The following is a 52,311-nucleotide window of genomic DNA, read 5'->3' on the forward strand; positions in this document are numbered from 1 at the left end:
TGTTTTTTCCAGAGTTCTTTTAATTCACTGAATGACAGAGCCAAGAAAAGGACTCCGACTCCCTCCCTGGACTCTACTGCCGATGTTCTCACCCTTGGATGATGGAACAAAAGAGACAATGCTTTGAAGCTTCTGGATCTTCCTCTACCCCTCTTCCAAGACTTGGTAATTGGAGCTCTTGGACACATCCTCATCTGGGAGGCAAACCTGGAGCTGTGGACCCAGTAAGATGCGCTGCTTTCTGTCCGGTTCTTCCTGACAATATTGTTTGTCTCTGGGAGGAGCTCCTGCTGCTGGGGAGGAGTCTCCCTGGAGCTGTAGGAACCACACTCTGCTTCCCCCTCAGTCCACCTCCTCCCAGGGATGTAGTTCCTAAAACAGCAGTAGATAAGTTACCGAAGAACCCATACCTCTAAATCTTCTTACCCCTGGTTCCTCCATTATGTTTAATCTGTTATCGTGTTCCCTGTGGGAGTGGTGACTGCTGGTCCTTCCCAGGTCCCAGCTGGGCTGTAGTCACCAGACTCACTTTTCAGCCACTGCTTGCTTCTGCTTATGCCCTGGCCCTAGGCGTATGGGGAGACATCCACGGCTCAGGCTCATTCTTGTCTATCAATCCCCTTGGCTAGAAACTCAGGAAATAATTTTAAAATTGATCAAAGACCACTGAGTTTTTAATGTTCATCTTTATTAATCTTATCCTGACTATGTACACAAAATATTCTGGCTCAGAGGCAGATTTCTTGTTAATTACTTTACAGTAAATAATAGGCATGCTGGCACCCCAGGGTGTCACAGTGAGAGCCAGGTCAAATGTCTCACCCAGTAACTGGACACTCTGTAGTGAGTGGTGAAGAAAAATGATTTTTTCTTAGAAAAATAATGAGTCTGATTGCTTGCTCCTTATGTAAACAAAATCTCTCTAGGGGCCAGATAGCCTCCTGTGTCTCAGCTTTTATGACCTGGAAATGACAGCAAGGTCTGGGCTTCATTCCAAGGGAGATAGGACTACCATCTTCCTGGCACCTCAGGGCTTAACCTAGGGACCTTGTCTATGTTTTAAGCATTTGGCTCTCTCCAGGATATAAGAGAAAATGTATCCTCATTTCAGAGCAGAACGATTAGACACTTGGGCACAGATCTAGTTCTCGTGATATGGTAAGAGTGTCAAAAGGTGAGGGCTTCTACCAGGAGCACTGATAAAACCAAGAAAGCTTTATTTCCCTTCACATAACCTCAATGTTCTGATAATACCAAGGATTTCCTGAATATTTCTCACGTCCAAAAGTTCAACTTTATTCAACAGGTTTTTGAGTTTATACTTGGCACAAAGGTGAGTGAGACCCAGTCCTTGTCCCTAAGTTGCAATGACGCATATGGTCAATTTGTTATAGGCTGGTGGGACCTGAAACTGTGCCTTACCCAGTTTCAGAGCAGGCCCATCCTCTTCACACAGAGGGAGGCTTAATGTTAAATAGCGAGAGAAGATGCTAAGCAGATGTCCTGCCTTCAAACAACCCGATGAAAATTGCTGGCTGGGACACAGCTGTCCTGGGGCATGTACTATTGATAGGACGTTATCTATCCCAACCCCTCTGCAGTTTACAAAATGCAATGCCCACTGAGTATCTCATCAATCTCAGTAACTATAAAGTAGGAAAAAGAGGGATATAGCCCAGATGTTAAGTGACTTGCCCAAAGTCAAATGATGAATAAGTGACAGAACTCAAATACAGACCTTTTGACTACAAAACCAGAATTCTTTCCACGACCTTCATTCTATGTAATTCTATGTAAACCCCTCAATAATATTAAAAATATAATGTTAATTATTATAATAGTTGTTATTCTCATTCTACTTCTTACGACAGTAAGATGTTATTAGGTTGGTGCAAAAATAATCATGATTTCTGACTGTGAATTTTAAATCATTATATAATAATTAGGCTCAAACACATCTTAATTAATCAAAATAGGAACCATTATAACCAACACATTTTTGCCAATGAGAAATAAGTTTGTTTATTCCTGTAGCATAAAAATCCATGCTTCAGGATTCAAGGAACTTTTGGAAAGCATTTTCTGCATCCTGCTGGTTGTGGAAGCGTTTTCCCTGCAAAAAGTTGTCGAGGTGCTTGAAGAAGTGGTAGTCTGGTGGTAAGAGGTCAGTTGAATATGGTGGATGAGGCAGAACTTCATAGCCCAATTTGTTCAACTTTTGAAGTATTGGTTGTGGGCCATCGGTCAGGCATTGTCTGGAGAATTGGGCCCTTTCCATTGAGCAATGCCGGCTGCAGGCGTTGCAGTTTTCAGTGCATCTCATTGATTTGCTGAGCAGACTTCTCAGATGTGATGGTTTCGCCGGGATTCAGAAAGCTGGAGTGGATCAGACCGGCAGCAGACCACCAAACAGCAACCATGGCCTTTTTTGGTGCAAGTTTGGCTTTGGGAAGTGCTTTGGAGTTTCTTCTCCACCCAACCACTGAGCTGGTTGTCACCAGTTGTCCTATAAAATCCACTTTTCCTCACACACCACAATCCGATTGAGAGATGGTTCATTGTTGTCATGTACAAGAGAAGACAACACTTCAAAACAATGATTTTTTTTATATTCAGTCAGCTCGTGAGGCACCTACTTACCTAGCTTTTTCATCTTTCCAATTTGCTTCAGATGCAGAACGACCATAGAATGGTCCGACAGTTGAGTTCTTCGGCATCTTCTTGTGTAGTTCCAAGAGGATCAGTTTCAATGATCACTCTCAATTGGTCATTGTCAACTTCTGATGGCCCTCCATCTGCTGCGCTCCTCATCTTCAAGGCTGTGTCTCCTTTGCAAAACTTCTTGAACCACCACTGCACTGTACACACGTTAGCAGCTCCTGGGCCAAATGTGTTGTTGATGTTGTAAGTTGTCTCTGCTGCTTTATGACCCATTTTGAACTTGAATAAGAAAATCACTTTAATTTGCTTTTTGCCTAACATCATTTCCATAGTCTAAAATAAATATAAAATAAATAGCAAGTAATAAGTCATTAGCAAAAAAAATAAAGCAAAAAATGCACATTAAAAAGATATATCACATAACCACATTTATTTAAGAATGTATTCCAATATCAAAGAGCCAATTTCAACAATGCTAAAATCGCAATTACTTTTTTACAGCCATTTTGCACCAACCTAGTACAACTTTTAAAACCAGTCCAGCTTAAAAAATTATATAAGAATAAATTGAATAGCATTAGATTTGGGCTGAAAAAAAAAAGAACGAATTAAAGCCCCACTTGTTGTCATATGGCTTAACTCTAACACTAGGAAAAGGTGTTAGTAAGGGGGCGAACTGGGTGTGTGACAATCTAAGATGATATTGCTCTTTTTTTCAACATGAGTATTTTATAAATATTTTATAATATAAACGCTTTAATGCAAAATACTTGACACTTAAAATTAGCAAAGTTTCATTTAAATTAAAACTGCATTTAACTAAAGATGGTTAATCTTAAGAATTATTCAGTAGTTGAATTCTGCTATATAATGCCACTCCTATGCAACACTATGAGAACAGCACCACACCTGCTTATTTTCTCCATTGCACTTCTGAACTCCAAGGAGTAAAGGAGCTGTACTCAGACAAACATGAAACAAAATGCAATTCAACTACACAAAATGATTCTTTTTTTTTTTTTTTTTTGCAATCACACAAGAGGAGGTTTATTTTCTGGCTAGCCAGGGTCCAAGCCCCAGAGCACCAACGCAGTGGCCACTCTCGCAGGCAAGGCCCCCCGACCGGAACAACGGCATGCCTTTTATCCCCACGGTGCACAAGCTGCGCACAAGCTGACTACGCATGGATCATGCGTTGACCTTTAAAATGATTGGTTGCCCACTATTGCCTTTTGAAATAATTCGCGGGTTGGTTGCCCTCTATTGCCTGATGGGCCAGTCGCCTGTGCTTCAATGACCTCATCCCATAATTCCCCCTACAGCGATGTAGCAAGCAAGCAATGACCAGAAGCAAAAGTTTGCGGTTAGCTCATTGCCCCACCCAAGTAAATTCTCGACAATTAGAAAAATTCCTCTGCCCTTCCTCTGTCCTACAAATTCCTCTGCCCTTCCTCTGTCCTACATTCCCCCCTTTCTCTAGGTAGCAGACGAGACCTTGCTCGTCCTCAAGGTCTCTTAGGTGCTCTAGTTCTATAGCACTTGACCATAGCTGCTGATATTGTTGTTGCAATACTAGTAGCTGGACAGTGTTTATCCGTTCTTTCACAAAAGCTACTAGTCTATTAATTACACATGGCGCGAAAGTAAGGACTAAGATTAGCATAGTGAGTGGGCCTAGTAGGGTGGATAGTAGCGTTGTTAACCAGGGGCAACTGTTAAACCAAGACTCAAACCAACCTGCTTGCTGTTCATATTCCCGTTTGTGGCGGGCAAGCCCTTCCCTGACCTTAGCTATAGATTCTCTAACAACTCCTGTATGGTCTGCATAGAAATAACATTTTTCTTTGAGGGTAACACATAGGGAGGTTAGTGATTTTTCTAGGTGTGAGATTGAATCTTTTATCCTTGCAATATCTTGCCCAACACCACACCCGGCTAATCCAGGGGTGGATTTTCACACTCCTCTCTCTCAGCCCTGAATCCTATCCGGTAGTCTGTGGGGAAGGCAAATCCCGGACGAGCCCCCAAATGTTAGGGACCGACCTTCCACAGCCCCACCGGACAGAAAAGCAGAGACATCGAGGATGCAATCACACAAGAGGAGGTTTATTTTCTGGCTAGCCAGGGTCCAAGCCCCAGAGCACCAACGCAGTGGCCACTCTCGCAGGCAAGGACCTACAAAATGATTCTTAATAGTTATAAATACATTTTGAATTAGCCGTCCAACCAAATAGCTGGGGGGGGGGGTAACTACAGGTATTATTCTAGAGTTAATAAAAGGTTTTGTTTTTAGAGCTTAGTAAAAGTTCTGCACTAGATGAAAAGTCACAGTTTAAGGATGTATGTTCTTGGCTGGGCACAGTAGCTCACGCCTGTAATCCTAGCACTCTGGGAGGCCGAGGCGGGAGGATTAAGCTCAGAAGTTCAAGACCAGCCTGAGCAAGAGCAAGACCCAGTCTCTACTAAAAATAGAAAAATTAGTCATCCGTGGCACGCACCTGTAGGCCCAGCTACTGAAGAAACTGAGGCAGGAGTATCACTTGAACCCAGGAGTTTGAGGTTGTTGTGAGCTAGGCTGACACCGAGACATTCTAGCCTTGGCAACAGAGTGAGACTCCATCTCAAAAAAAAAAAAAAAAAAAAAAAAAAAAGGATGCACATAGTTACTACGCATACACATTTAGTATCTATAATATAAACACCAGAAATGTACATTAGAGTATCCTCACTAGTCAGGCACAGTTTAAAAAAATAAAAGATGAAGTAACATGATTCTCATAGTTCAAAGGAATCCTGCCTGAAGAGTTTGAACATCTGCCAGTAAATAGCTTCCATTGTTCAGGGGTTAAGGCATTTCTGAGATCCTTAGGGTTTAACAAAACTGGATTCACTGGCTTTTGGTATAGCGTCAGCATCTTTTACTGCATGGTAGATAACGTACTTCGCTATGAGTCTGTGACAGGCAATGGACTTCCTCAGTAAGCCAGAAGAATTTAACATGTTCTAGCGCAACAAAATCTTTAGCCATTTTGATATAGCTATGTAAGTTACGAGCCTGGTGTGGAGCGCCTGCTAGGATAAATACATCTGTGAGCAACCGCAAAATAGCTCAGCCTTTAACTCCAAACTCTTGCTGAAGATGTTTTCCTAGTGATCTGACCAAATAAAGCAGTTTGGCAGTCCAGAGACCAAATTTAGGTGCCATCTCACCTTGTGTACTCAGTGTACTCAGGCAGTGGAATGTTGACCATCAGATTATCAAACCTGGAAGGCATCATATCTCTCAAATCTTTTCCTGGTGGCTATTCCTTAAATTTCAAAAATCATTAATTCTTTTTCATTTTCAAGTAATTTGGAACAACTTCAAATCCTCTCCAAATGTCTCCTACTGTGGCTTCTGTGATTATTTCATTGGTTCTTAAATTAACTAGGTTGACTTCCATATCACCAAACTCATTAGTAAGGGAATCAGGTTTCCAAAGTTCAGAGTTCAATTTATGATGTACTTCAGATACCCTCACCAGCTGCCCTTGTGTCCAGCACTCCCCAGTTACATTCCAGTTGCTCCTGTTGTTTGGGATCTTACAAGCACAGCTAGCGATGATCACATAGCCAGATGTGAGGACTGTCAGAATGCTGGGCTTGTCATCAGTTCTTGAGGCTTCTTAGATAAATCAGAGGCTATCTTACTTTCCACCAAAGAGGCAAAGATATCAACAAGAATTTGAGGAGCCAGTCCTGAGTCCATTTTTTGCCTTTGTTTTCCTTGTTGACATTCCTGACGGTTAGGTGGGCCAGCAAGTTTAAGCAGATGTGCTGGTTGGACAGGCAGGCTTTGTGCTGAGGGCTGGCTTGGAGGTTGGACTCCCACCTTGGCTCCAATACTGATGGATTCTGTGGGAGCACAGTTCCAAGAATAGGTTTTTCTCCAACTAAGGAAGTCTGTTTTGTGTCTTCCTTTGAGGCTGGCTTTGAAAAGAACTTGAATTGCCTATTTGAATAGAGACAATTTACCTTTATGCTACATTTTGCTCTTTCAAAATGAACAGCCTCCAGCAGCATAGAAAGTTTTTCCAGGAATGCTCTGTGTAGGCATCAGATTCTTTTGTTCATGTACCAATTCCTCATGCATCTCAGCTAGATGCATCTCAGGCTGTTGGCAATTCTTCCCCTTCATCTGGTAGCAATTCATATACACTTCAAATTCACACTGAGGATATAGCTGTGCAAGTGGAAGATGATGGTGTCGCAAGTACCACATGGTTCTTGAACACCTCTGACGACTATTCCTAGTGACTCCCTACGAGATACTCTTACTGTGTGGCTCAATAGTTGACATAGCTTCCTTTTCAGAAATCACCATTTTATTTCTATAGCCTATACCATATACAAGCATATCTCAGATATATTATAGGTTTGGTTCCAGACCACTGCAATAAAGTGAGTTTTTGCAATAAAGTGAATCACATGAATTTTTTGGTTTCTCAGTGCATGTAAAATTATGTTTATACTCTATTGTCATCTATTAAGTGTGCAATAGCATTATGCCAAAAACAGGTACACATCTTAATTTAAAATACTTTATTGCTAAAAAATGCTAATGATCATCTGTCATAATCTTTTTGTCAGTTGGAGGTCTTGCCTTAATGTTGAAGGCTGCTAACTGATCAGGGTGGTGGTTGCTGAAGGTTTGGGTTGCTGTGCCATTTTCTAAAAATTGTTAAATTTTAACAATTTAACTTAAAATTTTCTATGCCAATTTCTTAAAATAAGACAACAGTGAAGTTTGCTGTCTCAATGATTATTCCTTTCATGAAAGATTTCTCTGTAGCATATGATACTGTTTGATAGCATTTTACCCACAGTAGAGCTTTCAAAATTGGAGTCAATCATCTCAAACCCTGACGTTTCTTTATCAACTAAGTTTATGAAATATTCTAAATCCTTTTTGTCATTAAGCAGTATTCACCACATCTTCACTGGGAGTATTAATAGATTCCACCCCAAGAAATCACTTTCTTTGCTCTTTGCTCACCCATCAGAAACAACTCCTAATACATTCAAGTTTTATTATGAGATTGCAGCAATTCAATCACATCTTCAGATTCCACTTCTAATTCTAGTTCTCTTGCTATTGCCACCACTCTGCAGTTACCTCCTCCACTAAAGTCTTGAACCCCACAAAGTCATCCATGGGAGTTGGAATCAACTTCTTCCATGCTCCTATTAATGTTGATATTTTGACTTCCTCTCATGAATCATGAATATTCTTAATGGCATCTAGAATGGTGAATCCTCTCTAGGGATTTTTAATTTACTTTGCTCAGATCCATCAGAGGAATCACTGTCTATGGCACGTATAGATTTATGAAATGTATTCCTTAAATAATAAAACTTGAAGTTCAAAATGACTCCTTGATCTATGGGCTGCAGAACAGATCTGTTAGCAGGCATGAAAACAACATTAATCTCCTTCTACACTTCCATCAGAGCTCTTGGGTAATCATGTGCATTATCAATGAGCAGTAATATTTTGAAAGGAGTCTTTTTCTGAGCAGCAGGACTCAGTTACTTAAAATATTCAGTAACAATGGTATAAACCGATGTGCTATCATCCAGGCTTTGTTGTCCCTAGAGCACAGGCAGAATAGATTTATCTTAAGTCTTAATGGCCTTAGGATTTTTAGAATGGTAAGTGAGCAGTGGCTTCAACTTGAAGTCACCAGTTTCATTAGCCCCTAACAAGAGAATCAGCCTGCCCTTGGAAGCTTTGAAGACAGGCATTGACTTCTCCTATCTATGAAAGTTTTAGATGGCACCTTCTTCCAATACAAAGTTGTTTTGTCTACAGTGAAAATCTCTTGTTTAGTGTACCTTCATCAATAATCTTAGCTAGATCTTCTGGGTAACTTGCGATAGCTTCTCTATTAGCACTTGTGCTTCACCTTGCACTTTTATGTTATGGAGATGGTTTCTTTCCTTAAACCTCATGAACCAACCTCTGCTAGCTTCAAATTTTTCTTCTGCAGCTTCCTCACCTCCCTCAGCCTTTATAGCATTTAGGGCCTTGCTCTGGATTAATCTCTGCCTTAAGGGAATGTTGTGGCCTGTTTGATCTTCTATCCAGACCACTCAAACTTTCTCCATATCGGCATTAGGCTGTTTTGCTTTCTTACCATTTGTGTGCTCACTGGAGTGGCACTTTTAATTTCTTTCAAGAACGTTTCCTTTGCATTCACAATGTGGCTATTTGGCACAAGAACCCAGCTTTCAGCCTGTCTTGGCTTTTGACCTGCCTTCCTCGCTAAGCTCAATCATTTCTAGTTTTTGATTTAAAATGAGAAACCTGTGACTCTTCCTTTCACTTGAACACTTAGAGGCCATTGCAGGGTTATTAATTGACCTAATTTCAATATTATTGTGCCTTAGAAAATAGTAAGGCCTGAGGAAAGGGTGAAATATGGGGGAGTGCCCTGTATTGGAGTAGTCAGAACACACACAGCATTATCAGTTGCCTTCACTGTTTTATATGAGCACAGTTCATTACATTCGATGTCTTAACATTGCATTTCTCAGAACATGGTCCTGTGTTAAGAGACGCACAGCTGTGTTAGGTTAGGAATGCCTTGGGAGGCAAGAAACCGAAAGTAAGAAGTAAGACTAAGTAAGAAGTCTAGAGATAGGTGACTGTTGATATTGGTCAATCACTAAGCCGTACACCACCAGGAGTCCACGCTTGCTATCTGTTTACTCCATCATCCTTGGCTGTTAGATTTTCATCTCTGTGCCTTCCAACCTACAGTCTCAAGATGGACACAGAATTTTTAAGCAAGGAAAAAGAGGGAAACACCACTTCCAGCCCCTACTATGTCTTTCACCAGGGCAACAAACGCATCTCCACAAGTCCTCAGCAGACTTCTTTGTATGTTTCATTGGCTAAGACTGGGTCATTTGGCCAGCCCTAGTTCCAAGAGAATCTAGAAATCAAGTGTCTTAGACAAAAACAGCAGGATTAGTTTAGACCAATTATGATTCATCCTCTGGAGATGGGCAGATCGCCACCTGTATTACTGTGCTTCACAATAAGCAATCCCCCAAATCTTAGTGGTTTAGAAGAACAAGTATTTTTTTCCTCACTTCTGGAGATGTAGACCATCTCTGGCTCTGCTGGGTCTGATCAGGATTGACTGGGCTTGAACCCAGGCTGTGTATGTTTTCATGTCTGCCCCACATCTATCTTTATCCTGGAACTACTGGCCACCCATGGCATGTTCTTCTCATGGCAAGTGGGAGATGTACAAGAAGCCAGATAAAATCACATAAATACAGTTAGAGTCTCTGTTCATGTCATATCCAGTAACATTCCATTTGCCAAACAAATCACCTGGCTAAGTCCAATACAAACAAGGTGAAACTAGGTACTCTGCTTACTCCAATGGAAAGTGCTACAAAGTCTCATGCCAAAAGGTACGGATGTATAATTCAATTTCAGAGAGGGAATGAAGGATTGGGGAATTTATTTATTACCTCATTCCAAATAAAACTGCTGCCTTGAAATTAAGAAATGGCTCTTTAGTAGCCATCCAATTGTATCTTCCACATGAGAGTAGTTGAAAAAAGGCCTTAGAAACCTATTGTTCTGGTTTAGTTCACTAGGGAAAGAGGAGAACATCAGGAAAATGGTAGAGTCACCAATTGCTTTCCTGGGTAGGAGTGTCTGGCTATAGTGTTGATATTGATTTCAAAGGTGCAGAACTGAGTATATTTACCCCAGAAGGTGAGAGTTCTGAGAGCCAACTGCCTTCAACTGCATGTTCTCAATGTTGAGTCTAAAGTATTTTTTGAGCATGAAAAACATGTACCTCAAACATAATATTTTCTGGGAATTTTTTAAAAATTAGGGCTTCATACTGTTTCTAATTATCCCATCTCACTTTTTCTTTAAAAAAGTAATTTATTTTGAGTCAGTTTCCTTAGAGTTCATCCACCTAAGATATAAACTGAGGGAAACCAAAAGTTACAAATGCAAAGCCCTCCAGAGTTGGGAGATGATTTAAATGTGCTGAAGCAGAGTTAGTTATAGCAGGAACCAGCCTCCAACATGCCCCCCAGGAATCCTTCCTCCCTGGTATTCACGTCCTTGTGTTGTCTCCCCCAACACTGGGCCAGATTTTGTCTGTGGGACCAATTGTATGCAGCAGAAATGACAGTAGGTCACTTCTGAGATTACATTATAAAAGGGACTGGCTGCTGTTTTTGTCTTGAGTACTTTCTGGCTCTCTCCCCCTATTTCTCTCTCACATGGCTCACTCTTGGGGAAATCAGTTGCCATGTTGTAAGCAGGCCTATGGATGTGTCCAACATGGTGAGGAACTGAAGCCTCCTGCCAACAGCCACCTGAATAAGGCATCTTGGAAGCAGATCCTTCAGCTCTAGTTAGGCCTTCAGATGACTATCACATTAATTGACAGCTTGCCTGCAACCTTGTGAGAGACACTGAGAAAAAAACCATCAAGTTAAGCCACTCTGGATTCCTGACCCACAGAAACTGCAGGAGATAATATATGTTTGTTTTAAGCTGCTAAACATTGGCATAACTTATTCCACAGCCATAGATAATTAATACCGTCAGGAAAATATGGACTCGGTAGACCCCCATTGGAAATGTTAACTCAAGAACACATAGCCTTACTTGTGCCTCAGGGATTGGGCAGCTGCCACTGCTGTATCTCCCTCTCAACATTCATAAAACTAGTGTCTGAATGTCAAAAGGCTCATGTAATACAAAGCCAATATCTAGTCAACAACCACGTTGGCAAGCAGCAATAGTTGAAGCAACAGGATTATGATCCCTGCCTCCCTCGCTTTAGCTTCCAAATCTTACATCTTAGACAACTATTTGGAAAAATCTAATTTGCATCTAGAACAGTAACTGCTAGAAAGCCTGGGAAGTACAGATTTCAGCTTTCCAGCATGTGTTCTATGGAAAGGCACAGTGGAAGTTGAGTGGATGTTGAATGCTAGCTTACCATATCCACCATGTTGAGCTACTATGAACAAATTTGCACATTTTTAAAATCTTAAATTTAAAAAAAGTGATAAATTAAAAGCCAAAATCAAAACACTAATTACTTAAAAAAAAAAAAACCACTAATTACCAAAATTGGCTCAAGAATAAGTATCAAATATGATAGCCATAACTATTAAAAAATACAAAGTAGGCCGGGCGCAGTGGCTCACGCCTGTAATCCTAGCACTCTGGGAGGCCGAGGCGGGCAGATTGCTCGAGGTCAGGAGTTCAAAACCAGCCTGAGCAAGAGCAAGACCCTGTCTCTACTATAAATAGAAAGAAATTAATTGGCCAACTAATATATATAGAAAAAATTAGCCGGGCATGGTGGTTCGTGCCCGTAATCCCAGCTACTCAGGAGGCTGAGGCAGTAAGATTGCTTAAGCCCAGGAGTTTGAGGTTGCTGTGAGCTAGGCTGATGCCATGGCACTCACTGTAGCCTGGGCAACAAAGTGAGACTTCTGTCTCAAAAAAAAAAAAAAAATACAAAGTAATCCAAATTCTTCCTCAAAAATTTAACAAGAAGACAATTTTATAAACAAGTTTTTTCAGACTTACAAAAAAGTTAATCCCTATGCAAAAACATACTTTTTAAGAGAAAGCATATAAAAACAGATACAAAGCTATTCAACTCATTTCACAAAGCTAAAATAATCTTGATATCAAAACCTGGAAAAGGATTGTATAAGAAAATAAAGTTATAGGCAATCTCACTGATAAACACAGATGCAAATCTCCCAAATAAAGCATTAGCAAATTGCAATCATTAATGTACAAAAATAACACTATATCATAATCAACTGTGGATCTAGGAATTCAAGGATTTTCCAACATTGGAAAAACTATTTATGAAGGTCATTGGCATATAAGTAATATTAAAATCCTTGGTAATAAAGGAGATTCCCTAGGGGTAAAAATAGACTAGAGAAAGTAATTCCCAAGAATGCGATCTCCAGTATTTAAAAATTCATCAAAGGAGACCCCAAAGGAGCAGCCAATGAAATGCAAGTGGGGCTGGGAAAGAGGGGTGTAGTGTCAACTCACCAAGAGAAGGAAGTGCTCCAAGTGGCTGAGTGCTCAGAGATCAAGTAAGATGAGTACTGATAATTATTATTATTTCTTCACAATGGTGGTCACTGGTTCTACAATAAGCATAATCTCAGTGGAGTGATGGAATGGAAGCCTAATTGGAATGGGTTAAGAGAACATGTGAAGTGAGAAAATGGGGCAGAGACTATAGAAAATTCATTTTAGAAGCAAAGCTCTGAAGAGGAACAGACAAATGGGTCGGTAGCTTGACTCTTTTTTAAAAAAGTACAGTAAAAGAAAGATTTTTGTTTGTATTTGGTCTTGCATTTGTTGTTGTTTAAGGGTGATAGGTACTGCAGCATATTTTGTACTAGAGGAAATAATCAGTAAGTGAAAGTTTGATGGTGTAGGAGAGGGCAGAGATAATTATGGGGGCAATGCTTCTCCGTAAGCCATAAACTCCTGGCCAGACTCGAACTCAGGTGAAACTCAATTGTCTGCCCTGCTCCTGAACTCAAACAGCTGAACTTAGAGGAAGAAAAACACACAGCCGATCTTGCTTAATATTCATGACCACGAACCTCAAATGAGCATTTAACACCAATCAACAATCTTATTTCTTTAACATGATGGCTTCTCCTCTCTTCAAAAACTTACTAATATCCTTCTCCTTCTTCACTTTCAGTTGCTCACCTGACCTTATACTTCAGGGGGAAAACAGAAACTATTAGATAGGCATTCTCGCATCTTCCCACCAGCAAAGCTACATGCTTTCTGCATCTGCCATCTTTCTTCTCTCTTTCCATGTGGTCTGGACTCCACTTCATTATTATATAATTCATTATAAAGGAAACTGAAGGATAACTGTATGCATTAACCCAGAACAATGTAGGCTTGAAGAAATAATGAACACAAAATAAAACTGAAAATTGCTAAAACAATACACAACATAAATAAATAAAATTAATGAGAGAATACAATCTCCTTGAAAAGAGTAGATTTGTGAAATTTGACACAGGAAAATTAGACTTGGTAATAATAATGCACCCAAATAAGGGGCAAATACAAGATGCCATCATCAATAAAAATCTTCATTGCAAAATTAACACCGCAAAACTGTCTCTCGAAGAAAACATTTTCAGTAAAATAAAAATGAAAGTGGAAAGTTAGTAGCATTTTAATCATTAATATCCATCAAGGATATAATTATTATGATTATTTAAATAATCATTAAAGTGCTAATATTTAGAAACAAAGTCAAAAACAATCTAGTATAAAAATATTGAGGACAAAATCATCCCACAGAGAGGTCAAAATATGCTATACTAATTTGATATATTTCCTCCCAGACCTTCTCATATGTAGTGAGAGAACAGTGGAGCCACTCCCCATTGCTCCAGTGTAGGATCCTCAAGCATTTGTCATTTGTCAGCCCCATCGCTCCCATACCACCACCACACCAGTAGGTTCCCTCCGGCAAATAGGTACCCTAATGACATTGCCAGATGTCTAGAGTGGGCAGCCACGCTGTGACAGAAAGCAAATGCTTGTGGCATGCCTGGGCGTTGTCACGATGGGCAATCAGCCAGGGAGTCTGTGGTGCAGAGCAAAGCTCCCTAGAGCACAGATTGAATGACTGGCAGGTGCTGTGGCTGGGCTTCGTCAAATTCTCTGCCATAGCAAGTGTGTCTGGCCAAGTCTCTGATCCAATGTGAGGTGTGAGGTGCTCTGGGCACCTCACAGCAGTCTTTCTGTAGACCCACTGGCCTTATGTCTTCTGGAGAGGGGCCCTCTCTTGGGTGACTTTTTCTATTTGGGGACTCCCAGTATGTAGACTGTATGTATATTTTGCCTTCCTTTCTTTCCTACCTTCTGGCTTCCTTGGCAATGAATGGTCTGCTCTCCCTTGCCCTGTATACTTCTTTAATTTCTCTAGTAATATCCTTTAGTGCTCACTAGGAAAAAACTCAGTGTCTCACTAAAGACTGAATTCAAAATCATTTGCAAAGATCATTCTTCCTCCAAATGAGTCTTTCCATTGCAAAAAAGAAAAGAAAAAAATGTAAAAAGCAAAGTAAGCTGAGAATTCATGTTTAAAAATATTTATTCATGGTATTTTATTACAAAAATTGATATTTTATTATAAACTTTCTTATCTTAATATAAACATATTTCCATGTCAATAAAAATAGACTACATCATAATTTTTAACATTTACACAGCATTCAGTAGATGAACGCATATTTTATTTATACAATCTCCCATCTATTTTGTTGTTGTTTGTTTTTTTAAATCATGGCTTGTTGAATATGTTGTTTAAATTTCTCCCTATTTTAAAACAATGATAGAATAAAAACTCTGGCACACAGATAGTTCTGTACTTGGATGATGTATTTCCTTGAGTTATATTACAGAAAATCATTTGCCAGAATTTTGAAAATAATAAATTATTGAGTTTAATAAAAAACTCCTGCAGAGAAGAGGAAAAGAGAATAAGGAAAAATGTGGAAAGAGAAAATAATGTCTCAGTTTAGGGAAATATATGATCATGTACTTCTCTTTTTTCTTCTCTTAAAGTGTTTTATATTCGTTTTTTGAATAGGTAATAGGTGCATGTGGTAAAAAGGTCCTTGGATTTTAAAAATAACATATGGAGAAAAATGTCTGCCTCATATGTCTTCCAGTTCCTCAGTTTGCCTCACCCCTGGCTTTTTGTTTATCCTTTTAGATCTTACTTAGTGTGAACCATACAAACAAAACCCCATTTTTGTAGGTCAAACATGATTGAAGGCTGCGGTCCCCATCCCGGCGGTGGACCAGCACCAGCCTGCAGGAACTAGGCCGCACAGCAGGAGGCGGGCGGCGGGCGAGCCTGCCGAGCCCCACCCGCGCCCATGACCGCTCCCCAGGGCTCCCATCACCGCGGAGCCTGCGCCCCGCCCCCGTCAGATCGGAGGGGGCATCAGACCCTCGTAGGAGCCCAAACCCCACTGCAAACTGCGCATGCGAGGGATCCAGGTTGGGTTTCCCGCGAGAATCCAATGCCTGATGATCTGAGGTGGAGCTGAGGTGGCGAACCTCTGCCGGCTTCCCTCCACCCTGTCTGTGGAAAAACTGTCTTCCACGAAACCGGTCTCTGGTGTCAAAAAGGTTAGGGACTGCTGATTTAAGGAAGTATAATATGGTTCCCCAAATATTATATGCATCTCTATTTACTTTTCCATACATGATCAAAATACAGTAAGCGATTCTGCCATATATATCAGGACATTTTGCTATAAACCTCTTTTCTTTGTGGGGATAAAATATTGGAAAGTCAGTTTTTAAAAATTAAAACAGCCAAGGAATTTCAGATAAGTGGAGTAGGGGAGGTCTTGGGTGTGGTGTTATTCATTTCCCTAAAATGAATAACAATTTCTTTTAACTTGAAGAGGGAGCAGCACTTTTGAAGTCTATAAATTACATAAACAAATGGTAAGAAAACATACTGTATGAAGAAAATCTCCAACTAACAAAGCCCCAACAACACTCTCTTACAGAATCTGAGGGCCCGCCTCTGGCTATGCGTGCATGCAGGCTAGAGGGCGCTGTGGTGTTGGTTCCCGCAGCCAGGATTTAAGAATAAAACTGCCTAGCATAGTTTTTGCACCAATAAAGGACTATGGGTAAATAGTTTGCTTATTGCAACCCACCTCCTGAAGCAGCTTTTCTACTAGAAAAGCAAGAGGAACTTGCTAAATCTTCATAGCTATATAAGTAGAATAATGTCTTTTAAAAGAAGATTCAGATGATGGCTCAGGAAGAGATCTTAGAAATCGGGTCCATAGTTATGCATATCATGGAATCATATCAAAGTTGCCTGTGGCATTTTGGCTAATTGTCCAAACCACTAATTAATAGAATCCAATCAGATGACAGATGAGAAAAATGAGTCCAAGGACAGGAAAATGATTTCTTTTTTCCAAGTTTGAACCCAGGCCTTGAACACTGCAGTACTGGAAAGTGACCCTTCCTTTACTAGTCTTCCGACCTTGCCCAGTTGCTGCTTGGTCACCTCCTCTCAAAATTTACTCAACTACATCATGGTCAACTCTGCAAACCCATAAACACATTTCCTCACCCCAAGCCTTCAAATAAATTTATCCCTATACAAAATGTAAATTCTGTCTATTCATGTATTTTTTGTTTTTTTAATCTCCCCTTGCCTCTCTGTTGTTCACATATGTTTTCCTCTTATTTTCTGACTTCAAAGTATTAGTTTGAGTGTTAAACTGATTGTTTCAATGGGAAAAATATGTTGCTGTGTCAGATTAGAAAATAGTGATTGACGGCCAGGTGCCGTGGCTCGTGCCTATAATTCCAGCACTTTCGAAAGTCGAGGCCAAATGTGGGAGGATTGCTTGAGGTCAGGAGTCTGAGACTAGCCTGAGCAAGAGCAAGACCTCATCTCTACCAAAAATAGAAAAAATTACCAGCGGGTGGTGTCAGCTATCTGTGGTCTCAGCTTCTTGGGAGGCTGAGGCAGGAGGATTGCCTGGGCTCAGGAGTTTGAGGTTGCTGTGAGCTAGGCTGATGCTGTGAGCTATGATGACACCACAGCATGTTAGCCCAGGCAACAGAGCGAGACTGTCTCAAAAAACACACACACACACACACACACACAATAAGAAAATCGTGGTTGAGCATCTAACCAAACCTAAAACAACTTAATCTAGAAGAAACTTTGAACACTTCCCTAAGTCTTGCCACAGTATTCTCAAGGTAGATGTAAAACAGTATGAGGAGAAATTTAAGACGGCGAAAATAACAAAAGTTATCTGGGTGCCCTTGGTGAAGAGTGTGGTCAGTTCCTGCTGCCCAGTCAGGTGTGGTTGGTTCTGGTTCATTTGTAAATGATTACGTACGGCTTTCCTAAAAGCAACAATGAGGTATCTGCTGTTTTATTAGTTTACATCACCTCATAAACAGGGACATACCTGAACAAGATTAAAGACTGCAAGTGTAACTTACATTCCTAACCCTCTACCAATTGTCTCTCAGATTGCTTGTAAGGTCACCAGCAACTAAGCAAACAAGCATGGCTGCATCTGTGAAAATCCACCGTCACGAAAGGAAAACGAATCCCAGCCTCTGGTCAAGTGTAATGGGTCAATCACATCCTATTTATGAGAAAAAGGCAATAGAATTTATTGCGTGGACAATAGTTCGTTAACCTTTTCCCAAGGCATTACTGTGTCTGATATTAAGTGGGCATATTCATGCAAAAAGACCAATGTTCTCACACTAAGATGTTAAATACTGCTGGCAGGGTTTTCACTCTGAGAAGAGCTTTGCCACATGAGTGGAATATGGAGAGTAATGGGAAAATAGGGAGGACAGATTATGGAATAAGTAGCAAATGTTTGCAGGTGGCTGGTTTACATAAGATGAGATGCCATTGTCTGTTCATCTGACGCACTAAAAAGTTTCTCGGTCCAAAAGACAAGGTCTACACGTGGTATTTAAGGGAAGCCAAAGGGTCTTTCTGATTACTTACCCACCAGAATATCCACAATTCCCATAAAGCATTAGCACAGATCATGCGAGTAGAATAATCTATAATCAAATGTGGTCATCTAAGAGAGAAAATGTCCCTTGAAAATGTCAACCCTGTTAGGACTGAGGTGTGATAATGGAAGGTGAGTGCTATAGAAAGGGAAAGAGTACTAACATTATACAACTAAAGGATATTTTCTTAGTTGAATTCAGGACACACTGTATCCTGCAATACAGCTAACAAATATGCATTTATAGAAGTAACAAGTTTGAATTCTTTGCTATAAAAACAAAATGTGCAAAAGAGGCTAAGATCTTTGAAAGTAGTTTTTTTTCCTCATGGAAGCATTTCAGAATGCCCAATCTTAGATCCTGCAGGCTGATTCTGAGGAAAAAAAATGTTTTATACACTTCTTAAATATTGCTGCACACTTCTGTATATCTCTCTGCCAGGGAAGACTTCAGATTACCATCAAAGAGAATCAATTACATTCTTTCTGCCTGGTATCCTATATAAAGCCACACTATCCCCATCTCTGCAGAGATGTAACAAGACACTTCCAATCCAACCATGTGATTTTACTCATAGTAAGAATCTATTTCTGGGGATCTAAAAATGGATCCAACAATGACACGCTGTATCAAGAGTAAATAAGAAAAAAAATGGCTCAACTAATGCTTGACCCAGTTTAAGATATTTGTCTAATGTTTGACTATTTTGCAATCAGTAGGAAAATTACAAAAGCAATGAAACATTTATTTGAAAAAGTTTGACTTTTTAGCAACTCAACAGTAATCAAAAAAGATCTAACTTGACATTTTCACCAGCTGGTACACACCAAGTATATTGTGACTTTTTAAAATAATGATTTGTCACAACATAAATTCTCTTTACAGTATCTCCCATCCAAACAATCAAATATATTTTTAAAAGTCCCATTAAAGGGCATGATTTCTCAAAACCACTGGCTGTAGGGTAAGATGATTTTAGGCAAGAGGTAATTTAGAGGGAACTTATAGAAAACAGAAATGAATGATTTTTCTAGGATAATTCTGAATTAAAATAATCACATCTATTTTTTTATAATTTTTCCCTATTGCAGCTATTCACAAAAACTTTCTATAATTTAGACTATTACTTTATAAAAATTTTAGTAATACAACACTTGATCCCACGTTGAGAACAGAGATGAACTTTCATCTCAATAGTTTCAAAGCATTTAAACTTTTACATGAGTCTATACCAGTCATACATTAGATTCTCCACCAACATCTCAGTCTCCAGCATGAGTTTAATAGGTTAGGTTTTTAACAATGCACTCCACTACAGTCAGATTATAAAACAGATGATTTTTTTTTCAGTGTAGCAAATCAAACCCATATAATTTGTTAAAGTCAATTTTCCTCTGATTATAAATGTTATGGATTTCATAGATGCCATTTCAGTACAAATGAAGTAATCTATATTCTACATTTTATTACTCTGTTTTCAAGCCGTCTATCTGAGATCACATTGTTTAATATGGATGTTTAAGAAGTGTATTATTGTTTTAAAAAAATCATATGCAAAATACAAAGGTTTTTGCTTGATTCTTCTTTCATATTTAAGAAAGAATCTAAAATGTTTGAAGATTTTTTTAAAAGAAATATCTAGTTACCAGTAATTACCTATTGTTTAAAAGTTCCACCTTTTAAAATCTGTTTAGCTGCATACTATCTTGAGGTGTTTGGCAAGGAGTTTTGAAGCTCACAGGCCTAAAGTTCTCTGAACTGAGATATCTGGTAAACAAAATCTCTTTGATGTGTCTTCCTTCAACGATTCAGTCTGACTAATGTAAACTAGAAAATAATTGGCAATACAGAATTAGCTGCTGAGCTTCCTCTGTCCTAAAATGTACTTTCCCCCTTAACTGTCTGAAATCAGAATGTCTTTATATCAATGTGCTGTATTTAAAATAGTGCCGTGGCCTTTTCCAATGAGCTGGAGGAAGCATGTCTTTGTTTATTGCTCATTCGTTTTTATAAATCCCCTCCTCCTTCAGGAAGACCCTGGTAGGCCTGGCATTGCTAGAGTCTTCAGGCCTACTTCCTCCTTACAGCTTCCGAAATGAGTGCCATGACACAAAAAAGGAAAGAAGCTGTTTTCAAATTTGTGGTGAATCTTGCAATCAATGATGTCTGCACAATTATCTACACTTACCAAGCATATCAAACAAGCTCCTTTCACCCTCTATCTTTCTTTACTGAGACCTCACAAATAATGTGTTGATCACACTAACATTACTGGCACTAAGACCATGACCTAAGTTTACAGGTGACCTTCAAATAAATATGTAACCAAGAATTAGACTTTTACTACAATCATAAAGCCTGCCTTAAGGGGAAGACACTCTTGATAAAGTCTAAATAGGCCCAAATCAAAGAGACTCATTTTCTACACTGCAATTATTTTTCTTAGTTTCTCTGCAGCAACTAATTTTCTATTCAAGACTGATTAAACTTGAATTCTGAAATGGACAACCAAACAAAATGTTTTTTATGCAACTAAATGACCAAGCTGTATGTGCAAACCTGAATTATTCATATATACTCTTCATTTCTTTATACTTTATACTGGAAAATATAAAGTATTACACATTTTACAATACCTAACCAGATAAAGGGTATCGATCCAATAATTGGTTTGTATTTTAGACTATTACCTGAAGTAATATAAATATGGCTTGATGATATAGTGAAAAAATAATGATTGACATAGCAGACATTAAGCATCTTTCCAAAGATTTGAGGGTGTGCCCTATTGCTTTTTAAATCTGGTCAACAATTCTCTAAACTTTATCAATAGAAAGAAGGAAAGAAAGAAAGAAAGAAAGAAAGAAGAAAGAAAGAAAGAAAGAAAGAAAGAAAGAAAGAAAGAAAGAAAGAAAGAAAGAAAGAAAGATCATTTACAAAGATAACTATATAAATCAAACATCTCTCTTCTACTATAAGAAAAACTGACACAGATGGAGGCATCCCCCAAATTCAGAGACATACACACACACACACACACACACACACACACACACACACATTGGTATGACACATGCTAAATAAGTAGCTTTGATAAAAAGCTGTATCAGGCCGGGCGCTGTGGCTCACGCCTGTAATCCTAGCTCTTGGGAGGCCGAGGCGGGCGGATTGCTCAAGGTCAGGAGTTCAAAACCAGCCTGAGCAAGAGCGAGACCCCGTCTCTACTATAAATAGAAAGAAATTAATTGGCCAACTGATATATATATAAAAAAAAAAAATTAGCCGGGCATGGTGGCGCATGCCTGTAGTCCCAGCTACCCGGGAGGCTGAGGCAGAAGGATCACTTGAGCCCAGGAGTTTGAGGTTGCTGTGAGCTAGGCTGTCGCCACGGCACTCACTCTAGCCTGGGCAACAAAGCGAGACTCTGTCTCAAAAAAAAAAAAAAAAAAAAAAAAAAAAAGCTGTATCATTCTTGGAGTATTGTTAACCATAAAAAAATTCAAATTCAGATTTGACCGAGTGAAGAGAAGGCATCAGCAATTAACAGGCCAAAGAAAGACAGAACTTGGTGCTGGAAACCTGAGATGAAGTCGCTACTTGGTCCCTCACTAGCTAAGAGACCTTGAGCTAGTTACTTAATTCCTCTAAGCCTCATTTTCCACATCTGTGTAGGCAAAACAGATTACTTCAAAGGGTGTTGGGAGATTCAAATGACTTAATGGAAATGTATATACACTTTGTAAATTATAACATACTCTATGAATGTTACTTAACAACACTTAAATAATAAAATCTGCAACTCCTTCCTGGCTGAGCAGGGCTTTCAGGAATTATTTAAATAATCAAAAAGGAAGAGCACCAGAAATTGCATCTGGCACAATTAAGTATGACGCTATGACAGTCCATCTTCACTTCCAAGGCTGGGGCACCTACTCCAGGTTCCCTGCGCCCTCTGACTGGGGAAGACTCACTCCATGGAGACCTGTGGGCTGAGGGGAAAGTGTTTGGGCTCTTGAACAATTAAGACCATTATTTCTTCACTCATTCTTTCTACTGGGTTCTGGAGATATGGCAAGGACACTTAGCTAAGGCACCTCCTCTTCTGGAGCACAGCATCTAGTACAAGAGACACACATTTCTCAAATAATCACTCAGATACACTAAAAACTGTGAAAAAATCTTTAAGGGCAGAGTTCAGGGTGCTCTGAAGCATATGAGAGTTGAACTTAATCTATATTTGGTGTTGTCAGGAAGCATTCCTGAGGAAGTAACGTTTGGACTAAAACATGAAGAATGATTAGGCAACAGCTAGACAGAGTGGAGAGAAATATTTCAAGCAGAGGGAACTGCCTTAGCAAAGGCCTTGAGACAAAAAGACCTGAGAGGTGGATGTGTTCATGGAGCCCGAGCCTGGCAACAGTAGGAGAGGCAAGCAGGAGCCAGTCTTTACCTGTAAGCAATGGGTTTTCCTTATAGAATTTAAGAAAGACAAGATTATTTTAAGTAACACTGTGGAGGTTTAACTGGGGGTGGGGAGCAAGAGTGAATAACAGGAAGTTTGATTAGTCTGGTAAGTTTGATTCCATGGACAATTTGATAGTTTCAAAAGAGGTATGGGTGACAGCCCATTTCTATGGACACAGATTACAAGAAAATGTTCAGGAATAAGTCTTGGAGGACTCTAAATTTAAGGTCTCAGTAGAGGAAGACAAAGCTGAAAGGAAGAGGTGGGAAAGTAAGACGAATTTTAAGAGGGTTTGGAGTCACAGAAAAAAGTTCTACTGAGTAGTCAGATAAGATGAAGGCTGAAAAATAATGCTCATCATATTTAATGGCACAGCGGTCATTAACCAAAACTATGTCAGAGGAAAGATGGGGACAAAAGCCACATAAAGACTGACAGGGAATAAGGAAATGGGACTAACTTGTTTAAAAACTCTATGAAAATTAGGAGTAAAAGATCATGGTGCCTGAGGAGGAAGATTTGTAGGGAAATATTTGGGACATTTTATTTACCCCTCAAATCATAAGTCCCTGAGTGACCCAGAGGTCCCCAACCTTCTTGGCACCAGGGACAGGTTCCATGGAAGACAGTTTTTCCACAGGGATAAATACCCTGGCTCGTTCTCATCCACCACTCACTTCCTGCTGTACACCCCCTACCTCTGTTTCCTAAGTTTCATGGAACACAATTTTTCCATGCAGTTGGGGGCAGGGGGACAGAGGAGCTCTGCAGCCCAGTCCCTAACTGACGACTGACCAGTACCGGTCCACAGGGACTGGAGACCGAAACACTGCTCTAGAATTTCTTTCTCCCTTTAATAGGGGTAGTATTGGTCCTATCCAGACCATAGCCTGAGAGAGTATTTGAGGAGGAGATGGAAATTGTACTAATATATAGAGAGACCTCAAAATGGAAAAAGAATGTGTTCTCCATTAACTCACTACCCACTACCAACAAGCCCCATACCAGGGCTTATGGTTGCTAAAAGCTACTCTCAATGGATGGTTGTGGAAGGAAAAAAAAGACACAATATTCCTCCTCGTAGGTCTGGAGCTGCCTTCTCATTCAAAGACTTCTTCCTTAAATGATGATACAGAGCCATGTCCTGTTCCCTCCTAACACCTCTTGCAGTTCCATCTCACCTATCTCTGTCTTCACTGGCTTGGAAATTTCCTCCTCTGTTTGAGTCCTAGTCAGGTAAGGGCCCAAGGTCACCTCTGCCTTCTCTCTCTCTCAGTCACTATGACTCAGTCTTCCTCTCACTGAGGGGAACTTCCACCAGCCTCCCACCATTGGTGTTGTGCTGGTCTGTGCTGTGGTTGACCGAGATGAGATTCCAGCCATCTTGCCACTCTGCCAGTTCTCCACTGCCAGGCACTGATAAGAAACCACACGTCAGGGGTTGGCAACTGGTGCTTGTCTTGCAGGTCCTGCTGAGCCCAGCTTCCCAACATAAGTTCAACATTCTCTCTCTTCCCAACATAGGTTCAACATCCACTGCCTCTTCTTGGATGTTTTCTTCTAGCTGAACCTACTTGATAGGGAGTGTAGTGTATCCTACAAGTCAGAGATATTAAAACATGTAAATTTATTTTCCATTACTGACCTAATTTATTGGCTAGTTAATGAAAATGATTAGAATTCCTAAGCATCCCAAATACTTTATGATTTATTTTTTTAAAAAGTTAAAGAGTGTTCTGGAAGCCATTTCCCTGATCCTTGCCTACTGAGCTCTGAAGTGAATCTAGAGTACAAATATAAGGGTTATATCTGTGGGAAAGGTATTGGCTTCTGTCTACAAAAATCAAACATGACAAAAAACTTGTACATGCTACCAATATATTTTCCAATTTGAAAAAAAACCACAACTGAAAATAGAAAGTTGTGCATTTTAAAATACAAAGGACAAAAGACATGAACAGACATTTTACTGAAGAGGATATATGGATGGCAAATAAGCACATGAAAAGATATTGAAAATAATTAGCCATCAGAAAAATGCAAATTAAAACCTCAATAAAATGACACTATGTACCTATCAGAATGGCTAAAAATATAAGTAGTGAGAGCATCAAATGTTAGTTGAGGATGGTCAAAAACTACATCACATATACTTTGCTGATGAGAAGTAAAAAGGTATTTTTTTTACTAGAAAATGTCTTGGTGGCTTCCTATACAACATAATATGCAATTATTATTCAACTCAACAATTGCACTCTTGGGCATTTATCCCAAGATAATTAAAACTTATGTTCACACCACAATCTGTACATGAACATTCATAGCAGCTTTATTTGTAACAGCCAAAAACTTGAAGCCTCCCAGATGTCTTTCAACAGATGAATGTTAGATAATCTGTAGTGCATCTATACCGTGGAATACTGCTCAGCTATAAAAAAAACAAACTATTGCTATGACTTTGATGGATCATCAGAGAATTATGCTGAATGAAAAACTTCAATTCCAAAGATCATATGATATCTAATTCCATTTACATAATATTTTTGAAATGACAAAATTTTAGAAATGCAAGACAGATTAGAAATGAAGGACCCTAATTCCAGGGATGAGGATGAGAGGTGTGTATGGAGAGAGAAGTGAGTATGGTTATGAAAAGGCAACGGGAGATATCCTTGTGGTGATGGAATTGCTCAGTATCTTGACTGTGGTAGTAGGTACAGGATACCTGCATGAGATAAAATTGCATAGAGCTACACACACACACCAAACGCACACACAAATGAGTACAAGAAAAACTGGGAACATCTGGATATGATTATCTCTTAAATTGCATGTGAATCTGTAACTATCTCAATAAAAAGTTTCAAGAAAACATAGTAAGTTTTCTTACCACAGTCTTTACCTTTTTTGCTTCGGTACTCCCTTAAAATAGTGATGAGGAATGCTCACTAATAAGCAAAGACAGCTGTGTTAAGACAGCTGTGTCAGTAGGCTATCCCACCCCACAAGCTGAAAAATGACAGTTTAAACAGTTTTTTATTCAGATAGTCAATGAATACTTTGTATTTCATTTAAAATAATATGCCAATAGCCAATTTACTAGATGAAAACCACAGTCATTAATTTTTCCCAAATCTGGTATTTTTTAGTAATCCACTTCCATGAAAATGTAAGTAGGAACTTCCATCTGGGCAGGAGTTTGGATAAAAGCTGTTTTAACTTACATAAAACAACTCCGACTTTGCTTTCTACACAAATAGAAGCTATATGAGGAAGTCCCACCAATCTACAACACAGAATCCTGCAATTTCAGGAGCAGGTTTGAGTATGACTTCTCCTCTCTGCTCCTCTTCTGCCAAGCTTATTTGAGACATCTGAATCATGCGAGGGGTGCTAATTCCCCCAGCTTCTCAACTGTCTACCAACATGGCAGTCAGATTACATGAAACACATCCATAATTTATTCTAACACAGACACACTTTCACAAATTTGACTTAACATTTTATCTTTTATTTCAGGAAGCATTGTTATAAGAAACAGCCATGTGAAAACTGTTTCGGAATTTTCTTAAACTATAAATAAAATGTATCTACCATATTATTAAATGTCTCATATGTAATGATTTTTATGATAAATTTCTCTTTTTCTCTTAGAGTGTTGAGAGGGAAAACACTCCTTTGGATACAAAGGTATAATTCCTTTTATATAATCTAACATGATTTATTTTTGCCCTAACTACCAAGAAACTCAGATCTATTTTGTTCTCATTTACTACTTTTAGTGTAGCTACAGAAATTTTTCTCCTCCTCTCTTTCTATTTAGGATCATTAAAATTTACCTTAAAGGTTGAATTTTTTTAAAAAATTTATTTATGATTTTAGACAACTTAATTTTAATTCTAACATTTAAATAAATAAAGTTATTTTCATAATACAGCTTTAAGTGTTTTAATTATTTTTTACAAAAAGATAAACAACATACTCAAAGGAAGTAGACCTATTAAAAGGACACGTGCAGGATTGCTTAATGTGTTTGTGTTTCAGTTCACTTTAAAACTTAAGACTCAGGGATGTTTACTTCCCTATTTTAACAATTTCATGTATTTCTCTTAAGACAAATTGATTGCTTGGATCCGAATTTAAATCATGAAGCATAATTCATGTAGTAAACTTATGAAAATATAAGGGAAAAATTTGCCTCATCAGTGATCCCCCAAATGGTTTCTGGCCCCCCCACCACCACCCAAAAAAAGTGGACTCCTGCGTAAATATACTGTCTGCTTGGGTATAAGCAAAATCACATAGGAGGAAAACCTATGATCACTTAAAAGAAATGTATTAATAAAAAAATGACTAGGATGCAAAAGTCCAATGAAGGTCACCAATGAAGGACTGTTATTTACGATTTGCCAGTTTGCAACCAAAAAGCAATGATAAAGGACATCACACATTTCGTGGCTTTATGCAACCATTTTTTGTCTGACCATCCACTAGGAATCCAAGGATAGGTTGTAATTCTGTAATAGGTGGTCAAAGCCCTGGCCAAGAATCTGCTTCCAATTCCTCTCTACCTCTATTCCTTTGTCTTATATCAAAAGTGACTTTCATTGGAATTTCAGAGAAAGTTGGATACAGACCACTGAGCCATGTGGTCTTCCAAAATGATCCTTTATCAACCCTTCCAGAGGCCATTTTCATTGTTAGACTCTCAGCTGTAATTTTCATTGGTTTCTCTTGACAGTAGTTCCCAATGTCAACAGTTCCAGGTGGTGGATTTTGTTAACTTCTCTGCTTTATCATGGCTATTCTTGATGAGGACTCTTGTAGGTTGTAGTTCTAATCAATAGTGACCGCCCTTTTAACAGTGTCCCTCACTCTTGTACATGTCCACTATGACCATATGTCTCAAATAAGGCCGACCTATTCATGCAGGTACGGCCCAGTAAAGAAGAACCCAAGCTTCTTTGCTCATTACAAAAATTCCAGACCTAGACCCTTTTGCTCACAAGTTTTTGCTCCTCTTCATCTTATTCCTGGATTTCTGCTTGACTTTTGTATGCATAACTGATTAGTTTTTTTCTGATTTTAACACCTAGCACTCTTTCCTCTGATTCCTAAAGTTAAATAGTAACTACCTTGTGTAGCACCCCATAGGTCTATCCCACTCTGCCTTCACCCCAGTAAGGGGCTCTACAGCTCTTTCACGGATCAGAGTCAAAGCCTCTAATGAATGCTAATTTCCAGGCCTTTAGAGAGGCCACCCCTGGGCAGGTCAGGGTGGGAGATCTTCAGAGCTGCCTCTTTCTCCTGCTTTCTCCTGCTCATTCCTGAGCCAGGGCCTAAGCCTACTCTCAAGTGAACCCTCAGAATATGTGAGAATGTCTGCCCAGGGCATGCTGCGTGGAGTCCATCATTCCCCACATCCAATTCGGATATGAAGGCAACTTGACCAAATACTCAATTCTTGCTCACACAAGACACTCATCCAAATTAGATCACAGAAACACCTTTAGCTATTTCTTATTTCCCCAAACTGGATAAATTAACTGAACTCTGATGGTCAAATGGGACACCACTTACAATGATGATTTTAAATATTTCACTGAGATGGTTCCACCACAATGGCCTCCTTTCAATTCCTCATGTACACCGAATACATGGCAACAGGCTTACGAGCATTACATAACCTGGCTTCTGCTCACTTCTCCATCCCCATCTTTTGCTACTTCCCATCTCACTCCAAAAGACACTGAACTACACTTAGTTCCTCAAATCCTCTCATTGGCATCCAGGAGTTCACAGATGTTTTGCTTTTGACTAACATCATTACTTAGCCCTGGCTGTGATTCATCCCCAGGTCTTAGCTCCTTTAACAATACCTCCTCAGCCCACGTTTGCACTGTCTGGCCCATCTGTGTGTGTAAATGGCAGGGAGCTACAGGGCATCATGATTTAATAGGAATTAAAATAACATCTGTTTGGCAGTTTCAAAATCTTATCCTGGTTACACCTGGCTCTTGATCTCTGCCATTAGACTGCAAGCTTTGTGAGGTCAGAGGCTGCATCAGCACAGCAAATGGTCAATACATATTTGTCAAATGAATGAATAATCAAACTATAATTTTCCAATAAATCCCTCTAATGAAGTGCCTTACTTCTACTTAGTTTGGTTATACTACAGGTCTCTTTATGTTCAGCTGTGAGCATGAAATCTTACCCTGCTGGCCTTGCCTGACCTCATAGCCCTACATCAGTCGTACAGTGGGGCTTTACCTGTTTTGACAGTGAGAAGTAAAACAGGGCTGCTTTGGTTTTGAAGTAAAATAATCTCCTGAAATAAGAAAAAAAGCTCAGAACAGCAAATACACCACCATGTTCATAGACTGCCAGCTTCAACTGAAAGGTACTTCAAAAGCCATTTCATTTTTTATGTTTCATGTATAAAAACGTTGATTTTGACAGTTTGTATTCCAAAACACAGAAACCTCAAAGTTAACAGAGAATGTTATCTAGAAGGCAATGTCTGACCGACTACTGAATTATTATCTCATTCTCAGGAAATATCCTCCGTATCAGGCACTTTTGTTATGATTCTACCATAAGTTTGAAATTGAGAGTATTTTCATAAACAGTCTAATTTTTTTCTTAAGGTAGCTTTAAAAGCAATGTTTTCGAGAGTCAGTGGAAATGGCAATTATTAGAAGATTTAAAGTGTTCTTCTCTGGCCAAAGCCATCCCTATTTTTGCTGAATCACCAACCATCCTATGCTCTGCCTTTTCTTCCCCCACTGAAATGTGTTTATGTGTCTTACCAGAATAGAAACTGTCCCTGTAATCAGTTCCTTCGGAAATGAAGGAAACATTGGCTCTTCCTTCAGAAGAGGATGTTGGTTCATGGGAACGAGTACCAGCAGTAAGTCCTGACCGAAATACAGGGAGCACTGATTATTTTTTAATAATATTTTTGTATCAGAACAGGTTTCAACTACTACAGAAGGTTCAACACCTGTTGAGAAGGAAAACACTCAAGTCTTACCTTGAGTTCATCACATCTAAAATAGATTCAGTTAATTAAACTTTTGAATATGCACCACTTCATCCCTAAATCTTTTAGCAATGAAAGAAATAATAATTTTAACCTCTAACTCCAAAAATTCAGAATATGTTTCAAATAGTTTTATTACTAATGCAGGCAACTGCCCTAGCAAATATGTACATTTTATTCAACATCTTAAAATCTTCAAAGATTGTCCTGAGACCTGAGATCAGAACATTTAAACCACAGATCCTAAAATTCTCAGGTCAGTTCTAATGCTGGAATATTTTTTAACTCAAAAGCCAGCATAATGAAATGAGGGGTTTGGGGATGATGGTTTGGTGAATAGCAAGACCAGCCCAATGGGAACAAAATATAGAAAGAAGTTTTAATGGTGAGGAGGAAGAAAATATAGCAGATTCTAGTCTCAAGTTGAGCCTCAGACTATCCTAGGACACTGACCCAAGGACCAATGTCTGGGACAGGTACCTCATCAGCATTCCTGAGTTGTTTGAGCAACTTGGCCCAAGGACTATAAGCCCCAGGCATGGAATGTTCTGCTTATTGCTCACAGAAAAATGATCTCCTTTCTTACCTATTGTATATGTCTACCATATGTATTATGTAGTTATATAGCTGGCTATTTAAGCTTCGTGAGGCAAGCATCTGTGTCTTTTTGTTGTTGTTGTTGTTGTTTTTGCTTTTGTTTTTGAGACAGAGTCTCACTCTGTTGCCCAGGCTAGAGTGCCGTGGCATCAGCCTAGCTCACAGCAACCTCAAACTCGTAGGCTCAAGCAATCCTCCTGCCTCAGCCTCCCGAGTAGCTGGGACTACAGGCATGCGCCACCATGCCTGACTAATTTTTTCTATATATTTTTAGTCGGTTAATTAATTTCTTTCTATTTTTTAGTAGAGACGGGGGTCTCGCTCTTGCTCAGGCTGGTTTCAAACTCTTGACCTTGAGTGATCCGCCCGTCTCAGCCTCCCAGAGTGCTAGACATCTGTGTCTTATAATAATCCACATCACCATGTAGCACTGCCTGGCACAGAATAACATGCAAAAAAAGATTTAGTAAATGAATGAAAATGAATTTTTATAATACTTGAGTTATACTTGAGGTTCAGTGGAACAAATAACAGAGAAAAGTATATCTTTGACATAGTTCAATCTGTATTATGTAGATTATAGACAATATACAATTTGTTACTTGATTTATGTTTTTTAAATTCACAAATTTAAGGAAAACACTTAGTCATTAACAGAAAATGCAAGACAATATCTTCTTATTTAAAGTGCACTTGTGTTTAAGTGGAGCAAGACTCAGCATTTTAAATCACTCAGTTTGGAGCCAGTTCTGCTTTCTCATCTTTGCTAATCTTCACGTTTGTCACAGGCACAGTCACGATCCGCATTTCTTCTGCAGCACAGGTCACCTTCAAGCAAAAGGCGGTGCTTCCCCTCTTTGGCAATCTTCTATTCCAGCTTCCTCCACACCCAGCTGCCTTTCAGCTTCACTGTTCAACAAAACATTTATTAGCAATGAAAACCAATATTCATTGGCCTTTATTATCCCTGGAACATGACAAGAAATGTTACGTTATTTAACCCCACAGCAACATTTGACAGATTTTAAAAAAGCTAAAAGTTTAGAAAACTTAATACATTGCTCATGGTCACATGGCTGTCAAAGCTGCTGTCACTAATACACAAATGGACCTTAAAAGAAGGGTCAGTGTGGGAGAAATAGATTTGGTTGGTAATTGATGGCACATTGGTAACTGCTGATACTATGGCAATGCCCGAAATAACTCACCTGGGGAGAGAACATTAAGTAGGAGTAGCAGATGTCAAGTATCTTGGGTAGACAAAAACATTTAAGGATCAGGATGAAGAATCAGATTCAGTGAGGGAAACTGAAAAGGAGTAGTAAAAAATATGGGATAGAATTAAGAAAAGGTGACATTGTAGAAACTAGAAAAAGAAAAATTGATCAATAGTGTTGATGTTACAAAGAGGTCAAGAAAGGTGAGATCTGAAAAGGAGGTTCTGGATTTGTCAACTATAAAGCTACCAGTAATCCTAACCAGGGCATTTTCTAAGGAGTGGTGGAGACAGCCATCAATTTGCAAAAAAGATCAGAAAATTAAGAGAACAAATATAGATAAATCTTATACAAAATTTTGGTGGCAAAAGGAAGAAGAGAGATAAAGCAGTGATTTGAGGTAAAGGCAGGATTGAGGGGAGAGTCTTTTAGTCTTTTGGGGAGGGGGTTTATCTTTAAGAAAGAAGAGACAAAATATAGAATATAAAGCCACGGATAACTGATTGAATCAAGTCCTAAAGAGGGAAGGGAAGGGTTCCCTCAGGGACACAGGGTGGGAAGAGTCAGTGGTGGGTGACATTATAAATACTAGAAGGATAGGAAAGAGAAATAATGGGCTTTTTAATCTATGATTTAAGAGAAAAAGTCCTACACTTAGAATGAAAAAATGGATGGGATAAGGAATTATAGGAAAATTTCCCCATCCTAGTGGGGAAAAAGAAAGGCAACTAACAACAAATAAAGGACTGATTGAAAGGACTACGTGCTAGACAGAAAATGTTCTCAATTTTAAGACAAAGTTCTCAATTTTCCTGACAAAACTCAGGGTCAGCAAGGTCCCTGCCCACCATGGCTCTCTCTAGCAGAAGAATGTTGAAGATGGGAAGCCATATTGGCCAGGTTGGGAGGTTCCACTCTACCAAATGAGCTGCATTCAAGACACAGCAAGAGTTTAAAAGCCAGACGCAGTGCTTACATTGGGGGAGACAAAGTAAACCCTCAACTTTATCTTCACTCTCTCCGCCCTCCACCCCCTAGTCCTTCTTCCAAGAGGGTGGACATCCTGTACTTCCCTTTTCTTTCTCCTCACCTATTTTTCTCGAACCCTACCCAAGTTGTGTCTTTTATAAAAATCACGGCTGAAAAATGCATATGTGTTGTTTTCGACTCCATCACATGATTGGAGAATACTTTATTTTTCTTTCATGTTGTCTTAGGTCAATGTGCCAGGTTATTAAGCCAGTCACAAGTCTGAGTAATCATTCCTGAGACCCGCCAAGCAATGAATCCTGTTTTAGAAATGCTGACAATGTGGAAATACTTTGTGTTTTGACTGGGTTGCTAATCAGAATTTGCAACTTAGAAATTTTTCTTTTGGAATTATAATTCCACATGTAGCACTCTCATGTCTATAATATGAATTAAAAATCATTTTAAATTAACTTGAATTTATAAAATGGAAAACTGTATTTTCAAGTATCCCCCCCCCACATACTTATTCTACTTTTAAAAATATCAATTTCTCATTAATTCAATATTTTCTCTAGTTAAAAATTTGGAGTAATTCAGATATGGGCTAATTTTAAATTTAGCTTTAATATTTTATTAATTCGTGTAGTTCACTAATTCTAACCATCCTTGGTCATAATTACTTACTTCATGTTTTATTATAATTTTATGTTTATTTTACTTTTATCTTTTAAAGCATAAATTAATTTTATTCCTATGAATTTCTTGAAAATAAAAACTTATTTCACCAGGGTCCATCTATAATGCTTTCTCTTGCTTCAGATCAAAGAGCATATTTCAAAAGGAATAATTTTTCCAAAGCCAATAAATTTTCTGCCACATAGCTGAGTTAAAGAAAAATCTCCACCAAGATATTCTGTCTACTTAAAAGTAAGAAACCACCACATCTGCTATGAAAAGACAACAAAAATTTTACTCTTTACATTTTGTATTAAATCTGACTGGTATCTTAATTTATTCTTATTAATATTTGTATTAATATTTATTAAATTACCTATTTTGACATATGTAATTATTTAATGAAATTTTATTTTAAGATAAATAATCTTAACTTCCCCTTCTTTATTTCAGAGTGCTTCCTACCAATGACCTCTCTAAATTTGCAGTTTCTGGAATCTGCACAAATTCTGTTAGTCTTTTATAGAATGCCTTGATGCTTAATTCTCTCAATCATGCTACAGACTTATTCATGCTACAAACTTATCTTTGAGGACTCACTCATTATATCCAGCCAGCCACCGTGCGAGATGCGCCAATCCTGAAATGCACGCTGCCTTGGCATGGAAATCCTCTCTCCTCCTTCAGAGACTCCAGCTCCACTTGTGAGGGATTACCAAAGTCGTTTCCTTTAGGACTCAGCTCCAGCATAGCTTGTCCATAAGGCAGCCCTGTGCACTGTCCCCACCAAGCTGTGATAGGTGCCCTGCTCACCAGCATGTATTCTTCTTCTAAAGTCATCTTGCTTCAAGCAGAATCTATTTTCCCCACTGGATCCTTTCCCCAAATGTAAGCTCCACCACGACAGAGTGCATTCTTGGACGGTCAAGATAGCTGGATTTGTAGGTGCAAAGGATAACTATAAAGTCATTCTCCTTGACTTTATAGTTATCTGAAGTTTAGATTTTAATACTAAACAACACATTGGTACCACATTGAGGAAATTTTATATCTAAGAGTTCCATTGAAGTCGCAGCGCCTCTGCTTTTGAATACAAGATGGGAAATTTTCTCTTAGTAGTTATTTAACTCTGGGAAAGGAAATGTTCAAAGGATAAAACTTTAAATGGTGGGTCCTTTTTGAGGCAGAAAGTCATAAATAGCAGAAGCAGCAGAGAGTCAGTAATGCATGTGGGCTGAGCAGAGAGCAGGGGGCTTCAGGACCCAGTGTTAGTTCTTGCAGTGCTCCAGGCTGCAGTGATTTGGGAGAAGGGCCCCGAGATGTGTCCTAGGGATGAAAAGAAAGTTTGAGGAGGGGCTGTCTCCTTTCTGATTATTTTACTTTTAAACCAACTTAAAAAAATAGAAGACAGATTTCCCAGACACCTCAGGAGGACATCTTGAACTGCCCGAAGAAAATCTCACATCTGCAAATCAGCATGGACTAGCACTCAAACATTTTGCATGAATAATAAATTAAAAGAGCAGCCCAGGCAGGGCAGGGCAGGTGAGAAAAAACAAAAACAACCCAGAAGCCTGACCAGAAGAAAAGTACCTGATAAAATCATTCTTTTCAAAGAATGCCAAGCACCCAGATTTGAAGGTTGACCTTGTCAACTTAAGTCTCTGCTTCCTCTTAAGAAATAATGTGATAAATAAACAAGAGTAATATATAATTGGCATTTCAGTAGTTGTTTATAAAGTACTTCAAGGTGCTTAAAAGCAGTTCTTTTAAGCCTCTTAAATGTTTGAGTATGCTATTAATTTATGTTATAAGGAAGATGACTTACTTAGCAATTGTATACATCATTCCAGCCAATTATGACAAACTTCAAAATAGTGGAGTTCAAACCAACAGACTTTATTGATGTATGTTTGCCAACACTACTAATTTAGCATTTGAAGCTAAATTTAAAAGCAAAAACCTATTACCCTTAATATGAAGCTTCATCAGTTATTCATTAAGGATGTATGCATTCTTACACATTAAATACATATATGCAATGAATTTTAAGACAAAAAGAAAACTTTAAATAGGCCATACAGCATGATGAACCTCCCTAGCCAATTAGCAAGGCACTCTCTGTTCAAAAACACTCAAGCAGAGGAGAGTCAGTCACCTGTTAGGAGGTAGCCAAGGCTCTAACTGCTTGTGGGGCAGAACCCTTTTCTAGGTCTGGGAATCCGAACTCTGGCTAGAGGCCAAATCAGGATTACTGTGAAGCCCTTGAAATCCACAGATACAAAATATACCTGCAAGACATTCTAATTAAAATTCTGGGCAGAGTTCTAGAGACAGCAAATTCAAAACATGGGTGAGGCTCTACCTAAGCCTGATGAAGGAGCAGATAGTATACTTGGCTGATGATTTCAAAACCTAAGCTAAAGCACTGCATGCAAATTAAGAATTGATAAAAGCTTACACTTATAAAAATTATTGTTGAACTCTGCTTTCTAAGCAAGTATTTTGACTCTTTGAGTTGTTAAAGGCAGTATTAAGTGGGATAGTATCTTTGTCTAAATGTTAATGTGCTCACCTTTTACAAATGAAAAGCACAAAGGCAGAGAGGAATTTTCTAGAATGTAGTTATTACTGTCATTCTCATTTTACATACGAGGAAAGGAAGCATGGAGTGGCTATATAGCCTCTCCAGGGTCACACACAGCCAACAAATATGGAGGCAGGGATGAAATTCAGTCAGCCTATCTCCACAGTCCATGGTCTTAATCACTGTACTCTCAACTTTTATTTTTCTACCGACTTCCCTATTGTAACAGTTTGTGGGTATTTTGTCTATGAGATACCATAAAGAACCTAGTTGTAGAGTAAGTCCTCCTCTGGATGCAAAGGCAAAACGAAACCACTAGGGTGGTGTTTCCGTCTAACAATCTGTAACCAGCATCTGCCAGACGAGGCACCTCCCACTACCCATGATTCCTGTCATCATTTATGGCCTCTTGGTTCAGGGCCTCAGTGCTCTGAGACTTCCAACTCCACCAGCATTCACATTAATTGTACTCAGGCATTCTTTCCATGTACACAGTCATTTGTTTTATAGAAACATAAAAACACATTTCAACCACCCATCTGTTGTTTCAATCCCCTCTCCAATATTCTTGCCAAATGGTCTGGAAATTTGAAACTTCCTGTGTTAGCTTATTCCACCTTTGGCAACTTTAAGTGTGAGAAATTTCTTCCTCATATTGAGATTAAAGTCTGCCTGTAGCTTCCTTTTATTTTCCCTAGTTATAACTATTAGGTGTAACCTTTTTTTATTATTGTTTTGAACATTTAATTAAAATGACAGGCCCTATCTCCAGAAAAAATGTAGAAATGCACAAAAGAGTTTGCAAAAAATAATTCTAGGAATTGCAGCTCCCTAAGGCCTATAAAGGGTCTATGGACCTTAGGCTTAGAAACTCTCTTCCAATAACAGCCCTTGAAATGCTGTAAGACAAGTGCTTTCCCCCTCTATACGGCTGTACTGTGTTCAAGTATAAGGGCTTGTGTTCTCCCCACTGAATTGTATCTGCTTAGATTTGGGCACTCATTTGAGCCCATGGAGATTTTTCTGAATGCCAATTCTATGATTTAATTTATTCACTTTCCTTCCTTCAAGTTGCTGTAAGTTTTCATCAGTATGCTGTAGTGTTTCTAGTCACTGGTAAAGGTATAGGCCAGGAAATAGCTGAAAATAAAATGCTGCAGTAAGCAGCTAGCAACCTGCCTCCCAAAGGATAGCACTCAGGGTAGAGGGGATGTGCCCACTACATTTTTTTTGAAAAGATCACATAGAGGGACTAAAGTCCATAAATGCACAAGGAAGTGTGCATATTTAACAAACAATATAATCATATGCAGTTAACTTTATTCCCCAAAGAGAACTGCTTTTGTTTGGATTTCTTCTATGTTGTGGTTAGTTCAGGAATTAGACTAACAACTCAGGGAATATGAAAACACATGAGAGCCACATGATTGAGGGTCTAAGTACTGACTGCAAAATTTTCTTTTACAGTTTAGCATGTGATCTTAGGAAACCCACATATTTACCGAGGTCTAAAGATCCCCAAAATTCTAGCCCTCCTACGTAAATACAGTGGCTATCCAACGGCTCTGTGTGGCTTGAAGGATTCTCGTGGCCACTGATTTAAATGCCATGTTTGGCATAAGGGGTTTTTTAATTTTACTTGTTTTTAGATAAATATGTTCATACTTTGAGGGAAGCTGTTACTTCTAGTGTTCTAGAGTTTTGTGAACAAGTTCACATTGACCCTGTCTATGTACTTTGTAGATTTTTTAAATCACTTCTCTTTTAGTGTTTGTAATTTCAGAACTAAGAGTTTCAATGAAGCCAGCCAGCATTGTGGAATACAAAGAAAACTGAAAAGATCTATCAGAGGACCTTCCCTGTTAACTATCCAAGTGACTATGAACAATTAAGTTATTCTTTCTGGGCCTCTTATTTATCATATGTAAAAAAAAAGAGAGAGAGAGAGAGAGCTGGATTACTTCTCTAAGGTCTCCTACAGTTTTCAAAATTCTGTGATTCTAAATTTTTAACTTTGAAAAGTGTATTAAACTAGCAGAACTAAGACAAGCAGCAACACTGCATTTCTTTCTGTGCCTTAAACTTCAAGATTTAAAGTATTACTTTAATATACAAGGGCTATCACATAACATATTTTCGCTGTATTAGTGGTGCACAGTAGATCACAGTATACAATCCCTGTGACCCTGTGATTCCCAAACCCTGGTCCCTGGCCTGTTAGGAACCAGACTGCACAGCAGGAGGTGAGCAGCAGGTTGAGTGAGTGAAGCTTCATCTGTATTTACAGTGGCTCCCCATTACCTGCATCACTGCCTGAGCTCCACCTACCCCGCCCTGCAAACCCATCCCTGGTGCCAAAAAGGTTGGGGACCACTGCTTCTAACCCAGCGGTCCCTAAAGTTGGTTGCATGTTGAAAACACCTAGGGAATTTTAAAACTGCTTTTGCCCAAATCTTGCCCCCAAATCTTCTGATTCAATTGGTAAAGGGGTAAGGCCAGATGGACCAATAGGAGTATAAAAACTTCTCCAGCTGTGAACAACTACTCAAATTCTTAGTTCTCAACTCTGACTGCATACAAGAATCACCTGGTCATTCTTCAAGCCCTTCAATGCCTAGGCCCACCTGCAGATCCTTATTTAATTGGTCTGTGGGACCAGTGTTTTAAAACTTCCCATGATTGTGATGTGCAGTGAGGACTGAAAACCACTCCTCTAATCCCTACCTCACAAGTTCTATCTAGTCGATCATCCTGGTCTCCTACTCCATCCTACAGTGGCCACTCATCAAGTGAAAAAACCTTGGACCTTACTACAAGGTACAGCCAACTTCCTGCTTTTTCTCTAGGACCATAACCCTCTTATCTTGTCAATTAACCAATGCTCCCCTGACCTTACTTGCCTTTTCCTCTCTCAAATACTCTTTCCAGATTGCAGCCTCCCTCCGTCCTATTACCTTCTGTCTGCTTCATTCATCCACTGTCCCCAGTAGGTTGAATGCTTTTGCCTGTTATTCCAAACTTCCTTTGCAGCGTGAATCATCCTGACCAAATTTCTCCTATGATTCCAACCAACTACTATTAAAGAAAATCTGAGATATCAAACTGAAAAAACATGCTTGTTATTACTAAAAAATAACCAAATGCTAGACATATATAGCAAGAGAATTAAAAGCATACACACACAAAAATGAAAACGCTAGAATGATTTATAAAATTATTACACTTTCTTCCATGTCACTTTGGCTATAGTTTAAGCCATATACCTTAAGAAACACAAGGGACAATGCAGAAAAAAACACAAAAATGAAAACTGTATATTACCAAGGGAATTAAGGAATTACCAAAAGAAAATGAAAGCAAAGTTTAGAACTTTACTATGGAAAAATGAAGGCTGAGGGTGTGTCATTTTTAGATGGGGACTAAAATTATATTATCTCAAATATGGAATACAGAAAGTGAAAGAAGAATGTTCTAGGAAAAATGTAAGGTAATCTTACACAGTAATTATTTTAAAAAATCCTAAGGGGCTTAAGCAAGGTAAAAATAGAGTCATTGAAGGCTGAGATAAATTTGAGTATTGATTGTCATATAATGGGTTTTGCAGAATGTAAGAAAAAATACGTTTGGGGAGACTTTATAGTTCTTAAGGCATTTTCATATGCATGTTCTTATTGAAGTTTTGTAAAAAAATCACAAATTATCGGTGTTCTGAGTACATCGCGAATGTTCTGAGGCTGGCATTGTGACAGTATCCATCATCTTCTTCTGCAAAAGTTCCTTCAAGATGCATCTGAAATGTAGTACTGTGCCTGCCAGACCTTTACACTAGTGACATTTATGTCCTTATGACTACTGGAAGATTTACCACAAAGCAGATGAGGCTTTAAACTTTAATCTCCTTTCTTGCAAGAGATTCTTCCAAAGCCCTAAGATGGATGCCCACAGTCATAAGTTTTTGTCAAATAGTAAATGATCGTAATTTGTTGTAATGTCTTTTCTCATTCTAAATATTTACTTTTGCACATGTTCCGTGTTGGCAATTTTGTATTATTTTTCTTAAAGATGAACTGTAGATACACTCCTGCTTATGACCCATTATTACTAAGTCCCCAGGGTCCTGCCAACCACAGCAAGGCCATCATTATCCCTCCTCCTTGTTTTTAACCCTCCTTCTCCCTCACACTCAGCCTCGGAGTTTCAGCTGTTCCTCGCTCTCTCCTCAGCCATCTTCCTCGTTTCTGGTGGGTGGCCGTCTCCTCACAGAGAATGTCTTTCCAGGGAGGACATAGAGCACCAGGCAAAGCTTTCCAATTATTTTCTTATTTTCTAGATGGTCTTCCCTTGTAGCATTTCTCCTCCTTTTCCTCAGACGCGGAGGGGTTGAACAACTCAACTTCTCCGCTGGGACTCGAACCTGTCCCCTGCGAGGACGAGCTGTGCCCTCTGAGTCCCATCAGCCTCCCTTCTGCTCACGCGGGGACCTTCCTGCTGCCCTCCAGCACACTCAGCACTTCAGCTCTTAAGGCCTCATTTAGCGGTTTTCTCTCTTCTAAATTTCCATGTCTTTAACCAAAAGGAAAAGTACAGCAAGCCTTTTATCCTGAGCTGTTCTGGCACAAGTGCCCCAGCAGGAAGGGAGGGAGGGAGGTTTGTGGCAGTCGTTCCCGGGGGCCAAACTTGGGAGTGTCCAGTGCTTTCCCCTGCTACATAGGAGAGGCTGCCAAAATAGACACCAGGAAATGTAAAAAGGAGAAGAAAAAAAACCCACAAAATAATATGATAGTTTATTTTATCTTCCATAAAGTGTAGTGTCAGCGCACCTAGTTTGAAAGTCAGTGTGAGAGGCAGAAAGGGCAGTCTGGGCCTAAGGCCCGTCCTCAGAGGGGGGCTCCATGTACCCACGCTGGGGTACACGACAGAACCCCGAGCAGAAACGCTACTCAGGCCGATTGCAAGAGTTCACTCCTCACTACCGCCCCAACATAAGGAAGGCAAAATTTTTATTTTACAAAGATTTCAACAACACAGGCTTCAGCACAGAGGACTGTAGTACGTAGAGGTTTATCTAGAGACACTATCTAATCACCGAATATTTTAGTTATCATGATTTTTCTGGATTCATTCATACCACCTGGTGATTCTAGAAATGTTTAAGATATGTTATTATGTTATGGTCTCTTAATATTCCTCCCAGAAGAAAGCTTTTAACAGTTTAAATAAGATTTAAAGATAGATTTTTAATCAAGAAGCATTTAAATGAAAGTCCTGGGCAGGATCAGCTTTGCGGTTTGGTTCAGTCAAAACACAGTCTGCCAAAAAAAATTAAAAAAAAAAAAATGAAGGGGTTTGAACTTTGCCTTAGATTTCAGTCTAGGAATTTGCAGTAATTTAATGCAACATATTTTGTTCAGCCTACAAAAACCCATGATGTTTATGGAAGTTCAAGAGAGTCAACTTTTTCTTGGTAAGTATTCTTAGTACAATAAAACATTAATGCTGTGCTAAAGTTATAAGTTTTCACTTCAGGAACAAACTGTGCTGATTTGCTGGATGCAAGAGATTTAGTAATTATAATGAAAAATAATTTCATTTATTATAATTACTAGATATTTTTTCACTGTATCATTTGCTAGTTCCTCAGTACTAATTTGAGTACTACTGTGCTGGGAATTAAACAAACAACAGCATACAAATATTATAATAGTCAAAGGCTGTGAATTCCTGACACTTTCAACATTTTTTAACATAGAAGAATTTTTTTGTTAAATATAAGTATCTTGATTTCCTTCCACCCTGGTCACTTATAAATATTTTTGATAGTATAAGGTGCACAGTGACTGAAAATGCTGAGTCACAATGTTATGAGATGCTTATGCATTCTCTTGCTTAGGATTACCTAATGAAGAAAACTCAATGATGGTTAGCTAAATAATGAACAACATGGAATTTAGTTCATCACTAATACTGCCTATCTTCTACTCCCTTCTACTCCCTTCACATAACAGAAAAAGTTAGACAGACCCACCTCCAAAATAGCAGTAGCTACAGTAATGAATTTTCAAACCTCAGAGAGATATCCCAGCACACTGGTACACAAATTAGTAAATATTTGTTGCAAAAGATTAAAAAGTTTCAGGCCGGGCTTGGTGGCTCATGCCTGTAATCCTAGCACTTTGGGAAACCGAGGCTGGAGGATTGCTCGAGGTCAGGAGTTCAAGACCAGCCTGAGCAAGAACGAGATCCTGTCCCTACTAAAAATAGAAACAAATTAGCCAAATAACTAAAAATATATAGAAAAAATTAGCCGGGCATGGTGGCGCATGCCTGTAGTCCCAGCTACTTGGGAGGCTGAGGCAGAAGGATTGCCTGAGCCCAGGAGTTTGAGGTTGCTATGAACTAGGCTGATGCCACAGCACTCTAGCCTGGGCAAAGAGTGAGACTTTGTCTCAAAAAAAATAAAATAAAACAAAACAGTTTCACAGTTTCATAGATCCTTATGTCTCTTTTTTGCCCACTGTACCTTGCTGTTCTTTTACTTCTATTACTCTCATGCTTGGCACATAGTTGAATTTTATGTATGAATAAACAAATGATAGAAAGAAATATGAATAATTTGGAATACAATGTGGCTAGATTTAATTCTTTAACATAAGAATTTTTAAGGGTGCTTGAATTGGGAGAATTGCCCAGAGAAGGAGCTCTAAAGGATGACCTATTTTTAGTGTACCAAAAACAATGTGTCATTAATTGATTCATTAATTCATTCAATAAATATGTATTAATATTGACTATCTTTTGTATGCAAAGCTTTATTCTAGGTTCCTGTGACTAGTGATTAAGAGGATTGCAATGGTTTGAATGTTCCCTCTGAAACTCATGTTGAAATTTAATTGCCACTGTGATAATATTAAGAGAAGACAGCTTTAAGAGGTGATTAGATCATGAGGGCTCTGCCCATATGGATGGATTAATGCCTTTATCATGGGAGTGAGTTAGTTATTATGGGAGTGGATTCCTGATAAAAGAATTAAATTTGGCCCCCATCCTCTCTTTGTCTTGAAAGCCTTGCCCTTCCATCTTCCACCCTGGAATGATGCAGCAGGAAGGCCCTTGCCGTATGCTGGCACCATGCTCTTGGCTTCTCAGCTTCCACAAATAATAAATAAACATTAAGAATAACATTATCTCTAAAAATAATAAGTTTCTGTTTAATATAAATTACTCAGTCTTAGGTATTCTATTACAGCAACAGAAAACAGATTAAAACAAGCACAGATCTAGACACTGATCTCATGGAATTTACATTCTAATGGGGAAGATAGTTAGAAAAAGAGAAAAAAAAAAAGCACACAAATAATGATATAATTATGTCGTGATTAGCACTAAAATGGAAAGAATTTAGAGAAATGGAAAGGTGAGCACCAGATCACTCAGGGCCTTGTAAGCCATGTCAAGGATATTCTGTTTTATCCTAAGAGAAACAGAAAAGACTTTGAGATTTAAATCAGAAATATAACATGATCAAAATTTTATTTTTAGAAGACCAGTGATCTATAAATAGAAAGGATCAGAGGAGATGAGCAAAGGAAGATGATGGCAGGTGAGAGTACAGGTCCAGTTGGAAGCTACCACTATATATAGTTTGTACAAGAGATAGTGGCAGTTGAACTGGAAGGCTAGCAGTGGATATATGGACAGGAAGGCAGATCCAAGAGGATCTACAAAGGGATGTTTGAAAGGTCTTTTCAAAGGGGACGAGAGTCAAGGGTAATAACATTTCTGTAATGAGCAATTGGGAGGATAGGGGACAGGGAGATTGAGAGTACTAGATAAAGGGTAGATTTGAGGGACAAGAAAATGAGTTCACATTCAGACATGTAAAAATTGAGATGAAAGTAATGCAAGAAGGAATACTAAGTAAATGTTTTAGGTATACCTTTGGAACACAGAGAGATCTGTGTTGAAGAGACCACTCTGTAAGTTATTAGTGTATATATATATAATATTTTTAATAAGCTGTGGGAGTGGATGAGACTTTACAAGAGAAGAATGTGGGAGGAAGAGCTGAACACAGTGGCTCATGCCTGTAATCCCGGTACTTTGGAAGTACAAGACAGGAAGATTACTTGAGGCCAGGAGTTTAAGACAAGCCTGGGCAACATAGTCAGACCCTGTCTCTACAAAAAAATTTAAAAATTAATCAGGTATGGCAGCACATACCTGTAACCCTAGCTATTCAGGAGGCTGAGGTGGGAGGATCACTTGAGCCCACGAGTTTGAGGTTATAGTGAGCTACGATTGCACCACTATACTCCAGTCTGGGTGACAGAGCATGACCCTGTCTCTAAAAAACATTAAAAAGAAAGGAAGAATGTGGGATGAGAAAGAAAACAGCATCCAAGACTTATCTTTGAAGAGCTCCAATTGCTAAGCAGAACAGGTAGAACTCCCAAAGTGGAATGAGAAGGATTGACCAGATGAGGTAGCAAGAACACTGGATTGTGCTTTATTGTATAATAAATTGTACATTACAGAAGCCAAAGAAAGAAAAGAATATCAAATGCGAGAATAATCACTCAGGGAAATCAAGTAAGGGGTCAACGGAGGGTATATATTAGATTTTGCAATGTGGCCACCACTAAGATCTTAGCCGGAACAATTTGTGTGGCATGATGGATTGAAGAGGGCTTAGCTATGAAAGGGAAAATGTGCACTAATAACTCTTTCTAGAAGCCTGATCATGGGCAGGATCTTGAGGTTCTATCCTGGCTTATGTGGCCTGAATTTCTTTATTTTTGAAATGAGGATGTGAATATAATCACACTTAGAAAATAAATTGAGAAATACAAGAGTAAAGCCCTATTCTTGGCATCATTTCATTCAGTTAAGTTCAAATAAGATTTATTGTGCACATGCTAGATCCTGTGACAAAAAGATAGCTAGGACAAGGTGCATTCTTGCCAAGGGCTTATGATTTAATGAAGGAGACAGAATAAAACATATAAATTTTTTAAAAGTTTGGTAAATTTAAAAATGAAAATGCACATGATGTGCTATGGGAGCAAGGAGGAGGGCATTTACCCTGACCAGGGAGTTTGAAAAATCTTCTAGAGGAAAAGACACATGAACCAAGTTGTGAAAGAACAAGTAGGAATTATCCAGGTGGTGAGAGGAAGTAAAGACACACCAAAGAGGGAATGTGTGGACATAGGCAATCGCCCAGACACATGAAACACAATTAAAATCCTTGTGTACACCCTGCCCATGATTTGCTCAGGGAATTGACAAACACATTGATTACTAGAATGTATAGTTGGAGTATAGGAGTTAAGTATGGAGAAGTAGAAAGACCAAGCTCAGACAGAATTTGTGTGCCCTGTTAGGTGGATTTGATATTTTACTCATGTAATTATCTGTGATCAAATATAAGATCAACCACCTGTTATCTCTGTTATTTTGAGAAAGTTATTACACTTAAACTTCCTGAACTTCAGGTTCCTCAATGAGAGTGTTTATTTTCAATTTCCTTAAATGAAAACTTAAATATAACTTAAATTATACCTACATCCTAACATGAAGATTTCATTAACCGTCTACTAGACTGAAAAATTGTTATCGGAGCAGGAAGCAGCCTTGGACAATCTCATCCAGTCTACTCATTCTGCATACAAGGGAACTGAGTCCCAGGAAGACTGATAATTTACCTAAGTTCATGCCTTGAAAAAGCAATAGCATCTAGAGCAAATCTAGGTTCTACTAATAGTATCTGATGTAAAACACTATTAGAAAATTCCTTTCTTCCTTTAAGAGAAGGCAGAAGCAAACCAAAAGTGAAAAGCAGGCAGAGAACAGGTTGTCCAATGTCAAAGGACTAGTAGAAATGGCATTTTCTGATGATGAACCACAACTGAAAGTTGAGAATTAAGGCAGGTTCAAGAGGTAAGACATGGTAGTGATATCTTCAGATATCACTTTTCTCCTGGTACAAATTACCATGAGCTCATAGTTTGGTATGTATATTGCAAAAGGCATGGTTTTGACAGAACCCAGCCCAGGTTCATATCCCTGTCCTGCCATTTACTAGTTATGTGACTTGAGTCAACTATTTTCTGTAATAGTAAAATCTGAAAATAATGCTTACTGACTTCTACAGAAGCTCAAGTAAGTTAGCATATAGGAACATATGAACATGCTTAACATATTACCCAACACAGGAGGCACCTAAATTTTTTTAAATCCTTTTAGAATACAGAGCAGACCACCACAGACACAAGTTGGGTATACTTAATGACATATATCCAGACAATTTATTCTCAACATACCCTAGAGAAGGAAGTGAACAGTAGACTATTTTATAGGCCAGTCTCTATCTTCTGGATTCCAGACTGATGTGTAAGTCTGGAAGACTGATGTCAGACTCATCAATAGCTCAGAGACCAAAGATCAGAGTCTGAATTAGACTTGGTGGTGCCTTAGCTAACAAGAACAGGACATGTGATGGGTTTATGAGACAGGTGTGGCATTTGTCATGGAAATACTGCAACTGAAGGTAAGAAAATTAAAATTAGGTGAAGTAGAGAAAGAAGCTGTCCACCATGGCATCATCATTTCAAACACGAAAATGCTGTGTCGAGGCAGACATAAAATGCTTTCTCTGTAATTATTAACAGCTGTCACTTGAAAATTATTTTGAGCTTATTCCAATATGAAAAGACAGAAAGAGTAAGCACTTTTCTCTTACTACATGACCTTTAAGGAAGAAAGCATAAAGATATACTTGAAGTAGCTGTGGAACTGGTTCTGTAATCTTCACATGACTTGGTATACTCTAACTCCCTGATGCAGAAAGCAGGGGTCTTGACAGAACAAACCATCAGCAGAGTGTACATGAGGATTTTGAACTATGTTTCATTGCTGCTGCTTTCCTTCCCCGAAATCTGCTAACTTCTCTGTCGTGGGCATTTGCTAACACGCATACTTTCTGTTGAAACGGTAAAGCAAAAACAGGCAGACTAAGCTTCTCTCTCTTCACCTTTCCCATTCTACAGTCTTCTAAACCCTCATACCACAGGCTATATGAGAGCCAAAATGGAATCTCTCTTTCACTCCTCTCCCTTTTTCTGTTTAAGAGAATTATCTAAGAAGAAATTAAGAAATGCAGGTGAGTTTCACTCAGTTTCCAACCATTTCTTGAACACCTACAATGGGTCAGGTGCTTTGCCAGGTGTATGAGACACAAAGATAATAAGATATAGATTTTGCCCTCAGGATTCTCTGAGGCTAGCAGGGAGACAGACATGAAGACTAGTCATTGCACTGCAATGTAACAAGTGTGATAAAACAGGTAAGCATAGGTTAAAAAGGGGTTCATTCTCCCTAGAGGCAGACCAAGGAATCCTTTACGAATGAGAGCTATTTTGAGTTGAGTCAATAAAGACAAACAGGATTTTGCCAGGTAACCACAGAGAAAGTGGCATAAAGGCAGATATAACAACAGGGCAAACACAGGGAGGTAGGTTAGGAGGTAGCAAATTTGGTATCTGCTCATTGCTTTCTATTGATGGAATGAGGATGCAATAGAATGGAGAAAGATTGGGGAGATGAGGCCAGAGAAGAGGTCAGAGACTAAATTATGTGGTATTTTATATGCTGTGATAAAGGATTTTAACTTTATCCTGAAGACAATAGATATCCACTGAAAGGTGTTAACCCATAAAGTAATAACTAGACTTATACTTTTTAAAGGTCATCCCCCAATTGCTAAAATGTGGAATCAGGCCAGGCACTGCGGCTCACGCCTGTAATACCAGCACTCTGGAAGGCTAAGGCAGGAGGATTGCCTGAGGTCAGGAGTTAGAGACCAGCCTGAGCAAGAGCAAGACCCTATCTCTACTAAAAATAGAAAAAATTAGCTGGGCATGGTGGTGTGTGCCTGTAATACCAGCTCCTCAGGAGGCCCAGGCAGGAGAATCACTTGAACTCTGGACTTTGAGGTTGCTGTAAGCTAGGCTGACGGCACTCTAGAGCCCAGGTGACAGAATAATACTGTCTCAAAAAAAAAAAAAAGTTGTGGAATCAATCCAAGTGCCCATCCATTCATGAGTGGATTAACAAAATGTGGTATATGTATACTATGGAATACTCCTCAGCCATGAAGAAGATGAATTAAGTCCTTTTGCAACAATTTGGCTGGAACTGGAGACCATTATCCTAAATGAAGTATCTAAAGAATAGAAAAACAAACACCACATGTACTCACTATTAAACTGAAACTAACTGATGAGCACATGTGCACAGAGGGAAAAACTCAGTGGGAATCAAGCAAGCGGGAGGGGGAAGAGAGGGGATGGGTGAAAACCTACCTAACGTGTACAATGAATACTACTGGGTGATGGGCACACTTCTAACCCCTGACTCAAGCATAACAAAAGTGATCCATGTAACCAAAAACATTTGTATCCCCGGAATATTTTGAAATAATAAATAAATAAATAGTCATCCTCAACTTTGTGGAGAGGGGAGTAGAGAGGTCGAGAGTCAAGGCAGGGTTTCTAGTAAGGAGGTCACTGCATTAGTTCACATGAGTGAAGGTGGCACTGGGCATCGGGGAGAGGAGGCATATTTGAGAAATATTTAATATTGGACAACTAATTGAGTATTTAGAGTGAGGGCAAGGAAGAAGTAGTGGAAGATAAATACCAACTTGGGACTTTAGCTCCTGGGTAGGTGGTGGTGAAATTAGCTAAAGCAGAAACACAGAAGCACGTAAGGGGGAAGATTGGTTTTACTTCCTATGGGACACAAGTTGGTGCTGTCCAGAAAGTGCAGAGCCATACAAATGGGTCTTGGGCTGAAGGAGAAAAATAACTGAGCAAGATCAATAGAAACCTCAGTGCTAAGAAGGCAACCAAAAAATTATGCATAGCATTCTCTGTCTCTAGAAGTCAGGTTTACTTAGGCCATCAAGTAGGAACTGTAGTGGTTAAAGAAAGCATATCTCTGTCTTATCAGAAGAGGAACAGAAAAAGAACTGGAAATAAAATGAAGAAGACAGTCTGATTAACCTGAGGAATGAGAGAGATTTCCTAAGGCAAAAGATTGAGATCTTAGTGGACAGCTGGGAAGATTAAAATGTGACCTTACAGGCCAGCAGATACTGATATGAAAGGGAAAAATCAGCCCACGTCCGCCTCCTCTTTCTGGTGGTTTCAGAATAGAGGAAGTTGGGTCAGTTGCTACCAAACAAGAAATTGTGACCTCCTGTAGCAGAGGAGAAGAAGAGACATGATCTGGGAGGGCAGACACCCATTGAGAAGCATTTTTTAAAAACCCAAAAATAGAGCTCAAACCAATTGGGTAATTTTAAATATTGAGAGAGGTATACAAAGTGTTTGCAGAATATCTGGACGCATGTGATAGGGGAAGATGAGGAAGATCAGCCTGAAGTGCTCAGAGCATATTGGGTAACTAGACAGAAAAAATGACTAAGCAGAAACTCTTGGCAAGCATGACACACAGAAAAGATACTTAGGGTAAAGGGTAACATAGTTGATCGGTGGTGAGAAGAGCAGCACAAGCAGAGACAGAAAGGAGCTGAGTCACCATTACGATAGAGAATTGAGTCTCAACCTTCTGACATGAGAGAGCTGTGAAATAACCCAGTTCCCAAAGTATGTTTCATACCCTGTGAGGCCCACATAGAGGTTTATTCCTGTGTTTCCATGAAATCTCTATTGCCTTATTTCTACAAGTATCTTTGCAATAAATCCCTCAGAACTTGAGGGAGTCTGACGTAAACTTTTATCTCTTTCAATGGCAGCCAAAACCGCCTAACACATGAAGAAGTGAACCATATCCTTCGTACAGTTTAGTGGCCAGAAATGGATGGAATCCTATAGGCATATGCTGCCTGATGAGGCGTAGAAAGAGATTATCTCCCTCTCCACTGTGGACATTTCCCCCTTCTATTGGCAGCCTTATCACACCACTGCTTATGTTGACCGTTGTGTCAGCTAAAGTTCAACGTCTTTTAATCATTCAACATCTATTTGTTGGGTTCCTTGTATGTTCCAGGGACCATTCAAGGCACTGGAGATGCAAAAGTGAGCAAAAGCAGACACAGTTCCTGCCCTCATGGAGCTTAGTATCTAGCAGGGGCGACAGTCATTGAGTAAATAATCACACTCTTGGAAGTTTGATTCATCACACGTGAGTGAGAAGATGGCCCCTGAACCACCCATGCTTGTCATGAGACAGCTTCCCTCTTCCTCCACTCCTCCACTGGTAGGATAAAAGAGGGGGCTCCAAGCTCCCTCCCTAGAAAGACTCACAGTCTCTCTTCCACTGTCTACACCTATCCCTGTTTTCTTCAGTCAGCAAAAATCTCAGGCCTCTCAGGAGATCTCACACATCCAAACCCCAGTCTCCATAAGGACATGACTTCAGCTCCTACTCCGTCTCCAACTCCTCCAACCCTTCTGCTGTCACCTGAAGAGTGCTGAGTGCATCAGCACTAAAATACCCAATGTCCTCAAAATGTCCATGAATATTGCTGTCACCTTGGGGCTTCATCTGGAAGATGCCTCTTCCCTGAGGACTGTGTCCCCTCCAGCCCTCTCAGGGGTTGGGCATTCTAGCTCTCTCATCCTGGATGAGAGAGCTCCTCTTCTAAGTCTTTTTCCCTCTCTCCTCCTAACCCCTACACACACACACACACACACACACACACCAGCTTCGAATCTCATGTCATCACACTACGCTATGCATTATCATCCTTATAGGACTCACCCTGCTCATCTGCCCCCTTCCTCTCCCAACACCGTCGCCCCACCCCTCACCTACCACCCCTGGGTAATGACAGTTACCCTTTTCAGTGAGAAAATGGGAGCAATTAGAAGAGAACTGAACAAGCTTTTCACATATACTTGCCTAATTACATCTGAGCCATGTACTCTGTATTTTTGTCACTATCGATGAACTATCTGTGCTCTTCCCTACAGCTACTTAAGTATCTGCTCAGGTGCTTTGCGTTAGCAATTCTTTCATTTCTATCCTACAGCATTTATTCTGGGGCTATTTCCCAATGGTTTATAAAGGTTATATTTTTTACCATCTTAAAACCTTCTTGACCTGACTTCCCCCTCTAGATACTTCCTTGTTTCTCCACCCTCCTGTATGCTATACATACTCTGCTCCAATTGTTCCTTTTTTTGAACCTATTCCCATCAAGGTGTTTTACCCACCATTTCCTGGTAACAGTCCTTTTCAGGATTTAGCAATGATCTTCCACATTGCTAAATCCAATGGTCAGTTTAGTTCTCATCCCATTTTACCTATCATCAATGTTTGGCACAGTTGGTCACTACCTCCTACTTGAAACATTTTATTCATTTCATTTCCAGGATGTCGCACTCCTCTAGTTTTCCTCTTACTTCACTGGACTCTCTTACTCTCTTCCATTGATTCTTTTTTAGCCTCCTCACCTCTTCATGCTTGAGTCATCTTGAACCAATTTTCTAATTTCTCTAATTCACTCACTCTGCATGATCTCATCTGATATTTTGGCTTTAAATGGCATTTATGCACTAAAGACTCATGAGTTCATATGTATAGCCCAGACTTACGATGACCAACTCATCCCAGTTTGCCTGGGACTTTCTCAATTTTAGCATGTTCTAGTAACTTCCTCAGTCTCAGGCAAATCAGGATGGTTGGTCACTCTACCCCAACTTCTCCTCTAACTCCAGATAAATAAATCCAACTGTCTACTCTCTAATTCCACTTAGTATATGACCCCTAAACTGACCCCTCATGTTTCCTCCCAAATATGTTTCACTCATGGACTTGCCCATTTCAGTAAATAGAGACTCCATTCTTCTAATTACTCAAGTCATGAACCTTGATATAATTCTTGATTTTTTTTCTTTCTCTTGTAACTCATACCCCATCTGTCAGCATATTCTGTTGGAATTCCTTTAAAAACATCCAGAATCTGACCACTTCTTCCCACTTTGCAGTTACCACACTAATCCAGCCACCTTCAGGTCTTCTCTAGATTTGTACAGACCAAAGTTCCTAATTGATATTCCTGCTTCCACCCTCCCACGTTCACACACAGAGTTTATTCCCCACACAGCAGCTGGTATAATTCTTTAAAAACCTTAAGTCAGATTACCTCCTTTGCTTAAATTGCACGATTATTTCCCACTCTCTTGGATTAAAAGCCAAAGCTCTTGCATTGCTCTTCCAGACCCTGCCTGCCTCGGCCCTCTTCCTGTCCTCATCTCCTGCTATTTTCCTTCCAATTTACTCTGCTCCAACCACACTGGGCTTCTAGTTGCTCTTTAAACATGAGGAACATACTTCCACCTCAGAGCTCTTGCCCTTACGCTTCCCTGGAGCGGTCTTCCCTCAGGGATCTGAATGTTCACCTTCTCATCTAGTTCA

General features: G+C 39.3%; 1 long non-coding RNA gene across 1 annotated transcript; it reads right to left on the reverse strand.

Annotated features, from left to right (window-relative positions):
- Nucleotides 1-2,021: 2,021 nt before the first annotated feature.
- LOC142872297 (uncharacterized) lies at nucleotides 2,022-24,140 on the reverse strand. The gene is made up of 3 exons (XR_012920503.1): nucleotides 23,954-24,140; nucleotides 12,776-12,914; nucleotides 2,022-2,994 (listed from the first exon to the last, which is right to left on the reverse strand). It is a non-coding gene; the product is annotated as an uncharacterized LOC142872297 (long non-coding RNA).
- Nucleotides 24,141-52,311: the final 28,171 nt, after the last annotated feature.

Source organism: Microcebus murinus, chromosome 8 (assembly GCF_040939455.1).
Source record: "Microcebus murinus isolate Inina chromosome 8, M.murinus_Inina_mat1.0, whole genome shotgun sequence".
NCBI lineage: Eukaryota > Metazoa > Chordata > Mammalia > Primates > Cheirogaleidae > Microcebus > Microcebus murinus.